Here is a 71,851-nt window from a genome sequence, read left to right as displayed (position 1 = left end):
ATGCGCACGCAGATAGGAGGAGACGAGCCCCTTTATGTAAGTCTGATCTCTTGCCAGCGCAGTTACATCACACGATTACATGACACAGCAGAGAGGAGGGCAGTGTGGTGCTGGCTGGCTGGCTGGACATAATGGGAAATAGCAAGGCTGAAATAAACAGCAACTGAACAGACAACAAGGAGTTGACAAAATGCACTTTAAAGTGTTATCTTTTATATAATTGTGAGAATGCATTGTGTAGATTAAGCAGGTGTATGCAGCTGCAATGATACTTTACAAATCTTATTCATTATATGTATTATGCACCCATGTGCAACACATACAATAGTTGTTCTGTTTGTGTGTGTGTGTGTGTGTGTGTGTGTGTGGTTATTGTTAATGTAAACATGATATTTTGTTTAGATGCATGTAGCCGCAACATAAAGACAAGTAGCCTGCCATTACATATACTGTAAAAGTGCTAAATTATACAGTATATTGTCTTTGTGTTTTCCATACTGGTCTTTGTTCGTCTGTATTTCACTTTGTTTGCCATTACATGCAACAGTACGTGTCTTGCCTAAATCAGAGGGAATAAAAACAAAGTTATGGTAAGATGCAGAGATACGGAAAGCTTACCTTTGCTGGTCCTGAATGCATATTTAAGCGCACTTGCCGACATGATTAAGTGAAACAAGTTATATACAAGAGAATCCAGTAGACTGAATTGTGCGCTGGCGCGGAGCACTGTGACCCACGTTACGTACGCTTTACCTTTCATAAACTTCCTGGTTATGGGTTCACGTCATTCTTCGTCTCACTGTATGTTTATGCCCTCTGCCGATTCATTGTTTTGTGTGACTTTAAAGTGTTTCTGTGCACAGCGTTCGTCATTAGATCATAACGAAAGTAGCGCATATATGTCTCGATCTGTAATATATCTATATACCTGTATAATAAAGCATATAGCTTACAGAAAAGGAGAAGAGCCTAAAATATGAATGGAACGCACGTTCGCGTGAGCGTGTTCCTCTGAAACCGTTATGCCTTAACATAAAGGCTTAACGGAGCTAACACGGGGGTATTAAAAGACCAAATTAGGTATTAAACTGAACTAAGCTATATGCATACAAAAAAGACATGGCCATGTCGCGCAGCACGCAAACTTTCACGTTAACGCGCTTTCCGTAAAAACGCTTGCATTTTAGCGCATTTTCTGGCCACATCTGCTTTGCTTTATAGCGCAACATCAGCAGGGTTGTTTTTGTAAAAAATCATTTTTATTACGCTACGTTACTGTTTTAACCTGTTTGAGTCACCTTAAGCGTGGCATTGTTATTTTACATATCATCAAAAATGTTTTAATAGAGAATTCAATCAATAATTATCCTGATTTTATTACATCACAGTAACGAACTAAAATGTTTGATTTTGTATTTGTGGTGTATGATAATAAGCAACACCAGAAGTTTCTAATTATGACATTTCACTTTTTGATATTAAAGATGACAAATTCTAATATTTTAAAAATTCTAGATTAAAATGCTGATAGAACACTCTTTTGCAGTTTTGCAGAATAAATATTTTACACACACACACACACACACACACACACAATCTTTTTTGCTTCCTTGAAAAGGAAGTTTTTTACTCTTAGGAGTGAATGACCTATTTATGTGATAAAAACACATGCAAAGACTTAACGTTGAGCCCTGATTATAAGTATTTAAATGTAAGCTGATTTTTTTTCGCCCTCACTCTTATTCTACAGCACTCATGAATAATCGTGATTTGGCTTCATTTTTGTTTTGTTTTTTAATTAAAAAAAAGCTACAGGAGGCATGCTATGTTTTAATCATACCATAGCTTATGTGACTTACAAAACATTGGCAAAAAATAAAAAACTTCATCTATGCAGGGGAGAATCAGAGATATAAAAATAACTCCTTAACCAGTGTTTCACAGGTTTATTTGCGTACAGAATAATTACAGACGTTTGACTACTAAATGCAGTAGTCAAAATAAATAGGTAAATGTGTCCACAACAGTCTGGAACAATTTTTATCCATTTATCTGAATTTTGTGAAGAGATCAAGGTCCCGCCGGGGGTTTCAGAGAGGTGCCCGTCCACATACAAATCAACTTTACAAAACAAACTTGTTGTGAAACATGCAATCCGTGAGTGGTTCCATATGAAAGGCTCAGTTGCTGGTGCCAAGCAAAAATGCTGAACAGATATCAAACTCCAGTAATATTTATTTTCATTTTTATTATATAGAAAAAAACAAATACGCAAGATTTCTTGGTTTTGAAGCACATCATAAGCACAGATGTGACCTGCACAGACACTGTGAATATGATCAAGCGTTCCCAATTAAACACGAAAAGCACTGACCTCTGCAGGACATTGACAGTAACTGCTGAAATAATAAATAAACCTCTCTTGTTCCCATATACACTACTAATAAGGGAAGAGCTAAATATTAACAACCGAAGTGGCCATCTGGAATGTGCTGTATACAGCCTACAGGTCGACAGATTTGCTCTACATTTAGCCAACGATTCAAAAGTTTGCGTGAAATATCGCGATTTAAGCATATGTTAGGAAGACGGTATGTCATCTGTCAAGCTGAAGATAGGCGCCTTTTCAGACCTCAAGTAGCTAAAATGGTGATTAATTCTGCCCATATAATCATTTTTGCCAGAGCATGGCGACTGCTTTGCAGAGACCAACATCGTGGTAATTGAAATGACAGAGAGCGAAGAATGTGGCCGTGGAGAGCAACAGGACGCCAGCTTTAGCCAGCTTGACCTTAGCGCCCCCGTGGACATAGTCCGTCAGGACCTGACCGATCCCCCTGCAGAAGAAGATAAACACAGAAATAAAAGATTGAGCTAAAAATAGAATACAAACAGTGCTTGTAGAACATTTTAATTATTTATATATTGCATAACCTCACTGAAGACCGAGGTTGTTTTACTGAATTCACCTTCACTGAAACAACCTATGCAACAAGCACTAAGCAGGGCTCTTTGGAAGTAAAGGAGTGACAGATGCACACACTTACCAGTGTCCGTGCAGCGTGAGAGCCGCAGCAATACAGTAATCCAGTAGCGGACCGGGACACAGGTATGCGGCTGGAGCCATGCCCAAAAGAACTATACTCAACACCCGCTCACCCGTCCAGTGCTTGGAGGCCGCCCTTGAACTTGAGAGTGCTTAAAAACAAACAGAAATCATGCGAAGACCGCTGTGTACGCAAGAAGAGAGTTCATGACACAGTGTTTTTGCCAAAAAGGAAATTTGATTGGCATTTTTACAGTACTACTACTGACTACTAATGTAGCCTGCAAACAGCCGTATTTCTGATTATTCACATAGTAAAGTTTTACATTCTAAATTTTCTAAAATCGTAATTTTATAAAACTTCTAAATATATCGTGGTTCAATGTAAATGTATTAAAATAGCCTGAAATATTATTTAAAATATATCGTGGTTCAATGTAAATGTATTAAAATAGCCTGAAATATTATTTAAAATATATCGTGGTTCAATGTAAATGTATTAAAATAGCCTGAAATATTATTTAAAATGTATCGTGGTTCAATGTAAATGTATTAAAATAGCCTAAAATATTATTTCAAATATATCGTGGTTCAATGTAAATGCATTAAAATAGCCTGAAATATTATTTAAAATGTATCGTGGTTCAATGTAAATGTATTAAAATAGCCTGAAATATTATTTACTGAACTGGCAATGTTTCAACAGCGGTAGCCCTGCTTTTGCAGCATTATAAATTTAGGAGAAAACAATCACTGAAAAATTTAAAATCTTTTAACAATGATCGGTGTCATCTCTCACTGGAGTGCGCTGAAGTTGTGTGGATCCTGCCTGACTCCACTCCGAAAGGCTCTGTATTTCGTTTCTTCTGATAGGAAACCAACCCACGAGACAGGTGTGTGTGGAAGAGAAGCACAGCTGTACATGGTAGAAAATATTACATTAAAAAAACACGGTAACGCTTTATTTTAAGGTGTCCTTTTTACACATTGCATATACTTCCTATAGTAAAAACAAGTAGTAATATTATGTTACATGCAAGTAACACTAAACCAAGCCCTAATCCCAAGCCTAACCATATAGTAAGTACTTGTAATATTTCTCAGTATTTAAATGTGTAATTACACCGCAACAAATAAACATTAAAATAAAGTGTAACCAAAATCACTAATATATTAAAACCTCATACAAATGTCCATTGGCTAACATTTATGTGATGATTATGAATAAATAAATCATTCATTCAATCAATCATCCGGATAAAGCACAAAAAATTATAACTTACGTCTTATTCCTCTTCGGCAGAAAGTGTTTAAGCGAATCAAGCTCGCCATGACTACAAGGTCAGATCAGATTGATATTATAATAATAATAATTCAGCTGTTTCTGTAACAGTGGGCCATTCCCTCACGAGCATGTTGTTTCACTATAATTACTCGATACCGCCATCTATCGCTCTGGGGTAACCGACAAAACGCTTTATACACATAAACTACAATACATAAAACGCATATTATCTTGAATGACATATTTAGGGATGAATATTAATAAAATATCTATATAATCAAATGAAGAAAGATTCTCGCTGTCTTTCTCTCTCTCTCTCTCTCTCTCTCTCTCTCTCTCTCTCTCTCTCTCTCTCTCTCTCTCTCTCTCTCTCTAAAAACTTGGCAAATACAGAAGTTAGGGGATAAATTACTTTGAACAAAATAAGAAAAGCCACCCAAGAACGCAATTACAAAATAAATGAATAATTGTTTCTTCAAAATAAAGATAAAACGAGCATTTGGGTGAAATGCTTTTATTAAAGTTATAATTAATTTAATGTCTTAATTAATGTGCATTCTTATAACGTAAAATAAAAAAAACTGTCTCAACATAAATTTGAAATTCATTTTCAAGAACCAAAAACTTGGTTGGTTTTACTGCACTTACTCTTATGAATATGAAATTTAGCAAAAATAGAGTTTAATTTATATTCCTTTATTATTCCATTTTAACAATACATTTGTCCATGTACCAGAAAAAAATAATAAAAAAGTAAAGAAAAAGCTTCTTAGTATTTTACATTAATAAAAATGCTGTACCTTATTTATTTAATCTTCTATCAACACATTTCCACCACATTTTAAAAACCATTTGAAAGGCTCCCAACTTCCATCAAAAAAATAATTTATCTCTTAATATATAGGCTTTCCTTTCCAATAACATGTTTGTTACAATTTCTTTCATTCAACTGCCAATATTTGGTGCATATATACTTTTTCAATTTAAAGAAACAAGCCATTTCTCTTGAAGAATACATATATTTATAATTGTATACGCTACTCTGTTTTTTTAATTATTATTTAATCTCCTTATGATACAAATAAAAAAAAGATGGTGTCAGACAGTGCTATATTAACATCAAGAATCTTTTCTATCATTACTTTCACATCTTTGCACACGTTTCTAACTTCCATCAAAGTTTTTGCAAGTATTTGGACCTTTTTTTATTATATTTATGCAATACAGCTGTTTTTATGAATCCATATAAACCACTTACATACTACGTTACTAGTAAAAATCAATTAAAACATACTCTAATCGCAACGAAATGTTCTTATTTATAAATCCATTTAAATATTTCCAACTGTTTTTGACGCGAGCGACGTTCCACGGCGAGTCACGATGACGTATATTTTCTGAGACGGAAGTTGTTGCGTTCACGCCTGTGTCCGTCAGCGAGCGCAGCGCTTTAATCCTTCGCATGTTCCTGTGCGTATAACCTGTTAATAAAGTTTCGCCATGGCCGATTTTAGTTCCAGCTTTGATATGCCGTCGGCTAGTTCGTCCGAGAACGCGGAGGCTGCGGAGCTCCAGCGTCTGATCGCGGTGGAGCAGCAAAAGGCTCAGTTTCAAGCGCAGGTGGGTAACTCTTCGTTACCGCCGTGCCGTCGTTCGGAACCCGTTAGCGAGCGAGTGGTTTTTAACCATGTTTAACGTTATACTCAGGTTCACAACTTCACGGATGTTTGCTGGGATAAGTGCGTGGAAAAACCGAGCTCCAAGCTGGACTCGCGAACGGAGACTTGTCTCGTCAGCTGCGTGGAGCGTTTCATCGACACGACGCTCACCATCACCAACCGCTTTACGCAGATGGTCCAGAAGGGCGCGCACTGACTGAAGGACGCCGTCCTCAAGGACACCGCGCACTCTTCACGTTCCCGCTGGATATCCGGGAGGATGCGCTTCAAAACGACTTAAAGCCTTTTTCCTCACGTGCTTCAAAATGTTTATGATCAGCGCATTGCTGTCAAACTAACACAGCCGTCGAAGAGAGACTATTTTCTGCTGGAAGTGATCGCTACGGGCAGTTCCGTGACTAGCTGTCCACGTCTGCTTTAATTTTGACTGCAAATAAATCGAATTTCAAAGAAACAATCGTGATTAATATTCTGTTTTGCAAACAACAGCTTTGTTTTGTAGAGATTAACTGCATATTGGCACCGTATCCAATATCGGCTAATACTTTATAAATGATATTATTTTTGCCTGTTTAGCAAAAATATATCCCATTTAAATATTTATTTTGGAGATTTTTTTTCCTTTAATAATCCATAGGCTGGTTTTCGGCCATTATTGGTAATGGCTTGAATTTCAATGCTAGTGTATTCCTAATACATTTTGTAATTACATGTGTATCTTATATACTATATTTTCTACATTTAACAGTGATAGAAACAGATACAAAACGGATAAAGTAATGATAACCGGTTTACCTTTTTTAAACAGCTGTTTTATTCAACAAATGTTTTAACTTGTTACTATTGTCATAATGAATTTCATATACTGATGTGTATCAGAAAAAGTCAAGATCATATCTTCATTAGTGTTGCTTGCCAGTACAAAAAAAAATCAACACTGTTACTGTTCAACAACTTTCGCAGAGTTACTGTTGACTACAAACCTAAAATCAGTTTGATTAGATTTTGAATGTAGTTTCTGGTCTGCTCTAAAACCCCAAATCTGTTTTTTCCCTCTAATCCAAAACAATATGATATTGTAAGAGAACTCCTTATGACAGGATTAGTCTCAGGGCAGCAGAGGTCTGCTTCTTGGCTTTGAGGCTTTGCCCTTCTTTGTTGTTTGGTGTGCTCAGCACAAAGTGGCCTTTGATAGAGCCGTGTGTGTAAATCTCGCAGGCAGGGCTGCTTTCAGCCGTTCTAATTAAAGTCAGGAAGCAGATAGGTTAGCTTAGTGCTCTAACTTGATTATCAGAGCATACAGGAAGCCTACACGGTCCTCTCAGGCAGAGCCTTTGATGTTTTGAAGGAAACCAATTGGACACTGTATGCGTGTGTCTGTACTGTTGGAAAAAATATATAAAACAGTAAATGCATGCCTTATTACATGGGATTATATGCATGTATTATATAGTGGATGCCACTGTAATTAAAGAATCGACTTAACCAGGAAAAGAGATTATTTAAAACAATAAGGCTTCTGCTAAGACTATTGTTTAGTCTTCGTGAATACTTGAAGATCTGAATTTATAGCATTTTTGTATAATTCGCTTTTATTAATATTATTATGTGTATATTTTTTAATCTTCTCCCTATTATTATGCCATTATCTTTTCAACAAGTAGTAGTTTTATGTTTATTCAAACAAGTTTTTGATCATTCAAAGCATAAAAACACCAACTGTGTGAAAGATCCATGTTTTGTGTAAACTATTAATTCGAAGATAAGAATAAAGGCCTTGTCTTCGGTGTGAAATGAGCGCTGGATGACTTTGTTAGCTTTGATGGCTCAATCTCCAGATGCTCTAGTTATGTTGTGATGAAAGATTTGACTGTGTACCTGAAACACCGGCTTGTGATGTAGGTAGGAATCAGTCTCCATCTTATCAAGGAGGCCTACTATGCCTCAGTTCTCTCTTCAAACACTTTCTTCAAAAGAGAACCCTTTGAAAGAAAAATACCAGAGACGTTGTGGCAAGATACGCAGAAGAATGATCAAAGAGTATTTTCAGAATGGTTGACTCTGAAAATTAGAAAGAAAGAAAAAAAAAGTGTCTTTACCCCCTTTTCCAATTTTCGGACTTTGCATATGATTACTTTCATGTACTTTTGTGATAATAAATCTACTGCAAAAAAAAAAAAAAAAAAAACATCCGGATATAATAGGTTAATGCAGGAAACAGTATCTGGCACTGTGAAAAATCCTCATATCTTTTTTTTTTTTTTTAATTATATGAAGAAAATAAATCCCTGCCCCAACCTTCACAAAGACCCAGTGTATGTACTTATGCCAGACTGAAGCTTCAAGATCAACAACTTCTTAATTAAAACTTGTGTATAATAGGATCTAAATCTGGCATGATCTGTGTCTGTGTGTGTGCCATCTCTCTTCCTGTGTCAGTTTGACAGAGTCTGAAAGAGCCCTAGTGTCTGAAGCTTCACTGTACATACTGAGCCTGACACCTCAGGGACAGTGGGACCTGTGTTTGCTTTGGACAGCAAAGGGGCCGTCTGGGAAATCCATCCTGGTTTGGCCCTTCTCCATTCTCTGTCAGAGTGCTGCTGTCAGTGATACGTTCATTATTTCCTCTGAAATCTGTAGTACTTAAGAGATTAGGAACCCTGTGTCAGTCAGGTCATGTAACATTGCCATCAGTGCTTCACACAGCTAACAAAATAATATTTTAGAAATGCAAAAATAAATGTTGTGATTGTAGTTTCAACATGTCACACCAAGTTGATTCAGCCTTACAAAAAAAAAAAAAAAAAAAAAAAAAAAAAAAAATATATATATATATATATATATATATATATATATATATATATATATATATATATATATATATATATAATGTATTGCTTATTTATTTTTAAAATTTCTCATTAAAGTGCCCCATTATGGATTTTTGAAAGTTACTTTTCATGCAGTGTTTAACTACCGTTCTAAATTAATAAAAACATCCTGCAAAGTTTGAAATTTGAAAGTGCATTATATACAGTATAAAATGATCATCTCTCAAAAGAAAGAGTCGACTCTCAACAAGTCATTTATAAAACGAGTCCAAACCATGTTCTCTTTCAAATGAAACATTAGCATATTGCCTGTGTCGGCCCGCTTATTGGTCTTTCTGAATGAAAATGCGAATTCCTTCTTTGCCACTAGATGCCGCTTTTAAATAAAAATAGCGGTTTCCCTGGTAACGCTGTACACAAAGCAGCACTGCACTCACAAACACCGCTTTATAAGGCATTACAGTCATAGTGAAATGAAAATGAGACCCATTGAACCAATCACCGCAGATAAGCGTCAGGGAAAGCATGGGTTTGGAAAAAAACATGAAACTGTTTTTTGACCTTTTCAACCTGTTGTTGGGGACTCCCAAAATCAATATACCAACCTTTAAATACCAAACGTTTGGGTAATTGAAACTTTCCTAACTAAATGTTGATATCTTGTCGCATTTGTGATTGATTTAATTGCAGTTTAGAGCACTTACTGTGGCAAAACTACATCTACTGAAGCATTTTCCTTTCTGCAGTCCACTAAAGAAGCTGATACTAGATTTATGCTGCCGTCATTGAACCATTCATCACCTCTTGTACTTTCTGACAGCAGATGACAGACAGATTCCCATGATATATGGCAACATTTCCCTGAATGAAAAGACAGCGTGCACCCTGAAGGCATTCTTCATGCTGACAAGATCCTAAATACAGCTGACAAACCCAAGCAATGACGCCATGTTGTACCTGAGGTCAGACCGGGGCTCATCTAGGGCAGATGCTCATATCCTTGACTCCTTTCACTGATCTGTTTTGGCTGTAGGTGCTTTGTTATGGATGACCTCACCTGAGCACATGAAGAGGATGAAGTCATTATTAAAGCCATTACTTGCTGCAGGGTTTCTCCACCCAGCAGGTGAGCGGGTTTTGTTTGACTTTGTTGTGTGTTTCTATGTGTTGTAATGCCTCTCGGCATTGAAGGAACTGACTCAGGACTTCTGCTTTAGCAGACAATGAAATGTATTTATCGCAACACCTCAGAATACGTGCGACACACATGCAATAGTGTATGTTACCACTAGGAGTCGCTGTTCCTGCAACCATCTGTGTGCTGCTAGGTTGTAAAAACCCCCTTCTGACAGTTGTGTTGACAATATAATCCACTTAAGTTATGGATATTTAGACTACAGACACTGTTCAGATGGGACAGCCATGTGGACTGTATAAAGAGCAGCATGAATATAATCATAACTTCATCATTAATCCCAACAGTTTTTTTTTTTTCTCGCTTTTTTTGTCTTCGTATGGTTCTGCTTTATTTCATTAGTTTATTTTCACTCAGATAGTTCAGCATAACGGTATGGAAAGGATTGATGACCGTCCCTGGTGGCAAATATAATGTGTGTTGCTCGTTAAAAACGTGCATTAAAAAATTAATGATGTGGTACTTTATGATGCACTTATCTTGGTCAACCGAGCACTTACAGTTTAGAGTTTAACAACATTCCTTTCATTCCTCAGAGCAGATTTAAACTTATATGACGTGTAGAACGCTTGATGATTTTACCATCTTTACCTCTATAAATGGTCAATCCGAGAGGACAGGGTGCCTGAAAACAGATGTTTATGGCTATTTCAAGTCGTTATTTACCATAATATGAAAGAACATCGACACACCCTGGGGAAAAAAGGAAGTGTGGGCAAAGAGGTGTACCATACTGCAGAACATAGCAAACTTCGCTCACGGACACAGCGCCAGGTTTCAGGCGAGACGGGGAGGACTTGCGTTACAATGTGTCTCAAGCTTTTGTTTTAATCCACACGGTTTCTTTCAACCATCATCTCGTCATCTCTTTCTCGCCAAAAGATTTATGCTTTGCAAGTCATAAACAGCAATCCTCTTCTCTTTCATCGCTCTCCTCTCGTTCTTCCCCTCGCGCTGTTGTTTTTCCTCTCTGCGAATCGGTTTTGTTCCTTTTATCTGTTTTATTGTCTTAAGCAGAGCCACGCGTAGCACCGTGACGAGAAACAAAGATCCACGGCGGTTTACGTGCACGTGTGTGTGAAAGAGAGGGATGATATTTTGGCCCGAGGTAGGCCGTCTGAACTGGCTGTTCTCTTGATACAGTTCACTCCACTATGTTTGCAGAGCCTGGCCGTGTGGGTGATTGAGGATTGGCGTCCAGATGTGAACGATTTAAGCAGAACATTGTCCAGGGTGCATGAACGTGTCTGTGTGTGTTAGATCCAGTAGCACATTCCTCATCTCTTCAATCTTTAACAAATCTTACCCACAAGTATCTCTTTTCATCTGTTTATGTGTCCGTAATCAGACGTTGTGAAAGAACTACTTGTGAAGATCTTTCCATCCCGTTTGCTACTCAGGGAGCCGAGCAATCATATCGATAAGGAAAAAAGTCATGAAAATATCACGTTTATGCATATTTTGTTTTGTGGTGAAGTTAAGTATTATACAATTGTAATGCTAGGCTTTAAAGGTTGTAAATATTTTACCGCTGTTATAATTAACCATACAATTAGCCAGCAAGTGAACACCTTTTTCCTGTAATATTCCTGAACCTCAATGACCTGCCTGTAAAATACCTGAAAATGCACATTTAGAGTTATATTGACCTCTATAAACCCTTCCTGGTACACTATAAAGCTGAAACTTTATGTTCAGTCAGATTTTCATTAGACTACAATAAAAAAAATCACAGTTTAATAAATTCACTCCGTTATAGCATTTAAGTTGGTGGTCAGCTGTTTTATTTATGCCGTATTTCAGATACAGCATTGCATATTTTTAATTTAATATTTACACAAAATAGGCAGCAATGGTATCGGTAGTGTTGGAAACTTTTTTTAGCTTCTTTTTAAGAAGAGACCAGGAGATTCTTGGTAAAGCAGGAGTTCGTTTTTTTATTTCGTTGCTGTAGTCATCTGCAAGAAGTCTTCAAGAAATCTTTAAGAAAATCGTCAAGCAATCTCCAAGAAAATCTTCAAGAAATCTCCAAGAAACAAATCTAACCGAAACATGTTAGGTTGAAGTATATAGTTTTCAAAGGGGAGGAGTACACAGAGGTGGAGACCAGTAAAACAAGAGTATGCAAATGCGATCAGGAACTTAGCCCAGAACAGGAACTTTCCCGATCCTTGATCTATTTAGCATCCAGGTGTCATTCAAATGCATAGGTGAAACAAAAGGCACAGTTGTACCTTAGGATTAGCATTCACACTTGATTTAGGACACCTACCAGATGTTCAAGAAATGAAAGACAAAAGATAACTGTCTCGGAGCTTGGGCTTCCTGCTCTTAGAATGTAAATCACAATACACATTCAGCATATACTGTTATATTGGCGTCTGTGTTTAACCTTTTATAAATTTGTAATACAACAATCCCCATTTGAGAGTTTTAATGACTCTCACATAACACAAATTTAATCCTTCTAAAATCCATTCTATAGCCTATGTTTAATAACATATGCTCCATCTTGCAGTCATGCAACTTGAAAAAGTTACAGGCACATATCTTATGTGTCTTTGCCTAGAATTGCTTAGGTTGTAATAGTTCTTTTCAGAACCATAACTCTTGACAAAATACGACATGGGTGGTAATATGTCAGTACAAAACTACATGATGACACAATCATGTAGCATAAGAGTGGAAGTCCTGAAGTCCATGCCGTCTGAATAACTGTGACGTCTGTTTCCTGTAGTCCATTTCCCCTGTAGAATCATTCGGATGACTCTTTGTCCTCATGAAGCTTGTTCATGGATGTCTGAGGTGTAAATCAGGGTGCTGCATATGAGATGACCTTGCATATACACGGACCTGAAACACAAGAAAACAGAGAAACAGCAGACCAGCAGTATTCATGCATAGACATTTTTTAGACTTCTGGTGATCGTATAGTGGTTTAAATTTTGATGATCGTATAGTGGTTTAATTTTGATGATCGTATAGTGGTTTTGTTGACCTAGTCTTAAGTCATTTGACACCTATGGACCAGTGAGGTAAGGATAGACTAGTGGATGGGGAAAGGCCTATGAGGAAAATCTTCACCGCAGGGGTTGGCCCCCGAGGCCTGTTGCGTTCGGTTCTTCCCTGGGCTCCTCACTGGTCTATGTGTCCTAGTCTGTCCCTGTAGGTGATTTGTAAACCATTATTGTAAAAACATCTTCATCCTCCAATGAAACATCAGTCATGGCAAACATCATAAAATAGAGGATAGGTGTAATTTGGAGTGTGCTGTAGTATAACTTTGAAGGCTGTGAGTGTACTTGACTAGCATTCTCTCAATGGAAGGAGACACCTTAAATTAAGTACTCACAGCCCTAACAGCTAACACCTGAGCAAACTGCTCCAACTGTTGGGTAAAGTGGGGGGGTCTGCTTCAGAGTAGCTGGCAGATTGAGTGGGAGCTGGGTAACGCTGTTAATTTCTCCTAAAGTCTTTTTGCGTTTCCTGCACTCTTTTATCCAGTGTCCAGATTTTCCACAGTAATGGCAATTGCCCTCCCTCTTAGGACATTTAAATTTCTGCCTGTTCTCAGTGTTGACCTTAAAGGATGCTGCTGCAATCCTTACTCTGGCTTTAACATTAGAGTCTCTTTCCCATGTAGGTGAGGGTAAGCTCTGGGAGATTCCCTCTATATCTTTAGGTCCAAGCATTTTTGCAATGGTTTGGACCTGAACAACAGAAGAGTTGGGAAGAACACTTTCAACTGACTCAATTCCCTGAGATCTTCTCCTAGCATCACATACCTTCACTGAATCTACAGGCACCTCAGTTTCAAAGAAGGCTTGCAAGTCAGGATATGTGCTATCAGGCTGACTAATTTCCACTTCAGTTTTTTCTGAAACTTTATTGTGGTTTACATTTTTTGTCAAAGCCGATATTCTAGCACATAGCTCTTGGTTCTGTTCCTCTAGTTCTGAGATGTGCTGAGATTGTTGTGTAGCTAGTGCTAAGCCAAATTCCCTGTGGCAGCAGATAATGCCTTTCAAATTGTTCTTACGTAAACATGCTCCTAAAACCTTTTTACACTCCTCTACAGACCAAGTCTTGTCTGGATGGATCTTGTATTTCTGAGTTAGCTTTTGTCTAACTTTCTCAGTAATTATAAGGTTCATTTGCATGCCTAAAAGTGATTTGAATTCACTATCTGACCACAAAGGAGTTGCAAGACCACCTTTCTCAGTTGTGGAAATGAGTCTAGCATTCTTTTTGAACATTGTAGATTTTGTTTTTGTTCCTTACACAAAGAAAACACTTAACGTCTCTCAACAGAGGGTACACTTGTTAACACAGATCAACTATGGTTAACCTTCTCTAACAAAGTAGAGGATAAAACAAACAATTAGCAAGTAATGCCAATCTTCCCTGCCTAAAACAGAGGATAAAGTCTTCCCTGCCTAAAACAGAGGATACACAAATATTAGCAAGTAATGCCAATCTTCCCTGTCTAAAACAGAGGATAAAGTCTTCCCTGCCTAAAACAGAGGATAAAGTCTTCCCTGCCTAAAACAGAGGATACACAAATATTAGCAAGTAATGCCAATCTTCCCTGCCTAAAACAGAGGATAAAGTCTTCCCTGCCTAAAACAGAGGATAAAACAAACAATTAGCAAGTAATGCTAACCTTCCCTGTCTGAAACAGAGGATAACACAAACAATTAGCAAGTAATGCTAACCTTCCCTCTCTGAAACAGAGGATAACACAAACAATTAGCAAGTAATGCCAATCTTCCCTGTCTGAAACAGAGGATAAAGTCTTCCCTGCCTAAAACAGAGGATAAAGTCTTCCCTGCCTAAAACAGAGGATACACAAATATTAGCAAGTAATGCCAATCTTCTCTGCCTAAAACAGAGGATAACACAAACATTAGCACGTAATGCTAACCTTCCCTGTCTGAAACAGAGGATAAGCAATTCTTCCCTAAAATTAATTTCTAGAGAATAACCTAGTTAACCAAACCCTACAGCTGTCTGTTAACTCTTCTCTGACGGCGCAGAGGTTTACATGTACTGGTCTGTAATGGTTCTTTGGAAAGAGTTACACTCACCAACCCTTAGTTGTACTGAAAGATTCAGTCTGGATCGAAGTCAGATCTTTGTTGAACTTGAAGTTGAAGTTTCAGTCTGGATTCAGATGAGCAGCTCTATCCGGGTCACGGCACCAAAACTGTTTGAAACTTTTTTTAGCTTCTTTTTAAGAAGAGACCAGGAGATTCTTGGTAAAGCAGGAGTTCGTTTTTTTATTTCGTTGCTGTAGTCATCTGCAAGAAGTCTTCAAGAAATCTTTAAGAAAATCGTCAAGCAATCTTCAAGAAAATCTTCAAGAAATCTCCAAGAAACAAATCTAACCGAAACATGTTAGGTTGAAGTATATATGTTTCAAAGGGGGAGGAGTACACAGAGGTGGAGACCAGTAAAACAAGAGTATGCAAATGCGATCAGGAACTTAGCCCAGAACAGGAACTTTCCCGATCCTTGATCTATTTAGCATCCAGGTGTCATTCAAATGCATAGGTGAAACAAAAGGCACAGTTGTACCTTAGGATTAGCATTCACACTTGATTTAGGACACCTACCAGATGTTCAAGAACTGAAAGACAAAAGATAACTGTCTCGGAGCTTGGGCTTCCTGCTCTTAGAATGTAAATCACAATACACATTCAGCATATACTGTTATATTGGCGTCTGTGTTTAACCTTTTATAAATTTGTAATACAACAGTAGTCAAAGTATAGGCAAATATTTTTCCTGCCAAACCGGTTGCTATGAAACATTTCATAGTGCGAGCTTCTGTTATGTGTAATTTCGGCTCATATTTAATGTGAAGAACAGGTACTGTTCTGTAATTGCTAAATACAGTATAAACAAGTGTTGCAGTTTTGCCACAGTGGATCTAAGAATGTTAAAACATTCATTTTGTCATCCAGACCTTTAGACAGAGTGGCTCTGTGAAGTTTTCCTTCATCTGGAAGTCACATAATAAGCAAGAGGTGAATTTAGAGAAAACGTTTTAGGTGGAAACGGCTGTGACTTTGCACATTCAATTGTATTTAACTTTCTCTTCTACTCCATTGTTCTGTATCCTGAAATGTTCCACCTTGTGCCTGTGAGTGTAAAATAGAGGGTTCATCCCACAGCTAGGCTTATATAAAGGTCAGACAGTCGGTGGGTGGACTATGCCTGGGCTCTGCTGTCTGTGAAAGCAATCACAATGGCTTTAGGCAACTAGGGAGGAAGTGAACACATGCTAGTGTCATCAGTCGTTCCTCCTGATGGCTTTAGTGAGGCCTTTCTTTCTCCTCAAACGTTTTTCTTATTTATGATGGGAAGGACCGCACTTAGCTGGACTTTTTTTTTGAGGGACAGGCTGATTCACTTCCTAGCGTGATGTTGTTGGGTTTTGCTCCAGACACTTCGAGCCAGTGATGGTTATCACAGGGAGATGGTGGAAAGCAGGACTGTTTACAAATTCATTTTTTTCCATAGAATTCAAGATTTTACCGCAAAACGAATTGTGACACCACATCTTCAGAACTTCAACCATATGACTTAGTTTACTGAATGGCATATTTCTGTCTGGTGGGACTCATTTGTCTTTGGTAAGAAACGTCAGAGAGTTCCTCTTGTTGTTGTGAAATGATGAAGAATGCTCCTCCAACTGTCTCAGAGCAGCATTTGGCTGCCGTAATAACAAACATATCCTTGGAAGGGAGGAGAGCGTCTCGGTTTGCGTCAAACCCACTGGATCACACAGAACAGAAAAATATCAGTTCTTATTAAAGTGACTCAGCATACGTGCTGGAACTGTTAATGCACAGGCTATTCTTCAAATATTCTTCAGATTGACTTTATTGCTACTACAGGAGCTTTAAAACTCATTCTGGACATTGTGTAGAGAGTAACGCGGAAAAGAAATCATTTTTTGAATCTCTTGGAAATCAGGCTTTGGGAGCATTGTTTCATTAAGCTCTTCTCATAAAACCATGACCTCATAAGAAATAATCAGACAGCATGCAACAGATGTGCACCTTTAACAGTAAAATTTTGAAATACTTCTGTACTACTATTTTTCAATTTATTGGGATATTTCTTAGAAGGATATTAGGATACTTCGAAATGTCATGTTTAATACCATATTATCATATTAATATTCTATTAATTCCATGCCATGGATACCCATCCTGGTAGAAACAGAAAAGCAGATAGAGAAAAATTTGCATATATGCTGTTCAGCCATTTTAAGCAGAGAATAAATATGAAATATGAGATCCGATATAACTGAGGTATAAGGTTATGAGATGTATTAAGTGAATGCTAGCTTAAAGAGATGTTTCTTCAGTCTGGATGGATAAAGTGACTGAACCCCAAACCTACATACTCCTAGGCACTAAACCATTTTGTAACTAACACAGAACTTAATAGCCAGTGTAGAGATTTTATTTTTTTATTTTCTTGACCTGGCAAGAACCAGTTGCATTTTGAAGCTTCTGAGTACAATTCTTTTGGATAAATAGGTAACATCGCTATCTTACCCAAATTAATTTTGAGAAAATTATTGGTCATCTGATCTGAAGTTTAATCTGATGTTACTAAAATATGTTGTTGAGTATCATCAGCATAACAATGCAAACTAATCCCGTATTATTTGATAACATTACCAAGAGTCAACATGTATATTATAAAAATAGCAGTATTATTATATTATAAAAATTGCACTCCATACTTTACTGGTGATAATTACTGTTTAAATAAACAACGTGGTAACAGTCAGATAGCTATGATCTAAACCATTGTAAAGCCTGTCCTTGAATACCTTGAATAGTTTTGTATCCTTTCCATAAATATACAACAATCTATATTGTTTACCGCAGCTCTAATAGCAAGTAAATCTAATAATGAAATGCAGCCTTGGTCTGACGCAAGAAGCAAGTCATTTGTAATCTAATCAACATGTTGTTGATTTTTTTCACCATCACTTTTTTGTGTGTGTGTGTGTGTGTGTGTGTGTGTGCTACTGTCACATGGGAGCGCTGAAATTATCTTTTTGCCCCATCCACTACACTCCCAACTTACTGACATTTTACCATTCTGGAAAATATCACTCTTATCGTGTCATGTTTGAAACTTTGTCATTTGCATTAGATTGAGTTTTCCATCTGCTTTCCAACATGCAATGGAAAACGGCAATAAAAAAACTGGACACATTCTCATGAAATAATGGAACGCAAAGAAAAAAAAAATAAAAAGACTGCAAGGTGACGTGTAATTTCTGTGCTATTTGTGGCACCAAATGGAATAGCAATCTGAGCAACATCATAATATTTGATCAACCAGTGGTGTGAGGATACTTGTCCAAGCGGTGGCAGTTGTGTTTTGCAGATCTGGTTGGAGTCACGTGGAAAGAGATCGCATTCACGACCTTTCATTTTATGACACTTGCTTTACTAAGAAAAGGAAATTTGCACTACTACTGTACATCGGCACAAATCAAGAAGTATAACAGTAAAAGTAAGTATTAAATAGAGAAATTCCAGAAGGCAAATATTGTTTATGCTAACCTTCGGGCTTGTTTCTGAAAGACGTCTCTAAAATCCTGAGCTGCGGTATGCCTAAAAGCAAGTTGTGAACGTGTGTCTGTTTGAGTTTGGCACATCTATGTAGGATTAAGTCAGTATATCTGAATGACGACAGAATTAGATCATCATTCGTGACGGGTAGCGCTCTTCATCATTTCATCCGTGGACTGCTGCTTCAGTGACATGGAGGAGATGAACTCCCGCTTCCAGACTCTTTCCACTCGCTCCAAAGCAGACCTACGTGGACCGTTTCCTAGGCAACAGCACCAAACATCAGATGACAGTACGTCTGAGTGTATATTACAGTTCAGTAACGTGCCAAGAAACTGTTCTGTTGAGGCAAAAACATACTTGCGCTCAGAATGAAAAACGAGTGAGAGAAAACCTTATCTCTATTCGCCAGATACCTGGGATATTAATTTCATATCATGCAAAAAGGAAGAAAAGAAAATCAAAAATTTCTCTGTCGCTTAATGTGTTTAGCGTTAGTTGCCATTGTTGTTATGGGTCATCCGGAGTGGACCTACATTTTAATAGACACATTGAAGAGAACCAGCTAAACAGCGCTCTGTCTCCTCTGCCATGATGTACCTTTCATTACACAATCTGTTGGTATAACACCCCATTCATAATTGCACCCGAGGAGTTATTTCAACTTCTTGGCTTCTTGAAATGCTGCAGCCTGCCTGGTCTTGATGTTTGATTTGTTGTATATGGCAGTGATCTCAAAAGCACAGCATTCTTTTCCCTGACAGAGCGGTTTTAACTTTATAGCCACAAACAGATTCTATGGCTTTACTATGCAACGTTTGAGTGGATTCCCAAGTGCCGCACTTGAATGTTTACATGTAGGTTTTACTTTCACTCTAGTGCGTTTCGACGGTCAGCGCTGAAACGTAAAACGAATAGAACATGTTTGAGCTTGCATACTTTGTTTAGCCGGCGGACAATGGCATTGTGCAGTCTAGCATCGCTTTCCTCCTCGATTTGGCATCGACAGACGTTTTTGCTAGTGTCAAGAGGAACTGCAACCAGGAAAGTTTAGCACAAAAAAACAATACCAAACCTTCAAACATGAGCCCCACCTACTGATTGATTGAAATACATCACTTTACACAGAGGGTACCATTAAAACTACTAAATAAAAGAGAAAATTATTTTTTTTTAAATATAAATAAACAGGGTTGATGCATTTTCTGAATGCGAAAGAAATAGAAAAAGAAAAAATCAATTTAATTTTCGGCAAACACTTAACACCTCAATAATCGAAATGCTTATTGTGCTTTTTATTTTCACTATTTTATAGATTTATAAAAAAAAAACCTACGTTCCATAAGCAACAGTAATCAGCTACAAAACGTCAGATGTACTCCAATTATAAAAATCGGTTGACAGACTCTATCATTTGCAAAGTGGGTTTTCTTCCTTTCGTTCTTTCATTAATTTTTCCTTTCTCTGCAGCTAGAGGTTGTTAAACAAATATAAAGGTTTCCATTGCACCGCGTTGGATGTTTTACAGAAAGAGTGTTTTTTTTTTGACAGATCAAGCTGAAACACTTATGTCAAACATTTTGGATAAATTTAACTTTTCAGTTATGCAGGTAGTTGCTGACAAATTTCAGAGTCTAAAGTCACACACAAAATTTCAGGGGAGAATCTCTTTCATGCCCCTTTGACCCAAGCTCATGTTTTGGAATCTGTTTCGATAAATTTACTGCCAGTTTTGTGGCTTTCTTGTTGTTTTGACATAACAAGGCCAGTAACTATGCAGCCTAATCCAGCACAGGTGGACACTGGCATAATCACCTCCAGATAGAGATATGATCGTAGACTGCAGAGAGAGAGAGAGAGAGAGAGAGAGAGAGAAATGGGAGCGTAACGTGTTACAATCTTCATGTTGGGATAAACTCAGTCAGCATAAGCTTGCTTGTACCCAAAAGAAACATTATAGTTGTAGTAAATAAATACAGCCTCCAGACTCTCAAAAGAAATCCAGTCTGGCTGGTGGTAAATCAAAGTCACAGAGGCATTTAAATTTTGTATCTGAAAGACTAATGGTACTTGCTAATGGTCTTGGTCAATGGTTTATGACAAATCTGCTGTGTAAATCAAATCAGTGCCAGATGTCAAAATGGAGCATCATCGGAAGAGAAATAAATGATGCTTCGGACCCATGTTTATACATTATGTGATGAATGTTACGAAAAGCAAGCACTCTGCATCTCACACGCTTTTATATCATATTTAGACAACCCCTGCGTCTGGAGAACATTTCGCATATATCTATTTTGTTTTTTTGGGATCCCGTTTGATTAATATTATTTCACCATTGCTGGAACCCTTCTACTTGATTAAGAGGCTTTGGCAAAAAGAGAGAAGCGAATTGATCAAGGTGTTTATAAAAAAGGAGGCATTATTTGAAAAAGCAGTCAATGGAACAAGGAGCATATTGAAACACTTTCCAATTACTCTCTTAGGCTCGGCCATTACATAACGGCGGTGACGGTCGAGCTCTCCTTGTGAAGACATGAAGTTGTTTTTGGAAGACTACGCATTAAAATACATCCCTACATGGCAGATGACCATCTTGAGAAAAGTTAGAAGACAATCCCAGGTTTACACAGAAGCACAGTAGCATGTATTTAATATCCATGTGTTTTGGTATAGAATAAAAAGGACCGTGGGGCCATATAGGTCTCTAATCCGGCACCACAAAATAGATAAAAGCTAGACAAAAGGTGGTCGTTATATAACTCTATTTGACTAATGTTTGCAGGTGTAGAAGGCAAAAGGTTTGGCACAAGACGTGCCCTTAGATTTATGCCCGGTAGAACCATTGATGTGTTCACAGTAAATTAAAGCGATGCTAGGTCATGTTGCCTGAAGCACTGATGTGGCCAAAAGCAGTGGAAAACTAAGAGTGGTCATTATCAATGTCATGGACATCATTATAAAATAGATTCTGGATCGGTTTTTGACATTTTAAGATAGTATAGTTGTCACAATGAATCAAAACTCTTGGGTTTTGCAAACTTTTTCTGACTTGACCCATTTTTAGGGCTGTCTTCATGCACCCCTCCAGGGTTGATGTGGGTCACGCAGCCGGAGGACACCAAATCACAAGCAGGTGCTTGGACTCCGCGAATACTGTGCTATGTCACAAAAACTTCATCTACAATGCCAAGGCAAAATTAAAAGCCTCTCATTGTTTGTTTTAGCATGTGTTTGTGCACTTGTTTGCCAAGAATTTCCTCATTACCTCCCTCTCGCACACCAGCGTTTTTTTTTCTGAGATGCAGCGTAAAAACCTTTTCCGCAGTTTTTGAACATTACAACTTTGCATTGTAAACAACCCCTTAATTCATGCCATTATTAAATAAAAGAGCAGCAGTCAAAATCCAACTTGACTTTTTTTTTTTTTTTTTGTTTTAATAAATCAGTATTTTGACATGGATTTAAGATGAAATATGTATGTTTTAGGTCTACTTTAAAAAGTAAAACAGCAATGGATTATATAACAAACTGAAGTAACTATTATATTTTATTATATATTTAATCAAATATATAATTAATATTTATCCTGTGATGGCAAAGATGTTTCTTTAGTGTCACCTTCAAAAACCAAACATCCTATTATCAATATTGAATATTATTAATACTTTTTGGAAAGCCTTGATATATTGTTTTTCAGGATTCATTGAGTAATAGAGTTTAAAAAAAGCATTACTGATGAGTGAAAGTATCAAAAATCGAACATTTGTGCAAATATGTTTTGGAATATTGTATGGAAAATACACAGAATGAGTATTAGATAATAAGCAAGGAAGCAAAGAATTTAAGCAAACTTGGAGTGTTAGGCTGTAACCATTTACTGCAAATCTTAATGTACTTAATGTTTTTACAAAACATCATTCAATAAATCTGAATTGGCACAGAAACGGATGATAAGAACCACTGAAGAGTTACAAAATGACTAATACATTTGTCTTTATGAAAATAAACACAAAACATACAGTTTAAACCATGTGTCGAATAGCACTTCAAAAATATTTTTAGTTTCAAGCTACATTTGAAGTCTACCAGCATTCTGTCTACAAAACATTATGAATTCATATCAATGCATGTTTATGCCAATTAAAATACAATACAGATCCAATATTCAAAGGCACAAGATACGACTAAAACTATAGGCTTTAAAAAAGAATATAGAGTATATATATCTATACTAATATATATATATATATATATATATATATATATATATATATATATATATATATATATATATATATATATAAATAAAATACATTGTCACAAAAAGCGAACACTACGAGGCTCAAGTCAAATAACTACTTACACTCACATTGATATTACAAATGTACAAATTGACACTTTTAAGATAACTGTCATCGATACAGAATCTGGAAAAAGCATTATGACTACTGAAATGTCACGTTTTCTTTCTGCTCAAACAACTGAACACCAAAGATTGAATATTGTATACAAAATGGTAGTTGCACATATCTCAAACAACATCCAACAAACGAATCAACCCATGCTATATTGATTTTTTTTCTTAAAAAAATCCCCCCATATTTCTTTTTGCACGGAAAACATGCAAGTAGCACAAAGAGCAATCTGGGACAGACAGCCAATATCGTCTTATGGATAAATGCGTCACTACAAACTCTCAGACTATGAAGTAATTGAGTTTGAGCTTACAGCCGGCGGTCGCAAAAATGGAGAGAGTGAGATAAGCAGGAGACCGTCTCGAGGGAAATGACATCAGAGAAAGATATTGCAACCAAGTTTTTTTTTGTAATACAATGTGATTTCTATCATTGTTTGTACACTGACAATTCATATGAACGGTTTATCGCAGGGCACGCGCTTTAGCCTTTTCGCCCCCCCTCCTGTATTTCATTATCTTCAGTCATTCAGCTCATTGTCCACTGCAGTATAAAAGGTTTTAATTTTGGACCACGTGTATCATCCAAAACAATATTGCACAACGCTTATTAAAACTTTTTGTTCCCTACAAAATCATATTGGAATGGAGCAGCTTCGAGACTGACTGATTGCCAGGTGCAATATCACACGAAGGAAGCGAAGATACGCGATCGCTACGACTATACCGAACAAAACAAATGCTACATATTCCAAAGTCGCAATCGAGTTACATCTTCGCTCAAGGCTCCTGCCATAGTCACAAGGTGTTCATAAACTTTGTTTGGGGAGAATATTAGGCACATACAACTATGGCGTCAAGCTATGGAGAAAATTCCATAGTATAATTCCAACAGCAATAAAATGGGAAAGGCTATGGAAATATCACCTTCCGTCCACTCTATTAAAACGTGACCCATCTGACAATTCCTCCATATGTCACAATCAAAAGAAGAATGTTAAACCCAAAGAATTCACATACAGCTCTTTAGATCGAATTGTCGAGTGCTTCGGAGAGCTGGGCAAGAGGCACAGTTTACAAAATTTAGCAGCATTACACATACAGCAGAAAAGAGGGCTGGGAAAACAGGGCTACTCTTCACGTATACACGCATTCAACACAACACACTAAAGCACATTAGATTAGTCAGTCAATGCACACGGCTGTTTCGTGCCGGTCGGATTCAGTGTTTTGTTTCTGCTCTGAACCACACACATGGAAGTAGTAACACAGTCTTTCACATTTTTCAGAAAGGTCCTCAGAGGACTGAAGCTTCCCGGTTTGTAACAGGTTTGTTTACAGTCGGAAGGGGCAGTTTGCGATAGTTAAGGCGCAGACATGAAATAGGAGAAATAGACGCGTAATAAAGGAGATCAGTAATAGCTGAACATAATGCAACGAAAAGTATACAATTAGATTCTTTTTTTTTTTTGACAGACCGCCACAAAGCGGTTAAAAAGTCTATATTATGAATACAAATATAATTAAATAAAAAAATGTGCTTCCATTAAACAAATTCATTATAATCACAGATGATAACGGGTTACTAATAAAAAGTCACATTTTTTAGTTCAAGTCTTTTTTTAAATTTAGATCCATGATCATCTTTCAGCGAGATTTGTATGTAAATCCAAATCAAATGTGATTTCATAACAATTTAAAGTAACCCCCATAAATTAAAAGGCATTACACCAAGTTTATAAGCTGTGAAAACATACACTCTCAGAACAAAAGTACAAAAGTTATCACTGGGGTGGTACCCTTTCAGAAGATACTAAAATAGGTGCTGATATATACATTTTAGGTACTAATACTTTTAAGATACTAATATGCACTCTTTATGGATAAATACAAAGGTGTAACTTTTTCAAAGCCATCACCCCAATGGCAGCTTTGGTACATTTTTTTCAGAGAGCATAATAAACCATCGACAACAGAAGTATTGAGTGTGCAACAGAACATTGACTGTTATTATACATGTTTACACGTATGGAACGTATTTCACTCAATCGTAATTGACACTAGTCTTTTCTTCTTTCTTACACCTCTCTCCTTCTCTCCCTCGTCTTCCTCTGGGTCTTGTAGAGAGGTAACAGCAGCGGTGGACTTCGGGTGGTCCCCTTGTGCGGCCTCCCCTCCGTTCCCTGACCTGGGGTTTGGGGTTTGGGAAGGAGGTGCAGAAGTGTGGTTGTCATAGTTCATGGTAGAGGAAACTTGAGAGATAACTGGTGTCTGGACTGAGGAAGAGGAGGAAGAAGCTTCAAAGGTCTGCTCGCTCATCTCAAAGTGTCCCAGCCCCTCTTCCTCTTGCATGTGACTCAAGTAGTCTGGGAGGAGGAACTCACTAGGGCAAAAAAGGGAGAGAAGGGCCAATGTTCAGAAAAGTATAAGCTAACTCAAGTATCCTTAGAATCGTAGCACCTTCATTGGTTTCTCAAACGTTTTCATGAACAACACTTGCTTAATGGGACTAAAAGACGAAAGTAGGTTAAAGTTAAAGTTATTGCTTTCAGTCTCCTCTGTGAAGCCACAATCTGAGGATGTCAAACCACTCAGACGCAAGTTCTAAAAGAAGCAATTTGTCAAAAAAAAAAAAAAAAAAAAAAAAAAAAAGACGTTTTCAAGATTTATCCGAGACTGCTTTTCAAGTTTGGTATATGAAACTAAGATTGTTAGGATTTTTTTTTTTTTTTTTTTACGTACAGCCAGTCCAAGCATGTTCAAGTCTAACAATACATTCTGGCAAAATGTCCTCTGGCAAAACACTGCAGCTATCTAAACGAAAGTCAAAATTCAAAACTAGATCGAGGATTGTGGCTTGGCAGAAAAAGTGATATAGCAAGCAATCACAGTTCATACACTGATAACTTAATCCGTGAATAGGATTTAGATACTAATGACATCATTTCCTATTTTTTCACTGCAATTTGCTGCACTTTTGACACTGATCTCCATATTCAACATACTTGGCAGAAACTTTAAAGTACAATTTTGACAGGTATTCATTTTCTTTTTAAATCACAAAAATGTGAGACATGTAATTACCTAGCACTTTCCAATTTGTGCGTTTTTGCGCTTCTTAAAATGTTGCTTCAAAATGAACTCTTTGAAAGTAAAGCTCTTTGAAAACTATGGCCACAAATCTGTTTCTTGCGATCACAACACGCAAAACTTTATCGGAATATACTACAGGGACCACTCCCTCACTTAATAAGCACATACCAGAGTCAGACTATTGCCTCAGCACTGTAACTTGCACAGACACTGTTTATTTGTGCCTGACAAAGATGAATAGAACACAGATCCTAAGAGAGAGGGCTTAAATCGAATAAACGGCTGGATGAAGTAAGGGAGTCTACGTGTAGCAGGAACTCAAAGCATAAAAGCACCTGACTCCCTTCCCTCTGTTTTAATGAAGGGCTACCGTCATGAAGGTAACCTCAGAAGAGTCTCTTCTGAAACAATGATTCCACTGAGCTCTTTTGAGAACTTCATTTTAAGAACCTATTCAGCAGTAATTAGCTGACGTAAGATTGATTTCCCTGCTCGCTCCAAATGTTTACATCTCATTGCTTCTTTTCCTAACACGCAGTCCAACTCTAGCTACTTCCAAAATGGAATCAAAGCCATGATTATTCCATTTAGAAAAGACTTGTTTTAAAATAAAAGTCGCTTGGTTGGTTTTCTCCGGAGAACGCATCTAGGAGGAACACACGTGCCAGTTTAAGAATAGAATAAAAGGGAATCTGAAGGGTGTGTATGTCCGTGTGTTTAAGCTAGTCAGGAACAAATAAACACTGAACTTTTCATATTACTAATCATGGCAGTCAATAGAGTGATTTCCTGAAAGCTCTATTCATCGAGTAATGTTCTGCCAAATGCAGTACAATGAACCTGGGTGTTTCCCTGTTAAATCCAAGCAGAAAAGACATTTCGTCTGATGGATCTATTTTGTCAAAAACCAAATCTTTACCTCTCTTTGAAAATACACAATGTTTTACCAGGAATACTTTGCAAAAAGGTTCAATTGGTTGACATTAGTAAATGCATTAGGTATCATGAACTAACAATCACTGCAGAACTCATTAATCTAGGTTAATGTTAGTTTGTAAATAAATTATAATAATTATAAACTATTGGTCATTGGTAATTACTGTATGTTCATAATACATGAAATACTATATAAATTGTAATGTTAAAAGTTCACACCACTGTTTACAACAAAATTAAAAATTGGACGTTTTCTTCTTTTAAGAATACTGTGAAAAATGCATCACTGTTTAAGCAGCGCAATTTTTTTTAATTTTCACATTAAGAAATGTTACATGAGCACCAAATCAGAATTAAAATGATTTTTCAAGTATCGTGTGGCTCAGAAGATTCAATAGCTGCTCATTTTCAAATACGTTAAAATAGAAAACAATTCATTTAAACTGCAATAATGTGTCACAATACTATTTTACTGTTTTTGATAAATTGGATTTAGACTTGACGACTGTTATTTATTTAAGTTAAACACGTTATTAACAATGCTGTAAAAGTGCTGTTTATTATTAGGTCATGGCACCTAATGCATTAACTAACTGCAAGGGTTACAAATTTCCCTAATCAACATATTCGTCAATACAGTTAAAACATTTATGCCCCCAATTTAAAAAAAAAAACGCATCTGCTACCGCAACATGGGATGAACGGCCGACCGCACAAAACTAAATTTGTACTATATTTTTCTTAGAATGTTCAGGTCCTCCTCACCTGGTCTGGAAGTAGTTTGCTAGTTCTGACGCCTCATGGTTGAGACTCCTCAGGTGTACGATTAAATTGCCGGAGTTGGTAAACATGGCGCCGCACGTTTTGCACTCGTAAATCCGAGGCTTGCGGATGATGTGGCGAGACACCCTCATGTGATGTTTATATTCACCGAAGGAAGTGAAAGTGGCGCTACAGATCTGGCACCGGAAACAGCGTTTACCTTCGTGCTTCAGCCGGTGCATCTTCAGAGAGTAAGCCCGCGTAAACTTTTTCCCGCAGCGGTCACACTGGAATGGCTTAATACCTACAGAAGAAAGATGTAAAAGATTATAGTCTCTGATATCAGAAAACCGGAGATAATTACCAAATCCTGAAAATAATGAAATTGAATGTGACTGAAAGGAACGTAAGACGAATGAGTCTTTGTTTTAGTAGGCTATGTGCTAACTGAGCTATACCTGCTAAGAAATGACTAAATAATCAAACACATGTAAATTAAGGTTTTAATCTAGCAATATATGTAAAGTTGGATATGTTGTTCATTTAACCCGCATCTAGACCAACTGCACACAGTCGCTTTCACCAGTTCATAACTAATCGCTGTAATGAGGAGTTCTGTTTGGACATTCAACAGCAAACAAGACGCCATCTCTGTATAAACTAACAAAGAGATTAGGGTGAATCATGTTGTCTTCTTCTCCAAACAAGAACTTCATTTGGCCCGATATTTATTAGCTTTTCCAAGGTCTAGTGTGAAGCCTTAAAGGTGCTGTATGTAGGATTAGGACTCTACTAAAGCATAAAAATACCACAGTATGTTTGCAGATATTTAAGAAACGTGCTAAGTTAAGATACTTGTTTATGTGAAAAAACAATGCTACAGTCTGTTATTCTCCTTAGAAAATGTGTGTTCGGGCCCGGAATGTCGGCCTCTGTTTTGGTCTGTGAAACCCGCCCACTGTCATCGTGTTTTGGAACCCCGGGTTGCCAGTTGGCGGAAAACAGAGCGTTTTTCATTTCAGTCATGGATGCTTTGAAACTAAAGCGGTCTGAGCGGGAATCTGGCAACCTGCGTGTGCATCCAGTCTGAGTAGGAGAGGCCGGGTAATAAAAAAAATAAATAAATAAAAAACAGTCTCCAATATTTTTATTGGACTGCAATACGTAGTTCAACCACTTGGTTTTCAATCCTACATATAGCACCTTTAAGTCAGCCATCCTAAAAAATATTAACAATAAAGTCTTAGTAGCTGAAGTATTAGCAAAATGCTCATAAGCAGAAGTTATTAACGAAGGTGTGCAATATTTTTATTAGGTCATGTTGTGTTTTTACTCTTATGGGTTATTTGGTAAAAAATGTTCTCCACACATTTATCATTATATTCATTTACAATTAATTGAAACATGCATGAAAAAATACCTGATGTATGCATGATGTTTATTAAAAATAATAATATTCTGAATTATTTTTACTTTTACTTCAAGAAGGACATTTTCATAAATAGCATTTCTGTAATGTTATTAAGTTTAACTGAATCTTAATTTTGATGGATGAAATTCAATGTGTAATTGACAGTGTTTTTTCCTGAAACTGTGAGAAACTTGAGAAGTGACTTTCAGAACAGCTCTGATGGAATTAAAGTTCATGTGTTCATGTTTTAATATATTGCGATGAAAGATTCTAAAATCTGTGATATTAGTAGCATGCAATGATTTGCCGTTGTCGTGTTTATTTCTGCGGTGTGACCGATTGTTAGATTTATCCATAGGCCTAAAATGCAATTTTATATCCAATACGATATTTTTTATTACCCAGCCATATCAGCGAAAAACGTTTTCTTTCTTTTTGCAATGCCCTTGTGAATGTCAAGTCCAATAACAGCAGAGGTTCTCTCACCAGAGTGGATGAGCATGTGCTGCTTCAGATTCTGTATTCGAGTGAAGCGGACGCCACACGTAGGGCACTGGAAGGGCCGTTCAGGACCGTTGAGTCCTGGGCGAGTGGAAGGGCTAATGTACAGGTGGTATGGGTACTGGACATTCTCCAGCCTGGAGAAAGAGTGAAAAATAAAGTCCCCAAATTAGATAAGCCAATTGCACACAGAGTCTTAGTCATTAAAAGGATATTGTTAACACTTCACAATAAGGATCATTAGTTAACATTAATTATCAACATCAGCAAACATGAACTAAGAATAAACAATACTTCTGCAGCATTAATTAATCGTAATGTTAATTTCAGGATTTACAAATGCTTTATTAAAATCACAAGATGTGTTTGTTAACATTAGTTAATGCACTGTGAGCTAACATGAACTAACAATGAACAACTGCCTTTTCATTAACTAATGTTAATAAAGACAAATTAATAGTGTAATAAGTGCATTGTTAATAGTTTGATCATGTTAGTTAATACATTAACTAATGTTAACAAATGACACCTTATTGTAAAGTGTTACCAATATATTTTTCACTCAAAAATGAAAACTAATTCATCACTTAATGGTTCTAATGCAAATGCCCTTCTTTTTTAGACAACAAAAGGAGATACATGGTGTACAGTATATGATGATTAACATTAAGCTTTTTAAAAAAAGACACAAAAGTGGTTTAACATATTATGTAACAAATAAAAAATGTGACATGAAAAAACAACAACTAGAAATCCTCTGTAAAAGTATCTGTGCACTTTGTTTACAAAGTTGAAGAACGAACAGCCAAATCAAATTGTGTCTTGTTCCTACCATCATATACCCTCGGAAAACATGCTATATATGTCACTTTTTTTTTTTTTTTAAAGCTTGACGTCGACTGCCATATACTGCCCTGGGTGTGTGTTCACTGCTGTGTGTGTGCACTTTGGATGCATTAATGCAGAGCACAAATTCTAATTCCAAATACCTGGCGACAAGTCACTTCACTTCATACACTGCCATTATAAAGAAAAAACAGGAAAAACATTTTTAAAATTACTTTAGACATTAAAACAAATATTTTTGTGGTACAAAAGAGAAAGAAGGGCACAGTTTTTAAAGCTTCAGTTTGCCTACATCTAGGCAACGCTAGACGGTTCTACTAGACAACAGTATTGCTCTCATGACTGATCGGCAGACCTGCTTGTTTAGAGTATTTATAGGAAAACCATAACTACTGGTATGAAACTTCCAGTACCTTTTTATAGTATCCTCTTATATGTGTATACATAATGTATTGAACATTTTAATTTTCAATATCATGACCACTTTAAATTGGGCAAGAATATGACACTAGTTGCCTACTGAGTATTTTACTTGTATTCATGCAGCCACTGCTATTCTACTCTACTCCTTTGTGTACAGATCCACAGAAATCATCCCACCAAGGTTTAAGGCTAACATATAACACATTTAGTCAGGTATATCAAGTTGTCATATAAAAGCAGACTTCACTGCTAAGACAGAAAGCAGTGTCTTTTTTATCCCATTTGTTTTGCATCATACCATTTCCCTATTCTCTCAGTATTCCAAAAGGCAAATTCAGGTCCAAGAAGTTTCCAGAAAGTCTGCCAACTAGCTTCTCTGGCCTCTTGGCAAGAAACCCCCATCTTAATAGCCACTACAATATCACAGAAGCCTCTTCTGCTTAATAAGTAAGTATACATGAGGAAAGACGATGATGAGAAGACTAAAATATTATGTCCCTCCTCAGAGGGGCCCTTTAGTTCAATCATAAAATTGAGATGTCGTAAAAGGATACTCTGTAAAAACAACACAGACACCAAAGGGGTCTTACCTCTCATCCTCTTCCATGTGACCAGTAGTGTTTGGAGTGCCCTGCATGGATTGGAGACCCTCTGTCACCCCCTCATCCAGGGAGCCTAAAGAGAAAGCAGGAGGTTGTTTCCAGTAAAATCTTAATATTGGGTCATCTGCTTTAACTACTTTTTATTTTAAACAGACACAGCCTCAGACAAACATTCTCAAAAGCACATTTAATAATCAGAGTAAAAGTGTGATAAATATGAGGTAAATGTGACATTTAAAAGTGAAGTAAACTTAAGATTGATCCAGTGAAATGTCTTTTTTAATCTACTGACTCACTAAACACGTGGGTCAATGACATATCAAAGTGCTTACAATTAAGAAACGTCACGTCTGTCCTTGAAACACGAAGTTCTAATAAATAAACTCCTTGTGCTCATGTTGAATTCATATGGTTTGGAAGAACTTTCAGGAAAGTCTCAATTTGATGACTTAAATTTCATGTGTAACCAGCAAGGAAAAAATGAATGAAAACATCAATTGCAAAAAAGTGTTGTGAAATATAGTCTTCTAATAAAAATTTTTGGGGCTAGCAAGTTTATTTTTTAATTTGTTTTAGAGATGACTTGCTCGCCAAGGCTGCATTCATATGATCAAAAATACAATAAAAACTAATATTAAATAAAATAATTCTTGTCTGTTTTCTCGTATTTGATGGCAAAGTTTACCACAATTTTTACTAACATAATAACTATTATTAATGCACAGTCAGTGCTGTTTTTCAGAATTATTAGCATTTAAATGTCACTTTGATCAATTTAATGAATCCTTGCTAAATACAATTATTTAAAAATGACTGAACCAACAGTCCAAAACCAAAAACAGTTGTGTGTTTTTGAAGGTGAAAAATTGTAAAAACATCAAAATAAATTTAGAGTATGACTATTAGGTCTTACCAATGGATGAGGACTGAGGGCTAATGAGTAGATCTTCTTGGGTGTGTTCATTGCCAGGAACCGTCTGCTGGTCACTCAGAGAGCTGTGTGGAGCACTGACTGGTTGAGAAGCTTCTTCATGCACTTCTTCATCACTCAGCCTCTCCACCTTTACCTGCACATCTTCTTCTTCCTCCTCCTCCACCCCTGCTGCACCTCCCACACCCAGGCCGCGTGGGCCCTCGCAAGCCAAATACTCCACCAATGCCCGTCCACTAGAGTCCTGTCCCGACGCTCCAGATGGTTCCAGGAGGCCTTCAGGTAGTTTTGACTTTTCCGCCGCAAACCGCCGGTCCACACCAAATGGGTACGTCCAGGAGAAGGCCAGAGATGGTTCCAGAGCCTGAGCTGAACTCTCTGGGAAGGAGGACGAGGAGGGAGAAGGGTTGGGGACCTGTGGAGAAGTTGAAGATGCTGGTTACGGGCTCGCAAAGCCTTTGCGTTTGCGTCTAGACTCGCGACACACAGGAATGGGCCGATCCGGGACGCTACACTCGGATGAGACCGGAGATGGCGAGAGGGCATCTACAGGGGCGAGGGTGCAGCTCGCGTGGCCTTCAGGGGTCTCTTGGGGTCTGTGTAAACCTGGAGGCTGGGTGCTTCCAGGACCTCCTGCTCCCGAGGATGCTGAGTTCCACAGGATACTGGACTTCATGAACTCAGAGCAAGTGTTGGCCACCGCAAACATCTGCATGTAGCTCGCAGCTGCCAGTACGTCGATGATGTTCTCCGTGCTAATGGACAGCGTGGACGTGTAGGCATATTCCAGGAGAGGAGCGAAACCCGCGACCGTCACATGTTGGAGGTCCAGCACATGTTTGTTATCTTCACCTGCTATTACAGTGTCTTCTTCAGCCGGCTTCCCAGACAGCTTCGCCCGAAGGAAGTCACTACAGCAGGCTAGCACTACCTTGTGGGCCGAGAACATCTGGCCTTGTACGCGGATGGTGACATCACAAAAGTGGCCCTCACTGCGTAGGGTGTTAAGCTTATCCAAAAGCTCTTGGCTGTGGTTGGGGGAATTGTGAGTGAAGGTTTTCACACCCATCCTTCACAGCAGGAAGAGGAGTCTGGACTGCCTGGAAAGGATAAGATTCGTTAGTGCAACAAAATGGCTAATAAAAGCAAGTTATGCTTACATGTGTGGTTATATATTGATCTACAACTGCTTTTTGAAGTTTTAAAAATGACACAATGTGTAACTGGATATATATGAAGTAGGGATGTAAATTTGCAAAATATTTCATCATTAAAATTGAACGATAGTTTAGTGCTGTAATGCAATTAATCACATCCAAAATTACTTTTGTTTAAACGTGTGTATTCTGTGTAAATCTATAATGTATATATAAACACACACAAACACAGTATATATTTTGAGTTTATATATAAAATTTTTTTATATATAGAAATGTTTTTAACATTTTCCTTAAATATACACATGCACGTGTTTGTATTTGTATATACATAATAAATTTACACAATATACACACACATATTATTTCAACCTGCATGTTGATCAATGTTGATCTCGAAATATTTTATTTTTCATAAAAGAAAGTTTGGTATGCAGGTTGATCATTTTTATTTTATTATACATTAGTATTGCAAAAAAATTAGAACTTAATATCTTGCACACATAGCCTACTTTTTTTTTTTATTAAATAATGTATGCATGTAATAAACTATTAATAATAAAAAATACCTGCAAAAAAAGACAATCAAATTGCACATTTTTTATCTTTTCCTCCCAAGTAATAGTTCATCCATCTAATTTATGTCACTGGGAAGGAATATTTCTCCGCACTGCTTATCTAGCAAAGCTACTTATATAGACAGGAGACACACAGCTTTACACCTTCAGCACTTTTCAGTTCCAGTGGTCCTCATGACACAAAGCACAAGCACATATTTAGAATGATTCAGAGCTGAGGAATCCTGATTTTGTCACATTTCCAAGCCCAAATAAACTCCCTCAAATAACATCTGCCGAAAACTGGTATTGCATTGCTTGGATCCAGCTGACAGCTAAAAGAGGGATGGCAGATATGTCTAAACTATACGAATGAGTCCGGCTGGGTTTAGAGAGAAAGGGATCGTCTCTGCTCCTTGAATCATGCTGTTAAATGTTTGCAACTGGAGGCGAAGTAAGCTAAGAAAACAGCTAAAAAAAATTATTTAATTCTTAGAAAGATAATACACTATGCATCCCATACTGACAGAGACTTTACAATAATTTTGGGCCAAATGAAAGCATGCAATCCCTTTTGCCACTGCACATTTTTTGTGAAAATGCAGCATTTAAAAAGTTAACACAGTAAATCTAATTTATGTGTTTTAAAAATGTATAGCCCAGACCAACATTATTCTGAAAAATGAGCAAAAAAAGTACTGTAAACTAAGAAAGTAACAGGAGCCAAGTTTTGCTGCAAAAAAATGCAAAACCGACATAAAAGGCACAATCATTATGACAAAAATATCTCCGTACTATGACTTACGCCTTAATTCTGATTTAGTATGTCATAATTTTAACTTTATTTTTAAGGTCAGAATTGTGATTTGCTAAAGATTTTTTATGTGATGAAAATTAGCTTACATTGAAACATACATTATAGCCTGGATATTTAAATAAGCATAAATGAACTACTATTATATTTTAAAATGGATAAGAATTTTACAATTTTTTCATCATATCATCTAGAAAAAAGGTTTATAGCCCAGGCCAACATTATTCTGCAAAATTAGCAAAATTTACATAAAAGGCACAATTACGACACCAAAATGAATTTTGTTTTTTTTATAATTACTACCAACGTTATCAAGGAAATGTATCATAAACACCATACCAATATAAAAAAAAAAATAAAAAATACTTTATTCCAGATTTCATTCATCCAGGGACAACAATGGCATCTTATTGATGGCTGTCAAAACATCTCAGAGGAAAGTTAGAGGGGCGTGGCTTTACACACGAGTTGCTTTTGTTTACGTACCAAATAGCAAACATTTATTCTCTGTAGTAGCCGTAACAGCGTAATTTTTTACTTGTCTATATCCAACTCCCCAAACAATGGTTTAGACTGAAGCGTCTGATGCACACTTGAATTTCTGGATCACCAAAAAATGCGTATTTTGACAGGTTCGATGTGGCCTGCTATTGTGTGATGTGTAAACTAGAGAAGTAGCTTACGATTAAACAGTGAAAACCCACGTGAGCTAACAATGTGTCATTACCAGAAACTCGTGCATAAAATATACCCCAGTGAACGATCACGCTTTACGGTTTTCAAAGTCCGAAAACAACGTCCAGCTAACCTGCAGCCTTCATCGGCTAGCTCGCTAATCTCTGACGACGGCTAAAACAGTCTCGTCGGTGTCAACACAGTGTGCGAAACATTACTTGCGTCGGATGTATATACGTGCAGCTCACCGGTAACAAAGAGTGGACGAATCCGTTGAAATGTAAGACAACTATAAGCGCATGAATGTGATCCAGCAGCGAGCTAACTAGCCGCTAGCATTCTGACACTTGCACAGAAGTACTGTCGCTTCTTGACAGCATCGTCGCATCCCGATAAATCACGAAGTCGAGTGGCCCCGTTCGTATTAAATACCAAAATCATAAAAAAGAGTCTGTTCGAAAGTTCATTATGTATAAAATGCATTGGTATCTCGTCTGACAGGTTTGAGGCTGATGTTTACATAGTGTATCCCAGAATGCTTTTCACGGGGCTCGTGCGACTGACCTTTCATTTTTACTGATGACTTCAAAAGCGCTATGATGACGCAATAACACAAAATAAAAGCATGCTTTTCATTTTTGTAGATCATTTATAAGGTATTACAGAGGCTACTTGTTTTAGATCTTTTATCACGTGTCGCTTTGCTCTTTTTGAGATTAACTTTACATGGGACATGGTAGTTAACTAATGTATTCTTTAAAAAACAAAATAACTAAATAAATAAATGATTTGATTTAACGTTGTAAACTTACCTTCCTCCTAAGAAAATCTACTGGAATAAGCAGACATGCACAAAAGTCTCTTGCACAGACTCTTTATTTAACTACATTTGCATCTTCTCTGCTTTGATTGGCACCCTGTGTTCTGGGACATAGAACTTGTTAGTTATGTATACACAGCTGTTCATTAATAAAACGGTTTATGAATTCATTTGTACACTTAAGGTAACAATGTAGCTACTGGTTAAAAAATGCGTCGACATGGAGGCCTTTCAAATGAATCAAGAAGAATTTTATTATTGTAGACACATTTAATTGCTTTAAATTCTTACATCAATCATGTATAAGACAGACAGCAGCATCAAGAAAAAAACATTAGGTGTTGAAGGTAGAAAAATAAATAGCTTGTAAAAGGAAGCTATAAAAATAGCATTGTGCAGACCTTCATTGAAGGGATAGAATGCTTTAGTTTCAAATATGCACCATTTCAAAACTTGCATACTTTTGACTCAAATGGAATGCAAATTTTTTCTCTCATATTAAATTTTTTTTTTTTACAGGTTCTATTCAATTACAATACAGGCTAAGAAAATTTGCAAGTATCAAATTAGATGTAATTTAGCCATGTCTGAAATGGCTCTCGCAACAAATCAGTGATTGTATGACGAAAGGGAAAATCTCAGAAATATCAGCCATGTCTGCTCAGAACTGCTACGTTAGAACTGTTTGCCTATAGTTGTCCCATTAAATAAAATACTATTTATTAAGAACATTCAGATTAGTTTTACTTTTCATCCTTATAATGGGTGTGTGGGGTGATAGACTTTTTTAATGCATTTATACAGTGTCAACTAAAGCTTGGAAGAGTATGGACAAATTAACAGAAAATAGATTGCAAAGATGCATGCAATCTCTATGTGTCTTTCACAGGAAATGGATTTTCTTTTTTATGTCTTAGTAATCGTTGCAATTACCTTGAGGGCACACTTGTGTCCAATAATATACAGTAATTACCCATGAGCATTTAGCAATAAATTACTTTCTCCTGTAAACTCACATATGTCAGTATCGGTTATATTAAATGATCCCTTTTAAGTAATGTGCACCAGTGGATGCCAATAGAGAAATTAACGAATTAAAGCCACACTTTGCAGTCTTTACATTGTTGTTCTCAAACTGGGATAGCTTGTTGCCTAATGCCTTTATATATGTACAGAAAGACCAACAGTGTGTGAGAGAAGGCAATTCCACTTTGATTCTTCATTACAAATTAAAATCATTCATCCAAATCAACAGTCATAACCAGGCAACATTTTAAAGGTAAAATTAGCATATTTGTATCTAATTCGACAGCTCATATATGTGTACGCTGTTCACATACAGCTATTGTGAGACCAGTAAAAGACTGTACTTCCAAATACTGTTTCCTCCAGTGTTGCAATATGAAAAATCTGAAAGCCTTTGAGGGTGATACCAGTATTAAAAGTAGTAGATATTAATAAGAAACAGATTCAATGCTACAAAACATAAGCTGGCAATTAAAATAAATGTGTGAAATTGTTTAGTCTAGCATGTATAAAGATACTAAAATGCAGTCTGCTGTGGACAATTCTAGAAAGGTGGATGCTCTGAATTGAATCATTTATGTGACCACCTTTAAGGTACCTTAATTTGGACTCATTTCAGCAGGTTTGTGCAAATGTTTTCCAATGGACTCCTCTCTAAACAACTTTGAACATTATGAAGCTTGTATTGACTGAGGTAGATCTCCGTGGGAGGTTACCTTTGTGGTTAAAAGACAGAGAATTAGATTAAACCATGATATAGATAATAACTCATATCAAATGTCCTGGTTATGCTTGACAAGTGATCTCCAATCTAATGCTCTATCCCCAAGAGCTTCTTGGCTTGTTTCTCAAGCTTTTTCTCGGTCACTACGGATCCCAGAACCTCCACACAATGTCATCTTTAGCAATCCAGGTAAAAACATTCTGCTACAACTACCTCTGGCCTTTTGTCTGGGTTGCACTTCTCATGCTCTAGAACCTTGCCCGTGTAGTCCATGCAAACGACAGTGCGGTGGCGCTGTCCGACTCCGCAAGTCCTTGAGCACGCTGACCATGGCCCCATTTGCCACATGGGACATGGCAGATCCCCACAGGGCCGGATGTCTGCCGGTCTCAGGTCGGCATCACAGAGGAAAGACAAGGATCCCTCCCCATCTCTACACTCCACGCTTCTCCTGGACCATCCAGCGCCGCAGCTCTTGGAGCACTCAGACCACTCACCCAGGACCCAGTCAGCTCCCCCAAAAGGCAAGATGATATGTGGCGAAATCCTGCTCTCTGTGCCAGGCTTGCTAAAAGGCACATCCCTCGGTAAAAAGAACGTGTACTTGATTCTAGGGGGTGAGGAGTCACCAGCAGTGGACAGCAGCTGGATGGTAATGGACTCCCGAAGTCTGTGAAAGCTGAGGATGCGCTCCAAGGTGGTGGAAGAGCCACTGTAACGAAGCATGGCGCCAGGCACTGGGATGTCCTGCTCTGCCATAGACACTGAGAAATTCCCATTCAGGATGTATGTTCCGTCTTCTGCCTTTACCGCCAAGTAGTTACCGTCGTGTGCGATGCCTCGATGGCTGCGCTGTTTTATATCAATGTTAGTTGCCCCAGCAGGAATGGTCACAATGTCAGTATATCCAATACTGTGGAGATATAGTAAGAAAACAATGTATCATATGAATATCTTTATTAGCATCTCTAGTTTCATGAAATATCTTTACCATCCTTGGAATCTTTCCATTGGAGAATTTTCTATTGTTTTTTACTCTGAAGGTGTGGTCCACCTTCTAATAGAATACATTACTATTCCAGTAGTAATCTGTGCTATTATAAGTTTTTTTGTCGGGGTGAAAAACTTAAAGTGACTTGTGTGTGAGGGGTGCTTCATAAATTTCTGAGTTAGTGACAAGTTAGGGTATGCATTGATGTCACTTTCGTGACAGAACATGCCCACTTCGTCAGACTTTGGCAACATGTCTTTCAACTTGGTTGGCACTAGTAGAACTGTGAAGAAATACATATTACCTGCCTGCTTCAATTTAAAGCAGCTGGACTCAAAGAACCAGCTGTGCATGTACCTAGCAAACATGACCTGCTAGACAACATTACAAATGCAATACAGTTAGATCCAAATCTGGATGATCATTGATATGTATTGTCATCAGGTTAAAAGAGATGAAAACTCCAATGTTTCAATATATTCTGTACAAACTACATTTTGTTTTTACTGCATTCAAGCTGAACACTAATACTGCCACTCAGCAGGCATAACCCACTAAATAAAATTTGCCTTTTTGTTGCAATTTTGTTGCAATTTTACTACTGTGAACACACCATAAAAGGAATATGCCACTTTTTTTGAAAATAGACTTATTTTTCAACTCCTCATAGTAAAAACCCCCTTCAGTGTGTGGAATTTCTAAATACATGATTTGTACATAACCATTTAGCCTTTAAAAAAAACAACAAAAAACAAAATCTTTTACCTTAGCTGTCTTTTAAAGCTCACTTAAAGGCATCTATAAATCTATAAAAGAATAGTTTAATAACAATGTTCCACTGGTAATCGCCATTGAATTTGGAGAGATGAAGAGATTTTTCATACTCTACATTATAATATTGTTATGCAAAGATTCCAGTATCTCAGTTGCTCACACCTTTCAGAGCGTGTTCCATTATTTTAATTGGTATTAGTAATGTTTACATACACAAGATACTTACGTAGCTTTGTTTAATGAGCTGCTTATTTTCCTACAGTTCGTACCGTCACCTCCGCAGACACCGCACTTATCCAGCTTTTCATTGGAGCCTATCACTTGGTCACAACCAGCTTTGATGCACTGGCCCTGAACACAGATAGATGTGGTGTCTGGCCCACAGGTGGTGCCATCCACAACCTGCATAGTAAGTATGAAACATCAGCATTAGAATAGACAGAAAACCATAAAAAAAAAACTCTTTTATTGCAGTTGCAGTCTAAGTGCTCCAGTGTGTTCTGCTCTAACATAATGGTTATTCCACATAAAGCGGAATAGCAAAAACTCTGGGTGGATGACGCAAAACCAAGTACATTTCAGCTGTATCTGAAATATCAGTTACAGAGGTGCACTCAAGAGCTTAAGCAAGTAGCTGGACTGTAGGGTTAGGGTGCTCAGGTTTCACATTTTACAACAGGGAAAATATTTCATGCATGAGAGTTTAGTGGGAGTGTAAAGATATCAATGGGCCTGTGGCAAGAGGGAAGTCTAAGATCATCTGACGTCTTAGTAAAGCTTTAAAGCAGGCAGATATTTCTTTCAGAGATTTCTTTCACATGCTGTCAATATAGCTGATCAGATTAGAAAACGTTTTGAACGGATGTGCACCTTGGCTTCAAAAACTTTGAATTCATTGCTCCCTTTGGCTCGGCAGACGAGTTTGCAGCGGTCTCGTGGAGAGACACCAGAATATTTGGGGATCCACTGCTTCATGTTTCCTTGAATGTCCAAGTAACGGTCAGTGTTATACTTCTCACACTGCTCCTCTCTGAAGCTTTTTCCTGTGGATTTAAAAAATGGTCACTGGTGCAGCACTAAGAATAATGTGATTAGAACAAATGCATAGTCTTTCGACCTCTTGACCTCATTCACTCCCCTCACTCATTCTCTAGCCCTCAATAATTTGACCTACGCCACCCAGTGTGTGTATGAAGGTTTATTTATAAAATGTTACCATGGTCCTCTGGGCATGTCTGAGTATTGCAGGACTGGTATTTGACCCTCTGTCCCACACAGTACGAGCCCCCATTCTGTGGCACTGGAGCAGTGCACTCGCGGTGAGAAAACTCCACACCCCCACCACATGTCCGTGAACACGGCCCCCAAGGGCCCCACTCTCCCCAGCCACCATTGACTGGCACCTAGAACACAAATAGAGGTAGTCAGATATACATTTCAATGTAATATATAGCACCTAGTATAAAAAAATGCTGTGATATTACTAAATATTATTAATATAATTTCAAATAACTGCTATCTTTCTGAATTAACTTTGCATACGATAATTTATTAGCAGCCATTACTACAGTCTTCATTGTCACGTGATCTTCAGAAATCATTCCAATATACTGATTAGCCAAATGTTACTTATTATTATCATTGTTGTAAACAGCTACCATTTTTTGAAACTTTAGAAGGATTCAAAAGAATAGCATTTATTTGAAATAGAAATCTTTTGCAACATTATAAATGTCTTCACTGTCACTTTTGCCTTGCAAAGTGCTCCTAAACATCACTTCCAGTAAGCGTAGTGCTGACGGAATGTGAGCATACCACACTGCATTTCTGTCAGGGTTTTTTATGAGTTGGCTGAGGGATGCTTTCTAACAGCCAGGCCGTCTGGGATCACAAGCTTGGATTTTTTAACACACTACACCAAATATAATCACACTTTTTTAAGAGGCTTTGCTGAATACATTGCAACTGCATCTTTAATGGAAGGCTCAAAAATAATTGAGCTTTTTAAAGGTTCCCTCTATATAAACTCTCTCTCTCTCTCTCCCCCTGGCATTTAAAAGCTGAATTTAAAGTAGATTGATTATTTTAAGCTGCTCAGCTGGTTAGGATCCAAGAAGAGGAATACGCTATTTTTTCTGAAAGAACAGTCTGGCTCTGAGCACTCCAAGACTTCTTTAAACATGTAATCACAAAAAGTAAAAAGTATGTCATCTTTAATGTCAAAGGAAGGGAAATACGTAAAAAGCTTAGAAAAATCTGAGAGAGACAGAAGAGATCATTAAGACAATATGAGCAAATGTTTACAGTTTTTAAAAGGAAAAGTGACGCACAAGAGGCCATATGCAAGGCGTCACCTGCAGTGTCAGATATTTGTTAATAGTGGCGCCTGTAAACCTGTACATTGGTGTTTTAGACGCATACGTGCTGACAGGTAAAAGTGTGATAAAACCGGATGACGCACATACACAAATCCTCCTGGGCATGCATACCTTCTGTTCTCCCGCCTCCTCCAGTGCACTCGACATGCATGAACCCTCACGACATCTCCTGTCTTCCCCGCACGGAGTACCTTCGGCCCAGGGAAGGCTTCCATTCCTGGTTGTGCACTGTATCTTTCCTTCCTCTCGACACCACAGCTGTGCACATGTCTGATCTTCAGGGGCATTGGGACAGTAGGTATATTCTTCCCCGAAAGCTTGCTGACACTGCCGGTCCAGACCAAAAGTACGGCCGGGGAGCTCGGTAGGTAAAGGGATGCTCTTCTCGGGTGGATCCAGTAAACAGTCACCTGAGGAAGGCACATGGAGGGTTTCATTTAGCTTCAAATTCAACTTAAGATTGTCTTCCTGCAGCTTAAAGAGTGCAACACCAAATCCTCGGGTTTAATTAATTGTGAAAGCAGTTAATGATAAAACATGCACCTTGTAAACAAGATAAGTTGCTTTCGATAAAAGCCTCTCCCAAACACATGTAGATAAATGTAAATGATATTACGCTTATAAAGTGGTTTGCTGTGTTTTCCTTAAGCTTGTTGCTATTGATTGAGTGTTTATTTCAGCTCTCTTACAATCTCTTACATACAGCAAGTGTAAAACAGGTGTGCACGTTAGCTTGAGGGGACTGTTTTCGTTTCTGAGAGACCTCACCGTACTTCCTCTCATCCCAATGTGCGCAAGACTTAATAGTCTCCTATCTGGAGATATCCATGATGTAACCTGTTATTGTGCAGCCTCAGTTAGCTCACTCTAAAACAAAACAAAACAAATCCTAAACATAGTATGGAGACAGTATAATGCCTTGAAAGAATCACGCAGACTTCTTGACTGCCTTTGACACTGTGAAATCTAATTAGGCTTAAAGTACTGAAGACACCTTGATATCTTAAGTATTACGTATTTGGAAAGGTTTCAATACAGCTTAACGCACCTAAATGAATGTTATGAATGCTTAGTAATGAAAGGCTTTTGGTAAAACGGATACAGGCATAACAACAATGAAAAATAACAGCCTCTTAGCCGTATCAGTTCATAGTCTACAGTACCTGTAGCAACAGCGCAACCGGTAAAGACGGCATGTGTTTGGCTACACGTACCGTCTCTGTGAGGGAAAACAGTTGTTAAACCTGGAATGTATGAGTCACTGAAGATGAGTCAGTGGAAGAGCGGGAACGAGAGTGTGTAGACTGAGATATCGACGGAAATAAATCAACAACTGGAGAAAATATTTCTACCATATTTCCTGAGCTGTCACTTTTTCTTATCTGAGTTCATCTTTATTGTGAATTGTTCTGTTGTATTTGAATCATAGTTAATATTAGGCATTCCTAATGGACAGGCCTGACAGAAAGATTTCTATTTCAAATAAATTCTGTTCTTTGTAACTTTCCATTTAGTCCAGAAAAAACAGATCTGAATGATCATGCGATATTGAAGACTAGAGTAATTGCTGCTGTAAAATTCAGAACAGACGAGAATAAATGACATTTTTAAATATATTGAAATAGAAAGGTTGTTTTCAGCTTTAATAATATTTTACAATGTTACTGTTTTCACTCTATTTTGATTAGATAAACGCAGCCTTTGTGAGCACAGGAGGATCTTACTCTGAATGGTAGTGTATATATTCACACCGTACATGAGTAGATGTAGAGTGAGAGTGAGCTTACTGCGCAAAGGTTGTTAGTTTTGACACTCTCAGCAAAATTACAGAGTGTGGTCCCACCAGCCCATTATTAGTGGTTAGGGAGTAAGTTAAGACAGAAGTGGCATTTAAACAAGAAACGTGCAAAACACGTAAAAGAAAGTAAATTCATAAAACACAGGCATCTACATTATAGAGATTTTTCACCGCACATTAAGATCAAAATTATACAGTAGATTCTCTGTGACACGTTTCCATTAACTTTTGAATGACAGATATACAATTCTAGCAAAATGTCTCAAAACTGAATGTTATTAAATTTTTTTTCTTGGAGTCTCTGGGAAATATGCACCATTATGCTCTAAGGCCAAAACCAAACAAAAACTGAAAACCTAATGTTAACCGAGAGAAAACCAGCTGTTAATAAAAAAAGACAAGAGCAAATCAAATGGTACTGCATTTCAGGGAGTTCTTTTTCATATACTGTAACTTTTAAAAACAGGGAAATGATTAAAACAGCATCCTGACAGACAGAGAAGGATCATACCGTGACCATTGTCGAAGAACTCTGTGATGTAGAGTGCACTACACGGGGACCAGGGAAGAGTTTTGTTGAGGTGAACGAAGTAAGGAGCCATCATATGATGCCCATTGAGATGCCCAAACAGCTTCTCACAGATTTTAGAATCATCATGCGGCATGCTGAGTACATGGCCTGAAAAAAGAGAAGAAAACAGTAAGATTTACTGCACCTGTACAGTGTAATAATTTTTCCACATTGCTGTGCTTCTCCATATGGCTGAGCTCTATATATCTTTCATTGATGTTTATCACTGGTGCTCATTGTGCTTTTTGCCTTTCGAGAGCGTGTCATCTCCAACCAAACATTCAAACAGATAACAATAATGTAGCTGCTACTGCAACTTGGTGCTTATTCAATGAAGCTATATTATTATTTTTCTCATTAAATATTGAAATTAAGTTAACTGTGTTTAATTTGAATTTAGTCGACATATCATGAATTTGTGATCGATCAACTGGCCTAGTAGTAATATGAACTTCTCAGTATATTTCAGCTGCTGAAAACAGCTGGCTTACATTAATTAATGACTCACTCTGGAACACATGCTCTTGTCCAGACAGTCAATAAGGCTTAGATGTCAGACTACAGACATGGTGTCTGGTCATGTGTGCGTGAACATACCCAGTTCATGTGACACAGTGAAAGCTGCCTGAAGGCCGTTGTCCTCTATGACTGAGCAGCTTCTTTTGGGGTCACACATAGTGCCAATGTCAGCTACACCCAGAGTGTCACAGTCCTTATATCCGCAAATATCCTGAGGTCAAAATAGAGTGAGACAAGAGGGCAAATGAGACATAAAAAAAAAGAATTGAGAATAGAGGAGAGGAGAGGGGGACACATCTGAGACACTGATATCCAGACATCGCTCCATTAGTTCCAGACAGCCCTTTTTTCCCCAAGCAGGCTCTTGCCAGCAAAACATATTTGTCAGTGTTTCCATCGTAAAATGAAGCAAATACACGGCAGACTGCGTACTAGAAAAAAGCCAAGAGGGGGAAAATTAACTGTGAGATAGCTGGACCACACAACACATGTAGACCAAAGGGCCTGCCCAGCACTTCCCTGTCCAGACAGGAATAACCTTGACTGGGGAAGACGTCTCAGTGGAAGCCATGTGAGACAACCAGAGACACCCAGACCTCCTCCGCTAAATAAAAACCACCTGTTTCTCCATCTAGCCACAGAAGGACTGAAACCTGTCTTTGTTCTGTTGTGTTGCTCGCAGCAGGATGTCCAGCCAAATTTAGGTTACTTCTACATCTATTTTATCTGGGGCTAAACCTCTGGTTTTTGGCAGAGCTACAATCTCATGCTTGCTGTCTCCAAGATTGGACTGGGGGTTCCCTGCTGAGCATTGTGATCTTGACCCTGTCATTGACTCAATTAAGTTATGTCTCGTTTTGAAAAAGTGGTAGACAAGTGTGTTAATCAAAAGCTGAAGGTAATTACATCTGTAAAACGTGTTTGGACTGGAAATGTTGGTGGAGAAATAGTCGCAATCTTTCCTGATGGAAAAATTAATTAAATGACCTACATATTTCTAGTATTAAAAGTAAATCTGCTAATAAAAGTCCAGTTGTGCCATACTTTTAAGCCCCAAACACATTTGATCGTTTGAACACGGAGTGCTTACATGAGTTTCTTTCTACAGCATGCCAGTTAATGTTAATTTTTCATTTAAAAGCTATTCCTTTGTTCTGAAAAGTCCCTGTTTTGTGTTTCTCACCTCTCTAGTAAACAAGACGGCAGTATCGTAGTGTTCAGGGTGCCTCTGACTGCCTGGGTTGAAAAGCTGTTGCCATCTGCAGAAGTTGCGCAGGGCAACGCCACCGTTGCTTGAAAGCTCAGGTCCCACCTCCTCATCCTCCACAACCACCATCTTCACTACCACCAGACTAACAGCATTTTTCAGGCTAGGATGCACATAGATCTGTGCTGCCATGGACATCACTGTCAGGAGGTAGTGCTGAAAGAGAGAGAAAAGACATGCAGTAAATCAAACTACGGATAGATTGCGTATATATAACCCTGGATATACATTACCAACAACATGATGTATTTTTGGCATTAAAACTTGATGATTGGGTGATTGGCTGCTTTCAGTTTTATACACTGGGAGAGTATGACTTGTTTACAATATTTCGGCTGTCACAAATATCATAGTAGGACCAGTAAAGACAGCTGTTAAGTGAGGATTTTCTTCATTAAACTTGACACTACATTTCGGGGGGAGAGAATAAAGCGGTGGCCCAAATCTGAAGACCTGTGGGACCAAGACATTTAAACATTTGTTCTTCTTTCTATCAATAAAATGGGTCGCAAACAACTTGGATGTGCTTCTTTTCCAGATGTTCTTTTCACCCCCCTCTGTATTTGATTTTCTCTCACCGAATCACAGACAAGTTTCATATTTTGTTACACTCTGTATAACCAACCCCACAGTCACCCTCAAACCACAAGTTTTTAGTGGTTTGCCTGATTTATGTTACTTTTCATGTCTAAATCATATACCGATCATTAAGGGCTAATTCTCTTTAGCCTTTATTAAAAACTTGATACGTTAACTTCAACTTGTGAACACAGCTGGAATGGAAATGTGTCCCTGAATGACAGTTTTGTCCTGAAATCCTTGATAATGTGAAACAGCACATATGACAGCTGTTTTGAGTACAGTCATCATTTAGTCAGAGCGACATCAGTTAAAGGCGTAAACAAATATTCCCTACTTTCAATGTACTCTTCTAAGCAGATCTTAAAGGGTAGAGATAATAAAAAATGTTTTTCATAAAGTTCTATAAGTAATTAATATCTAAAAAAAAGTTTGGATTTCTGTAAAACCAGTTAGAATGCTTCTAATGCTTCGCATAGTCCTAAAACCGTAGTATATAATGTAGGTAGAAAAGACTTACAATCCTTTTTGTAACTAAAATATCAATCTTTCAGTCTCAGTGAGAGAAACCCCGCTGCAAGCGATCGCGGAGAGAAAAAAATCACCGGCGATTTGACTTTCCAAAAAAAAAATGCAACTATTACGCAAATCCATGCATAAACTTCCCAAAACTCAGTTTTCGATCCTTGCTCTCTACAACACTTCAGTGGGCTATATTAACCTAAAACGCCCCTCTTGCCTGGTAAGTTCAGTTCTACCTGTTAAAGCACACTTTCCTCCCGAGTCACCTGGAAAACGTATTGAGAAGATGATTGATGGGTCTTTGCGAGACGAAATATTAACCAGGTGCGTTATTACAGGCAAATAAGCGACATTTAAAACGTGTGTAAAATATTTAGAAATATTCAGTACCCGTTGGACAATTTAAAGTTAAATATATATCATGAATAGCGATATACGTGTAAGTGATTTCACCGGGTGGCCCCTCGGATGGTGAGTGGTGAAACGTCTTCAGTAAATGAATAGAAATTTTTGTCACTAGCCGTTTCAGAATCAGTTAAATAACTAAAAAGTTGGTCAACCCAAAACGAGTAAACGTAATGTTATCAATTGCGCGCCTTTCAAAATAAAAGGACTCGGGATTTTGCGACATCCCGAAAGGCAGGCTCGGCTCACCTTTATCTCGTCTCCATAGAAACGTGTCATAGAAGCGTCAGCGACCACCAGGGTCTCGATGTATCTCGCGGCTGAGACGAATCTTTTCGCGCGACTCGCTTTGTCGCCTTCGTTCTCGCTAGAGTTCGGGCTGCTCTTATTCACAGAACTGTCGACTTTCTCTTGATCAAAGAAAATGTTTGACGCTTTGCGACCGCTGCTGGAAAAGGCTCGCCTTTTAACGACGTGCACCTGCGGAAAAGATCTGCCGGTGGTCTTGGCGCTTGTTTTGGGCTGAATAAAGTACTCGTCCCCTTGCGTTATGAAGGTACCCTGGATGCCGTGACACAAACTCACGGCGACTACCGATTCCGCGTCGGAGTTGACCGTTCCTTTGTAGAAACAGTCTCTGAGGTCCGCGCCGCTCTCTCCGGACTGGGTCGCATCCCTGAAGGCACCTCCGCTCCTGGAGGCGTCCAGAACGGCCGGGAGGTTTTTTGCGTTTATGCGCTGGACGTTTAATGATGGAGACACGAACCTGCTATCTGGCGTCAGGTCAAGCAGGAAAAGTTGACCGAATGCACCGATTTTAAAACGCTGTCTCTCTTCATCCCTCCAAAAAACACCTTTTCTGGGTGTAAGGTTTACTGGCACGATCTCCTCTTCCTCGTTTAGCTCGCTCGCAGTTAACTGAGACATAAGATTCACTAAGAAAAATATATAACAAACAACCGTGGATGCCATTTTAATGCAGAAATATCCAAAACCGTACGCTGAAAAATAAGAAAACGGCACTGGAAGCACTAGTTCTGCGTTAAAACAAAGATACAGATGAACATAATCCACTGGAAATTAAAAGAAAAAAAAAAACAATATCAATGGTGATTTAATAAGAAATCGAATTCAGTCTCGAGAGTTCATAAAAACAGTCTTGTAAGAAAATACTCATCATCCGGCTCACAGTATAAGCGAAGAATGTTCTTGCGCTGGTATTTATACAGTCTTGGGCTTCTCCAGCGCACGCGGTTTATTTTTGATATTCTTTCTCTCTCCTCCCCTCGTGCGCCAAAGCAAGAAAAAAAACCCGATTCGATCCAATAGGGCTACCGGCACGGCCCCCTTTTCACTACCGCGGGTCTTGCTTACAGCTATTATTATAACACCCGACTGGAATGCTGTAGGACACTCGAAGTATGTGTTGAGTGTCAACCAGATGCTAGAGAGCGCGTTAAAGCAGCCAAAATCTCGGAAGAAACGCGATGTACCCACGATGTACCCACTGCCTCCAAACCCGGATAGCAGCGGCGCTGTGAAGGCGACAGCTGAACACGTCGTGGCTTGAGATTAACCCGCAAGCAAAAGCATTCAAAAAAAAGTTCAAATCACGCACGGTGCACATTAAATGGCAATATTTTTTACGTTATTTCAATTAAGTTACGCACGACCTTTTGAGTTCTTTACTCTCTCTATCGGCGGCGCTGATTTAGTTCAAGCATGCACGTTTTAAAATAAAATGCAACAAACAGAAATACACAACATGTAGGTATTATCAGAGGAACTTATTTACAATAGTCTTAAATACAGTGAGAGATTTGTTGATTATTCTAGAGCAGAAGAGAAGAACAGGTTGATTTGAGAACTACCGCTGAGGGGCAGCCTTGTATCATTTGTTGTATCATATTAGAAACTACACATTTTCCATTAATTCAACAATCTTATCCGGAGATTGATTGCTTTTCTTTTTATAAAAACACATTATACAATTATTATTATTATTATTATTATTTGCACATAGCATGGAAAGACGTCATTGGTCGTTGTTTAATATTCATATAGCTGTTAATATTCAGCCGGCTGTATTGAAACGTTTTCATCACGAGATGTCGCTTTAACACCGGCTCAGGAATGGGGTCAATGGAGCAAGGACTTCCAGTTGGCAGTTTCTCCATTCAGAAGTCCTTACAGAAGCGAAATGAAGAAATCTCTTGCATCCCCAAGGCACCCTAGCTAATGCACTTTATGACTTCTTTAACGTGGATGCAATGTACCACAAGGATAAAAGTAGTGGGTACTACCACAATTACGAATCGTATCCTCATTGCATCACATTTTGAACTCCGATTGCGTCAATGAAAAATGTTTAGAAAAGGCGCATCATTTATGTTCTTCTTAATCTACGTTACATTAACATACATTTTTGGCGTGCCATTTAATGAACGTCACTCAGTGGTGAAGAAATCACTGCACATTCACTTCATCGATAGCAGCCTACAGAATGAAGGTAATGCAAGTTTCAGAAAAGAAGAAGCTGAAATTATGCATGAATTAAATAGTTAAGATCACTTAAACAGAACGTATATATCGCTTTTGCGGTATTATATATGCATGTGTAATTCACAGTTAAGTCACAGTTTGGATGCTGTAGATGCAGTGGGAGGGAAACCCGGCTCTTGGATCTCTGCGCGCTGATGATGCGAAAGCGCACAGAGCCACAAGTAGTCGCGGGCTTAACCTTAAAACAAAAGGCATGCCCAATGAGAACACTTGAGCACCTCCCCAAAATCTTCTGATTAAAAGCGCTGGATGTTTAGAAATGCCGCGCGCATAAAGGCGACAGCCGAGCAGAGCCGCTTCAGTATACAGGTACAGGCAAGGCATGGACCACAGACCGGCGGATTTCAGACTTTGTGGACGCGCAAAGGCAACGTTTTAGTGCACCCGCGTCCTGGAATATTCTCGCGTTCACATCTCAGCCGCCTTTCTCATTTCGCGCTTTATAAATTAAAGGGTTTTCTCGCGCACAAACATGTTTTTGTTGCTAAGGTCAGTTCTTCTCGTTAACGTGTTCTACGCTCAATGGGAAATTGTGAATGCGATGCAGAGCCAGTTGTGCGTGCCCGTCAGACTGGATCGCGTCGAGAACAATTTAGTCAGCGCCGAAGACAGCACGTTGCCGCAAACAGTTGCATTCAAAATAAGTGCGTTCGAGCAAGATTTTGTGCTCGAATTGCAGTCTGACTCCAGCTTCATTGCACCGGCTTTCTCGACGCACGCCGACGCAACCGCTCAAAATTCCGCGCACGGCGAAGATCTGAGCCGGTGTTTTTATTCCGGCGAGGTGAATGCCGATTCCTATTCCTATGCGGCGCTCAGCTTGTGCAAGGGGCTGCAGGGCGCATTCGGTTACGATGGCTGGGAATATTTCATCAAGCCGGCTTTAAACGACACCGACCGGGAAGGTGTGCACGCGCATCTCATCAGCCGCAGATCTAACGCCAAACTAAGCGGAAACTCCACGTCAAGATGCGGCGTGGACAGCGGTGCGACCCAAAACGTCGCGCAGTCTTTGGCGAAGTTTAAGCACCTAAAGGACCAACACAAGACTAACGTCACCATGTCAGTACTGAAAAACCGCTCGAAGAGATTTGTCTCCATTCCGCGTTACGTAGAGACGTTAGTGGTGGCCGATGAATCAATGGCCAAATTTCACGGCGACGACCTCAAGCATTACGTGCTGACCTTAATGTCAGTGGCAGCTAAACTTTACAAGCACCCCACCATTCTTAACTCTATCAACATCGTGGTTGTCAAGTTTATGGTGATTAACGAGGAAGAGAAGGGACCGAAAGTTTCCGGGAACGCGGCGATGACCCTGCGTAATTTCTGCACCTGGCAGAAGAAGCTGAACAAAAACAGCGACAAGCACGCGGAGTATTGGGACACGGCCATCCTATTCACTAAACAGGTAACGTGTTTCGTCGATAGGGGGCAGTACGAGAATCGACGAATCCTAGAATTATCCGGCTAATGCGTCTTGCGATAATTATATCAAGATGGCAGGCAACATGAAACAAAGCTGAACACCACACAGGCTGCTGCAATTTACTTACCCAATAATCAAACCAATTCAGACATGATTTATGATGACACTGTAATCACAGCTTTTAAGTCCAAAGGTGAACTGTATATGCGTAAATATGGTGTTTTGATTGTGTGCCTTTACTCTGACCTAAACGTTTTTATCCGAGCACTGGTGAATAAAGCGTGGTTAAACTCTGAAATATGTTTTGTATTTCACAGAGTAATGGGCAGGTTGCAACAAGAGCGGCCTTTCCAGTTAACCTACAGTTGCCACGGGCTTCCCATCATGTTTATAAGTGTTGTTAAGGTCATAGGTCAGGCCTGCCTTTGAGGTATCACCCTGTATTGGTATTGCGAGTAGGAATGCGCGCTCTGAATCAGCAAATATCATCGGCAGAATACTTAGCGGATTGCTAAAATAATTGGCTTATCGATCTCATTGAACTTTTGGAGAGTTGTTTTTATTTGACAGTTTTGAGATTGGATGTAGAACATCTAAACAGGCCAAACAGTGCATTTTCACAAGATCAGATTTAGAGTAACGTGAAGTTTTGACAGCTTTGAGAAGAATCTGTTGGGGGTGAACAGAAATAGTGTGATCATTAGGAGGTAAAGGGACGATTCTGAAGCCATGTGATTGACTGATTGATTTTAAATATAGCGCACTAGTTAGTTTTATTTTTTAGCAAACCACCTTTATTCATTTTTGCACAAATTATTATTGGGACAAATTCTGATTAATAAAAACTCATATTCACACAATTCCTTTTACAATACGAGTGACTTCAAAACACCTTTACCATAGCATAATTCTGAAATTTGCATCATAAGACCAGCTCTATATGACATTGCTGATGTAAACTTGCTCTGTGACCCACCTGGTACAGCCTGACTCATGTTCGTCTATTTAGATTAAAACTGAACACAGTTTTAGCAGCACTCAGTGAACTTTGAAAATATAGAAGTAATGTAATATCATTTTGCATCAACTTACTCGACATCTTCCTGCTCTTGTTTAACCTCAGCGCAAAACAAAACGAAGCACTGTTTCAATTTATTTTGTTACTTTTATTAGCTGTTTGCCTGTGACATTGACCAAGGCAATATTAAGGAATGTCTGCACAAGCTTAGCATTCAGTCCATAAATTATTATTTTACTCACACATAAACCCCTGCTTTGTTACAGATTCACCGATGAACTCATTTTATGCTGTCAGCTGTTTTTTAGGAACACTCATATGTGTGAAAACATGTCCAGCTCCAAAAATGCCAGATAACGCAACCCTTGTGTCCTGTTGTAATCTGCTGCAGTTACACATGACCTGAGCTGGACATCCAGACCAGTCATGTCTGCCTAGTCTGGATGACAGCTGCGGTGAATCATTCTGAGGGGAGTAAATGTTTTATTGTTTCTTCTCCAAAGGGAACTTATGAAGCATTTTAGCAAGAGAGCACAGTTACTCCCTACATTCTTCCACTCATTATGTTCATTACTCCCGGTGGACAGAGAGAGATTGTCGGGTTTCTCCGTGGTCTTGGATGACTCAAGATGAGTTGGAGAGGGGCTAGACTTGTACATCTGCTAAGCTATATAAAAGAAAAGTTTCCAACCTGAGTATGGCGTGATTACGGAAGTCTGCACAAATGATACAGGGAGAAAATGAATGAAATTGCAATGAAATTGATGGACGTATGAATGGATGGAAGGATGATGATTGGTTAGACGAATTAATGAATGGATAAGTAAATTATTGCAGATATAAAAATGTAGATTCACATTGTTTACTAAACACCCTGCAACCAATTCTATTAAATAGCTAAAACAGGAATGTTAGCAAACAGAGGTTTTATTTTTAATGTGCTAGTTGCTGTTTTCCATTCAGTTAAAATGAATGGGGATGAGAGCTTTAAAGCTTAAAAAACACATGAAAAGTAGATCTTAGGACTCATGCACTTAATTTCAAGTCTTCTCAAGACATGATAGCTTTGTGTAAGAAGAAGAAAAGTAGATTTTGTCTTCTGCACTGAGAGATTGACAGATCGAACCATTCTTTTGAGTCAGATCTTATAAAGAAATCAGTTGATCAGGTTCATAAACCAGGATTTTAACAAGGAGAACACAAATCAGATTGATGCAGTCCTTGACTTCATGGGGACTAACATACTGGCGCTCTCATAAAATGTATTATTACATATAAATTACATAAAACTAAACTTGGTGACTTCAAATTGTACTTTATTTTTTTTCACATCCTTATTGAAGTTTATAAGGTGTCTTGCACATTGATGGAAAAGTGTTACCAGTACATTTTTAGTTTTTTCTTCATTTGTGTTTAACTGGGGTTTGGAAGAGCATGAGGGAGAATAAATGATGACAGAACTATTCCTTTAAGCTATTTATGTCAGCAAGGCCAATGTATACAAAAGAAATAAAGGGAATTTCATAAAGGGCTATGGGAGATACACTAATGGGAAGTGTCCAGTTTCGTGGGGAGCTTCCCCTAACCACAGTCCCAGCTGCGAGCGATCTGACTCTTTACCCCTTTTTCTCGTCCTACCCCCTTTAGTCTGTTTCCCATTACTACTATTTAATGAGGGAGAGGCTGAGGGTGGTGAAGAGAGAAAAGCAAGAAAGATAGAGAGAGAAAACCTACGTGCCCGTTGTGTTCAGGCCCACCTGCTGCAGAGCTCTAATCCCAGCTGCAGCCTGAGAGTAAAACAGCATATCTTTCCATTCAGGTTGTTCAGTAATGACCTCATTTTCTGTTAAATGATGTAGTGGCATCAAAACCAGCAGTGGATTATTGTGGGTATTTTTAATCGCCAATTAAATATTATGGAAGCAAATATGTTTTTCAATAAGTACACTCGTTGCAAAAAACAAGAAAGATCCCTGCTGGCCGGTCATGCAAAAATGCAACAGTTCATATTTAATAAAAATCAGAGCGAGAATTGTAACTAGGCCACTGTTGCAGGAGAGAGGTAGAGAGTCATGTTATGGCAACGTGAAATGTAACCATTACAACATTGACACAAATCAAAAGTACTCTACATGCAACTGCAGCACAAGATCTGCACATGTGTAATAGAATTCATTTCACAGTATCAAAACTTCACGAGCATCAAATTAACTTTGTTAGCCGGCCAGAAAATATTGCTTCCTTCAGTGTTGAATGAGCTGATGTAATTTAAACTACTTTGTATTGTAAAATTAGCTTTTTTGCAATTAGCACATTCAGTATGCAAATCACACATTCTGTTGTTCTATTGATGGCTTATGTTTGATTGCAAATATATGTATACTCATATGCTTGACGTTCCATGTAGAGCATTAGTGGTATTTTATAATGGATCCTTGAGTTATGTAATTTAGGTAATTGGGAACAGCAAGCCAGTTGAAAAGTTTGACTCAGCTGTTCATCACAGAGACAGAAAAGTCTACAGTTTATTTGCATTTTCTAAATACAGCCTTTATCAAAGGCATTTGTTCACTATCTGATGCACTAATAAATAATGAATGATTGGAGTTGATAGGCTGTGCATTATCCTTTAAGAGTCAAGCATTTACGGCATTTTTTTTTTTTAGAAAAATATATGTCTGCCACCCCATCTATGTTTCTCAGATACAACAAGTTTCTAGCATTTATCCCCCCCCAAAAAAATACATCATTACTAATTTCAAGTAAAGTTCCAACTAAATAACATCTGCACAAGTTTCCTTCCTTAGCTGGCAAACTGAAAGTAACCAACAGCCTTGGGCTACACACTCTAGGCCCATCTCCTATTTTTATATGACATATTTGGTTTGAAAATGATCACTAGCTTGGGGCATGTTGACTGCCATGCGAGCTTGTTTTTTGCAGTTCATGTGGTTCTGAAGTTTGTCACATGGTACGATTCGAAAGAAACATCTTGTGCTTGTTGGAACAGCATAAAATAACAAGATTGCAAAAACTAAATGCCTCAAAGATTGTTACAATTATTAGAAGAAACATCTCATTTTTGTAAAACTGAAGAACTACAATCTAAATTGCTATGCGGCCTGTATTTAATTATGTGCTTGTTTGCGCAGACACTGCTGGAAGTGTACATCTACCCGGGTGGCTAACCATATAACCACTAACGCCCCACAGGGGTAGTGTTAGATAGCTTATCAGAGAAAGTACAACAACGATATAGATAGAAAGTGCGAAGGAAGGCGAGAGTTAGTGAGAGAGGGGAAAAGAGAGAAATGCACATATGGAACAGTTTGGATTTTATAAAGGCATAATGAAAGTCGTATGTTTGCAATGTTGGATGCCAATTGGGTCAGCGCTGCTTGTGGAGAGTATGGGCAAGCTTCCCCCCCTGTTTTGCAGAGGATAAAAAGATTTCTTGCCAAACATGGAGATTGGATAAAAAAACAATGGATAGATAAGTTAACTGAAATGACTTGGAAGTCTGCTCTCATTGCTTATCTAATATTATCGGCACACAGGACCATTAGCTAAACCATAACCTCAAATGGTCTGATTCTGTTTCCTCCACCTGGCTGGAATCCAAAAGGCCCATACCATATTTTATTACTCAAGCATGTCATCAGGCACTTGGAGTCTGAACTGTGGGGGAGGGGGGTGAATAAGTGGGAAAAATTGTAAAATGAATTCACTGGGTACAATGGAGTAATAAGTTGATCGGATAACGTCTTAAATAGTCAATTGCATCTGATTTTTTTAAACTTCTTATTACATCCAATGCATCACATCTTAAATCCCGGTCAAACAAGTTTGTCAGGACAGGTCTACAGTGTTTCTTATTTGTAATTCAAATTATTCAAATCATTTACATTTGAGTTTAAAAAACTTCCAAATTCGAATAGTAAATAAAGCTATTATTCTCACAGCTGAATGGATATATGGGCCAAAAAGAAACCATTTGAAATGGTTTCAGTGTAGTAGTCTAGACGTTTCTGGTCTACATATGAAGTGAGAAGTGAACAACAATGTTCATGTTCTTTAGTAATCCAATCAGCAAACCATCTGTTTTCAGGTTTGTGTATGTTTGTAATGAGCACTAATGTAAAGTTAAAAACCCTTGTGCATTAAGCAGCTGGTCTAAAGGCAGTGGTGGCTAAAGTTATTTAGAAAGAGCTCACACCTTTCCTGTCACATGCATTTGAGGGAAAATATCATGTTGACTTCATTTAATAAAAGCCTACATTTTTAAAATTTGGCAACATTGCGGTATTTTCATCCTGTGATTGTAGAGTCAGGTCTCAGAGTGAGTCAACTAGACTGAATTTACTGGAGGATTACTTTTTTTTACAGACTTACAGTGTTTGTTTCATTAAAAGTGTATTTTATCTTGAGAAGAATATTATTGCAATTGTTATCCGCAAAAAAAACAACATCTTAAGAATATGCTCCCAACCAGTATGTTTATGGCATATGGCTTCCCTGACTACAGGGAAGTACTTGGATGTGGTGAATGTCGAAGCATCCATCGTCAGTAAAAGACTAGGGAGACTTTATGATTAGCCCCATGATGATTCTTGGGAGTTAGCAGCTGGATTCACATCCATCGAGAAATGCAGAGAGAATGTGAGAACTAGATCAAAGTTTTAAACAGAGACAGAGAGAGAGAGAGAGAGAGAGAGATGTAAAATATAAGAAAACCAGAAGAAACACGGTGTCCTCGTAGGACATGGATGTTTACTAAAAATAACTTTTTAATGATTATGTATGAGTAACATGTCACACTGACTTGGAGCTTTATCCTAGACATTGTGATTTATGTGGTCAAAGATGTCAGAGGCTTTGGGCTTCTGAGAGCAAAATGTGTTCTTGAGTGTTAAATGAGTTATGTTAAATAACGGGAGCTGAACAGTCCCTCCTGAATGTGGTGAAGCTCCTGTTCCCTTTAAGTGCATTGCGGCCAGAGAGAAACTTGTATTTAATGCTAAGGTTACGAGCACAGTCAGTGTTAGTCCTTTTTTGGAATTGGTATAGGGTGTTGCACCATGGGATAAGGTTGACCAGCAAACCTGCTATTATGATGTTGATTCAGTAAGGCTCAACAGATATTTTGAGCAAGTCCATTTTAAACTGTGGTAACACAATATAGGTCAGTCGGAAATTCTTTTGGGCTGAGATCCTGCATTTTATACCAGTAGAAATTAGAGCTATTTTGGGTATGTGAAATATTTCCATGTCAATTAAAAGCACATTCTTCTAGCTACCTATTTCATATTTTTCACTCACTGTTTCTCACTCAATGCTAATATGATTCCTCAGTTGAATTTTCTGGCATATCTGTGATGCCCTTTTCATTATTATTATTAACACTATGTAAATTTACACCAGGATTAATATTTCAGTAATTGTTGGTTGTGGTTTTAATTAGAAAATTAAAACGTTTAACTGTAAATATGGACTAAAGGCTAAATGTTTATTGAAGTTTAAAATTTAAATTACACTTACTTTTTATGGGTTAATATGGTCAAATGTTATTTGCATAAACAGCCAATATGCTAGTAATAAGCTACTAGTTACAATAATAGTGAGAATTGGTCCTTAAAATAAAGTGTCACCCAAATCTTCATCTCTAGAAAAATGTAGATAAGAATGATGACCACAATTTGTTTGTGTTCTGTGGATCTAGGATCTGTGTGGAGCCTCAACATGTGACACACTGGGTATGGCAGATGTTGGCACCATGTGTGATCCCAAAAGAAGTTGTTCTGTGATTGAAGATGATGGGTTGCCATCTGCCTTCACTACTGCCCATGAGCTCGGTAAGTGTAAACACATGTATAGAGAACAACTGTAGGGTTCTGTCAGTTAAAATCCCATTCATTTCCTCCATTTAGAAATTGATTTTTAACGACAAAATGTAAACCTTTCAAGAGAGACCCACTGTACGGTACCACGAGCTACAAGATTGTTGAAAAAGAAGTATGCTTCTGTAGAAACCACAAGTCAGCATGAATGACTTAAAAAAAAAGAAAAAGATATCAAACTATCTGTAAAAACAGACAAAGCAATAGTGGCTGCGTAATGGAAATAGTTTTAGTTTCTTTTAGTTTCAGTCTTTCTTAAAATCCTGCATTGAGTCATGACTTGTTTGTAAATTAATTTACGGTAAAATTAAGTAAGCAAAGGGTCAAGTTTTTAATGAAGTGGTCTGGAAGTTCATAAAAAATAAAGTTCATCTCCTCTTTCCTAATGTTTTCTAAGGTTTCTTTATATATCTCTTATTTATGCTACATGTGCAAATCGGTAGGCGGGGCTAAACAAGCAGTGGTGTAGAAGCAGGTGTTGATCATCTTCTGTGGAGGTGGTGCTTATGCACACATCATAGAGTGGCACATTCCTCAACTTGTCATGTTGACAGACTGGTTTCAATATAAGCTGTTTTAGACAAACGAGAATGCTTTAAGTTCTGAACTTAAAGAATATTTTTTATAGTGCAATGACATCTTATATTTTGGTTTGTCAGTTCATGACCTCTTTAAAATACTGATTTAGTACATTGCATACAGAGTATAACTGACAAACACTAGCCGCAGTTTCTTCTAAACTTGCATTTATATCAATCCCAGCACAAGCATGCTTCTCCAATATCAAGCCTATTGCATCGTCATTTATTATATTTGGAGGTGCTGAAATCTCCTAACTGAATGCCTGCCAACCCTACTCAAAATGTGGGTAATTGCAGCATCCAAAATCTTTTGGAAGATCTCCACAACATTGTCCCAGAGATGATGTTCATTCAATTCAGATTAGCTCAGTGGAGCAGCTGAGGAAAGATAAGCTCTATTGAAGTGGCTTGTTTCCCTGTAGGAAACCTCTTAGGCGGGTTTGTAAAAGTTTCCTCTCAAGGCCAGGGAGGAAATGTGGGGAGATGTTGGAGGTATTGTAAAAGTGAGTCAGCATAGCTGTGGTCCGACTGCTGACAGGAAAATTGCATTGGAATGATTGGTGATTTAAAAGGCAAAAATCTAAATTTACATTTGGATAATTTCTAGAGATGGTTCATTTACATTGGTGTAAAGTGTTGACACACATTGCATTTGGCTTTTTTTCCCCTCTCTTGTGTTCTTACTCCTTTCTCCTACCTTTTACTCCTTCACTGCTACAGGGCATGTCTTCAATATGCCACATGATAATGTTAAGGCATGTGAGGAAGTGTTTGGCAAGCTGCAGGACAATCACATGATGTCTCCCACTCTGATTCGGATCAACCGCACCAGCCCGTGGTCACCATGCAGTGCTGCCATTATCACTGACTACCTGGACAGTGGACACGGTAAGTAAAAGAAAGCAATATTGTGCATTTCCTATAGATCTACACTTAATCTGTTGCATTTCAATGATCTGACACTGGTTAGTTCCAAATTAACTTTAAACCACCTTAAAGTAAACTGAAATGGTCTGATTATGGTTTGCAGATAACATGAATTCCAAAAGCAACTCTGTTTTTACTTTTACATATTAACTATGTATGCTTTTACAGGTAACCATACAATGTTAATGCCATGTGAAAGTGAAGAACAAAACCACAACAGTACTGAAATATAACACTATTTTTGACACACAATTAAATATAGATCAATAGATCAAGTGTTTTTTTTAAACACCAAATCAGCATATCAAAATGATTTCTGACACCGAAGACACTGCTGGTGAAAAACAGTTTTAAACTGGGTTTAACATCTCAGTGTTAGTGCTTTCTGAAAAGCTGTCTTCAAAGGAATAGACATCTCAAGGTCAGCCTACGTTACAGCTTGCAGATCTGAATTTTTGTTGAAACAGTGTGGCAACTGACGTAACTGTTTGACTGGAGTGTTTCTGTGAAGGTTTACAGTGGGGTCACTGGGGGATTCAGAACCCCTCTCAGGGCTGATATTTGCCCTCTGTAGATGAAGACATATGTATATATACACCTACGTCTCTGATGAACAAAAATCTAAAACAAATATATCATGCCCACACTCCAGTCATTCAGTCAAACTTTAGTTCCTTACTGCAAGAAACCATGCTTACTGTATTCTTTAAATAAAGAATGACATTACAGGTAAATTAAGTGTGTGACATTCTCTTATTATTTATATACATCTTTGCAGGTGATTGTCTTCTGGATCAACCTCAGAAACCTTTAGCTCTTCCAGATGTGCTCCCAGGTGCATCGTACGGTTTAGAGCGGCAGTGTGAGCTTGCCTTTGGTGCCGGCTCAAAGCCGTGCCCGTTCATGCAGGCACCATGTCAGCGTTTGTGGTGCACAGGAAAGACCCGCGGGCAACTGGTGTGCCAGACAAGACACTTTCCATGGGCAGATGGAACCAGCTGCGGGGACGGACAACTCTGTATGAGGGGCACATGCATGGACAAACAGGAGATCACCAAAACTAAGGTACCTTCAGTCATCTACAGTATCCCAAATACTTGGATGGATGGATGAACGGACACTAAACATACAAACAGTATTAAAAATGCTCACTTGCACAATTTTCAAATTTTAGAGAGAAGGATTTAAACTTTAGTTGAGTGAACACATTGAATGCATTTTAAAAGAACTCTCACTGCAGTGTGAAAGATGTCACGTGACCAGAACAGAGATTTGACATACTGATGTCAGCCTGTTAAACGTACTGCACTTGACCTCTTTCTTGGTTATTTTGCCCTGTTGCTTAGCGATCTTGCATGTTAACTGATAACGTGTTCTTGGTGGCCAAGTCATTTAGGATTAAAATATAGCTTGTTGGTAAAAGGTCTGTTGTTGGTAAAAGGTTTGTTGTTCAAAGGTCAAGTGAGTTGTGACAACTTCCTGTTTCTGTTTTAGGTGGATGGCAGATGGGGTAAATGGGGACCGTTCGGTACCTGCTCCAGAACTTGTGGAGGTGGAGTGCAGCTGTCAAAGAGAGAGTGTGACAACCCTGTGCCAGTCAATGGCGGCAAATACTGCCAGGGAGTGAGGGTCAAATACCGGTCCTGCAACCTCTCCCCATGCCCTGACACAGGTTTAAATGTTTTCTATATACACAAAATCAGCATCAGTGTAAACAAAAGCAAATAAAACTAAGATAATTATACTATTTGTAAATAATTTCAAGAATGTGCACCACTTACATCGGCCTTATTGTCACTTTAGGCAAGAGCTATCGTGAGGAGCAGTGTGAAGCCTTCAACGGGTTTAGCCTGAACACTAACCGGCTCACCCCCTCCGTGGTGTGGGTGCCCAAATATTCTGGTGTCTCGGCTAAAGATACATGCAAGTTGATCTGCAGGGCAAATGGAACAGGCTACTTCCACGTTCTTGCACCTAAGGTGAGCAGTTAACATGTTAAAAACCATCTCAATAAGACAAAAAACAAAATGAAGTTTGGATTTGAAGCATCAAATATATATAAAATATAATTTAATATCAATTTTAACAGTTCATGCATTGGAAAATATGAGTTTATAAAATAATAGGGCCTGTTTATTAGAATTATTATTAGTGGACAATATGAGCTAAATCTTTATAATATCAAATGCTACAAAAATAACCTAAATTTAAAAAAAAGCTAACTCAGGACAAGGAAACAAATAAGAAATGCTACAATGCATTGTATAAAATATTTAAACAGACTACATGTTCTTCACTGTGTAAATTAAATATATATTACTGATAATATATCAGTTAAAAAAAGGGATTTAGCAATAGCAGTGAGAGATTTTCACATGGATGACGGACAGCAGGAATATTAGACGGTCCACTGTTACATGTGTGTTTTCTTTCTTTGAAAAGCTCTCAGAAACAGTCTCTCAGTGTGCCTATAAAGCGAAATGAGTTGTCTTTTGCTTTTTATTAGCTTAAAATCACTTGTTTTTAAACTGCATGCAAACAATAAGAGACCATGTAGCATAGTAACGTTAGATTCTTACCGGTTAAATGTGTCTGTTATAGTTTACTATATAATTAATAATACACATAAAAACTAAGGTTCACTTGAATTCTCTCACTGGAAATGATGAAGCTTGAGGATTTTATGGGGGATGCGGGGAATATAACCTGTCAGTAAGTATGGGAGTCTCACTAACATAAAGTGAACTTAACACACCTTAACACCATAAAATACATTTGCAATAGTTTGGTACATGAAAGGCTGCATGCAATATCAGAACAGTTATGAGTTATTAAACCTTCATCCAAGAATTTATTGAAAGTAAAAGTATCATTAAATTAAAACAATATATTACTATAGGCATGTAAGAGGAGAAAGGGCTGGTGAGCATACCTGCTGTTTGGTGGCTGCTTTACACTTACGTCAGATTTCACTGCAGGCAGAGTTGAGTGGTCAGGAAGAACTGATGAAAGTGAGAGGAAAGATAAGGAAGGTGAAAGGGCCTATCTTTGTGAGATACTGTTGTGCAGAGTGAAACTGTACAGACTCAACGGTTACGTCAAGGCTAGAGGTATGTTTATGAGACCGGGATTTGACACTGAAGAAACTATTCAGAGCTTGAACTCTTAAAGGGAGAGAATGAAATCTAATCTGCCAAAGACATGTTTGCCTAAGGCGAAAAATTAAAGGAATAATTAAACAATACCAAAGACTAGACGGTTCATTAATTGAGTAAACACCATTACTAAATTTTAGGTGTAGCTCATCCAAAACAAATGAGGAACAGAATAGGGGCAGAAATGGCTTAATAGTGGACATGCTAGACTCAGTTGTTTTTAGTACATGTACTGTCATAGTTGGACATCAGCCTGTTGTGCAAAGCTGCTCTAAAACTGATCAATGGGAACAATTAAAGGGATTTATCTAGTTACAGATAAATTACAAATAAGAAAAAGAAATGTAATTTTTGTATTTAAATCATTAGTAGATGAACACGTTGTTTTGCACAGAAAATAAATGATTGTATAAGAACTGCCCTACAAATTATTTGTCACCACAAAATGCTACAATTATGCTTAGCACAAAATTTCTGGCATGTAAATCATTTTCCTCTGCTTTTTATAGGTTGTTGATGGTACACCATGTTCTCCTGACTCCTCATCAGTCTGTGTCCAAGGCAAATGCACCAAAGCAGGCTGTGATGGAAAACTGGGATCCAACAAGAAGTTTGACAAGTGTGGTATCTGTGGAGGAGATAATAAAAACTGCAAGAAGGTCTCAGGCCTTTTCACCAAACCCATGTGAGTGAAGCCGGGTCACAAATAATTCATATCTTAAAATAATTCATGCATTAACCTCATGTTTTGGTAAGACATTTCTTGCCATTATTTGTGGATATGCAGTCACAAACTCACATTATTATTTTTTTTATTTATTTTATTGGTCAACTGACGTAGTAAGAAAGAAAAGCATATCCCAAAACCATTCTAATACTACTTCTGACCTTTCTCTTCTCAGGCATGGTTATAATTTTGTGGTCATGCTTCCTGTGGGAGCTTCTAATGTCGACATCAGACAGCGTGGCTACAAGGGCATCGTGAGTGATGACAACTATCTTGCCATCAAGAACAGCCAGGGCAAGTACCTGCTGAATGGAAACTATGTAGTTTCAGCCATGGAGAGGGATATTCTTGTGAAAGGGAGTCTGCTTCGCTACAGTGGAACAGTTGGCTCCTCAGAAACTGTTCAAGCTGTGAAGCCTCTGGGAGAAGCCCTGGTCATTGAAGTGCTATCTGTTGGCCAGATGACACCTCCACGTATCCGCTATTCTTTCTACTTGCCACGGGAGAGCAAAGATGCCAAGGTGCAAAAGAAAGAAGAAAAGGCACGTGCTGAAAACAGTGTTCTTAGGGAAGAGGGCAGAATCAGTAAAGGTGGAAAAGAGGCAGATCTTCTTAAAGACACAATCTCACCATCGTATGCCAAAGATATTGCACCAAAACCAGGAAAGTGGGTAGTGGCCGGGTGGGACGTGTGCTCGGTTACATGCGGGAATGGGCTCCAGAGGAGGATGGTGCAGTGTCTTGGGGGAGATGGTGGACCTGGAATGGATTGTGAACCTGCTCTAAAGCCCAGTGCTATTCAAGTGTGTGGAGACCCTTGCCCCATGTGGGAGGTGGGCGACTGGTCCCCTTGCTCCAAGACCTGTGGGAAGGGCTTCAAAAGGCGCCAGATTCGCTGCGTTACCATTGTGGGAAAGCTGCTTCCCAGGGAGAAGTGTGCAGACAAAAAGAAGCCACAGGAGCTGGACTTCTGTTCACTAGCCCCCTGTAAATAATCCGTCCCTCCATTTAATATTTCTCTAAATGGACCTTCTATTTTGTCAAATTGCATATTCAGCAGAGAAAAGTACAAAGAAAAAAGACTATATGTTATGGTTCAAAGTTTATATTTTTTCATCTGTCTGACAATGGGGAAAAAATGGACAGCTGTGGAAAAAGAAAATGACTGATAAAAGACAGACAACTGAGGTTGTGAGATAAACAGGCTTGAAGACCAATGCAAATAGTACTCTACCTCTAATTCTAAGCAAATCCATCGCCTGCAAACCATCCAGATGAGACCAAATTCAAAATCATGTCTGATGTCATTAAAATTTGTAGGTAATGGTTACATGTACATTTTTTGTATGTTTGACTAGATATTTTATAGATGTATTGACAGCACCTAAAACATAAAAGTATTGAAGTGTTCTGCATTTAAAACAAAAATCTTCTTTAATTCTTTACATTTGTAAAGCAATTATAATCTAATCCAACCTCTACTCTAAAGCTAACTACTTCTCATCAATACAAAATATAACAGGCAATCTTTTACTAAATTATACCATTTTGTATACTTGTTGTTCATTTTAATATTCAATTAAGTGAAAAAGCATGACAAAGAACATATTTGTTTAATTATTTAAATGCAGTTAATCAATGTATTCAATATCCTACAAATCTAAAAGGATTTTTAAATGCCTATAAATCATTCATATGTAAAGTGTTTCCATTTTAGATGCTGTTAATATGTCAATAATGTACATGTCTATGCAAGCATATGAAAGTGTATGTGATGAAACCGCACTCTACAAATGAGAAGACTCTGGACATTGCTATCCAACTCCAAAACAACATCGTCATTATTATGCCTAAACTGCACAAATCCAATTTTTATTTTTTCCTGCAGACATCAGTGTAAACATCTTTATTTGTGTGAGCAACTGATGTTTGAAATTGCCATTAATGAATATGTGCGGTGGAGGCCAAACTAAATACTGATACAGTCCATCTGGTTTAACAGAAACATTCCACAGGGTATATAATAAACTAGCTCACAAATGCCCTTGTACTGCATGAAACTGGCTGCAAACTACCCTTTTTTATACCCTCTTCTCTTCAAAACTCTGTGGAGCTGTGGAGAAAATAAACTGGGGGAGTGACTCATTATTAATCAAAAATTAAGACCCAAGAATGAGACCGGAGTATTTGTAATGGAGGTTAAAATTTGATTTGATTTACTGGTTTACTAGTTTTTCCATTTCCTTCGCATTGCTTAAGGCCTGAGAGGAAGCACAGGCTACATTTCTATCAGCACATTTTCTGTAGCAACAAACAGGCCTAAATATTAGCATTTTTTCACAAATAGAGCGAGGAAGCCGGTTCCCAGTGCTTTACGTCATGCAAATAAATGAAGTCATCTGTGTAGTAATGTAACTGGAAGTCTTCTAACCACTTACCACATGGCCTTTCGTGCAATGCAGCGATCCACCTTTACCACGGCAATATGACATGCAGTAACTCAGAGGGGCCATTCTGACAAAGTGCAGATCATGGAAATGTTTAAGTCTTTGCCGATGTATTAGCCCACTGAAACAAAAACAGCAAGGAGAAAGCCTTATGTACACAAGGCCTGTGTTTTATCAGTACGTGTGTGTTAGCATGTTAGCCGTCTGTCCCTAAACTCTTTTTGCATGTCCATTCATCTCCTTAAAGTCACTGTTATTTAGCTCAGCAGACCTATTTTTTTTCTTGTCTGGCCAGCATATTTCCTGCTTTCAGCCATGTTCTGTACTGCCAAACACATTCCCTCCTCAATCCAGTGTTCAACCAGAACCCTTTTTTAATTTGTTGTAATGCTGTTTATCTCCTCTCCTCTACCTACCACTGAGCCAGAGGCGCAGCTGCTATAATCATGCCCTGTCTGGTACAGTTGCCATTTTAATTTATTATTTTCAATGAATTTTAAGAACTGGTGGCTGGTGGCAAACGGTTGTACAGTGTCGTGCCCTGTGCTTTGGTGGCAAGTCATTCTTTGTACACAGTAAGTGAAAATCCCTGTAATACGCTAAACATGTTACGTTGATGATCAAGGTTCTTCAGAGTAACCATATCGTCCATCTAAAAGATGGTTTCTGTATTACTTTAATGCATATTTTTCTTTTGCGCTTTTGTACAGCAAAAGATTTCAATGTCCTGCATGGGCTTGTATACCATGTATACATCCATCTGGCTGTGCATAAACAAGTCATGTAAATAAATACCTATTATGTCTTGTTATACATATTTTTTTCTTGTCATGCTTTAAGGTATTTATTCCAAATAAATCATGTACAAAAATTTTGTAGCCCTTGTTATTTTTGCTGTTGTTTTTTGTATTGCTAATTGTCTCAAATCTCATTTGACTCAGTCGCTAACTTAGCTCGACAATAAAGATATCCGCAACAAGGAATACAAAAAATGAAATAAACTCCAGAGAGAATGAAAGGAGAGAAAGATGGAAAAAAGTGGTCATATTTCAAGCTGTTGAATGTAACAGCTGCGCACTTGCCGTCTAGGGCCTTTTAAGGCAGTTTGACCTCGATCAGATGAGTATATAACTTGGAGAGTGATATCATGGCTGTGCATTGTGGGTAGTGAGACAGACTAGTGCTATTACATCAAGCAGAAAGCATTGTTCTGTCAGGGGCCAAAACAGCCTGATTTCAACTGACCTACATAAGGACCAGCATAGACTACAACACAAGACTAAACAACAATGAAAGAGGATTTACCCTCTTCTTCCTAGTTTTAAAGTCTTTTGTTGAATCCTGACATGTCCTCTCTAGTATCTCTTTGAAAGTTCTGATCATCTCTTAACACCAGTTTTTGTTTTTTACAACTTGTAGGGAAGGGTGTAGCTTTTCACTGTTTGTCAGTATTCCACCATAACCACCCTTACCCTCTCCGTGATGTGACGTATCGTTAACAGACAAGAAAATGAAATACAGCCTTCATAGTACAACGCTGTCTTAATATCCTGTCTGAAACCACTGACCCATAAACCTTTGTCCATAAACCATTCTTTGGGGATCTCATATTCACTCACATATTGGATGGACAGGACAGCAGAAAAATAGTTCTCTGTGGAAGTTATAGAAGAAATTCATATTTCTACTGGAGGAACTAATGTTTTCCATGATAAAAACCACGACCAAAATGAACTGGCATCAGCCACATGTGCATCAGCAAATCCGCCTGATTAAATGACTGACTTGATCATATAACGGATGGTTTGATTCAACGTAGCTTACAAGGTAGAAGAAGTTTTTCAAAATTGTACACCATAAAGAAACAGAGAAAGGAGGTGCTAAAGAATGCATAATTTATAGAACATGCTTTTGTTTACTGTATGGTCATGGTAGTGTTTTCAGCTATTCTATTTCTTAAAGTTTGTGATGGACTGAGAAGATAAGCAAAGCATACTTTCTCATGTTATTTTGCAGAAGACCAGTAAAAAAAGTCTTCCGTTAATGTGTCCCAATACATTTTTTGTTTATAAAGCTCTGAAATCAAATTTTGTCCAGCTACAACAAGCTAAATGCCAAATGTTTTCTCAGCCAGGTCCCATATGGTGAGTCATACTGCTGCATGAGGTGAGAGTATTGAAGTGTAGGAACCCATTTCACTGTCATGTAGAGGCACTGCAGCTGCTTGCTAAATGTTTGCGCCATATTCACTATATGCTTTTATAAAACTTGACTAACTACCAACTTTTATTAATCCAGTAGTATTACTGGATTAATAAAGTATATCTTAAACCTAGTCCCAGACTAAAATGTAAATCTGAGCCGTTTCAACATAAATAAACTTGCACTGACTGATCTTAAAATATGTCATTGTCTTTGTTTTGTCTTAAGTTTGTCTTAAGATGCGCAACAGTATTTGTTTTTTTTCTAAAGCATGTTTATAAAAATGACTGAACTATGGACTAATCCTGGTTTAGGCTAAACCCTGTGTATTAAACCGGACCCTAGTCTTTTTCTTGCAGAAAGAACATGCATAACTCTCAATTAAGTAGAAAGAAAAAACAGAGCTTCAAGTTTACAATGTCAAATTCGAACAGTGTTTGAGGGCCTAATGATGTTGCAGAAGGGCCATTGAACATTAGATCTATGATAGATGTATTATATACACTGCCATTAGAGTAAGATTGGAGGGATTACATAATACTTTGGATTTTAATGCAGATGTTTTGGTTGTAAGAGGTACTTTGGGGAAAAGTTGAGAAAGGTAAAAATAAATAAATAAATCCAACCCCAAAGACTAAGGGAAATGAGAGCGAGAGAGAGAGAGAGAGAGAGAGAGAGAGAGAGAGAGAGAGAGAGAGAAATAAAAAAGACTTGAAAACAGACCTCAATATGGAAACCATCTAAAAAGTTTACACTGGATAAAGAATTGGAGCAAACACAAGACTATATATAACATGCTAATCAGGTTAAACAAGACACAGGTGCAAATAATTACAACAGAAAACATGAAACAAACAAACAAAAAAAAAAATCCAGGAAGACCAGGTAGAGGAAACATAATAGCACTTCAAAATATGATTCGTCCTACAAAACTCAGACTCAGGAAAACAATATAAATAACTTACAAGCAAATACTACATACATACATACAACTACATCTAATGACGAATCTACAATAAGCCCAAACCCTAAACTGCAGCTTTCAGTTGCTTATATTGCTTATATGAATTAAGTCAGATTTTCCTGTCACTGCACATGGATTTACGTCAAGCCAAACTAATTTGAAATGTGTTCAGAATGCTATATGATTGGATAAAATAGTGAGTATTACACAGCACTGCGCCACTAATGCTTGAAGTGTAAATATGGTAACCTTGTAAATGTGCTGTGCAGTCCTAAGCTCACATGAATAAGAGACACAAGAGACAAATATGTGATGCCTAAAAATTTACTTTCTAACTTCACTTTTTTTCTGCACTTTGGTTCCCTGTCCCCGGAGATGGTAGGAAAGCAATTTATCTAAAAGTGTTTTGAAACAGTGTAGTGTGAAAAGTACTCAGTGCTGAACTTTGTGATATGACGGAGATGTTTGAGAGGTTTCATGTTCAAGGGCAAAACCACTTTGTTTAATCTCCTTAAATGCACAGGAACATAGAGATCAAAGCTTGACATATCATTGGCTGCTGCTGCCTTAGAATAGAGATAAATGTGACAAAACAAAGAGAACAAAGGCGGAAGGATCAGATGAAGAGACAAAGGTACATAAAGATCTGGGAAGTGTGTAAATAACGAAAAGAGACTTGATTTCAATTGGCTCTCACCTGCTACGTGTGAGAAGCCGGGCAATGACAATATTTCTCTGAGAAATAGACCTAAACATTCACACTATCATACCTCAAGAGGGATTTTTGGCCAATCAGAAAAAAAATATGCTGAAGCCATCCAAACATATCAATAACATCCTGCTGTTTCTATGGATGAACTACTTATATTTGTTTACTTTTCAGTTCACTGACTCTCTGAAAGAAACGGGAACTGATACTATACTGTCATCTGGATGTTCATTTTGGCACTGGGTTTCGCCTCATGGCTTTCTTTAGCTTGCGGTTTAAAAGCAGTTGGGCTCTGGCCATGTCAATTTGCCTGCTAGACCTTGAAGACTGGCTCGATGGCTTGCAATGCAGAACATCTTAAGAGAAGCATGCAGCGAAATGAAAGAGAGAGGGATGAAGTCATACCTCTGCGCTATAAAGCCCTAAAAGTAGAGCTCTCTGCAGGAGTGAGGTTCATTACAATCTGACACAGTTAGGGGGATTCCTGCTTTCTCAATTTCTCTCAGATGGAAAACTGGACTCTAAACACAAACATGCGGTTTTTAATGCGAGTCTCTGTGTTATGCAGTTTTATAGTGAACAAACAACCAGTTAGACTTAATAAATTTTGGCCTGGGGGCTGCACTAACAAAGATAATGATTTTTACACTGATTGGATGTTGACTGAAAAAAGTGCAAAAGCCCTAGAACTTTAACATAATTAGATAATAAAACATGGACAATAAAAGAATGTTTTCAGTGCAAACACTGAAAAAATATACTTACATGGTTAAAGAGAAAGTAACAGTCCGCAAAATGTGCAATAAAGGCTACGCTCTGGAATGCTCGAATCTTATTGGTCAGTCGTCACACGGTGGTCAGCTATTGGCCATGGCGGTGCTTTAAATCACTGGATTCGTTCAGGTTACCGCAACTGATGCTGCTTTCACGTCTCTTATATTACACCAAAGACTCATGTTCACTCGCAAACACAACTTGTGTGATCTTGCAGTGAAAATCGCCTCAGAGGACTTTTGTATTAATATTACTGCAATATTGTTTCAGCATGTTTTGTACATTGTAAATGAAGGTCTAAAGAGGTAGCTCACCCAC

At 38.1% G+C, this 71,851-nt stretch overlaps 6 protein-coding genes across 6 annotated transcripts in view; 2 read left to right on the top strand and 4 right to left on the bottom strand.

Annotated features, from left to right (window-relative positions):
• bco2a (beta-carotene oxygenase 2a) overlaps window positions 1-752 on the bottom strand; it is an 8,348-nt gene extending 7,596 nt beyond the window's left edge. Inside the window, exon 1 of the mRNA XM_043240296.1 lies at window positions 619-752. Coding sequence (XP_043096231.1) covers window positions 619-661 — 43 coding nt within the window. The 5' untranslated portion in view covers window positions 662-752. The remainder of the gene's footprint in view (window positions 1-618) is intronic.
• Window positions 753-1,932: 1,180 nt separating this feature from the next.
• sdhda (succinate dehydrogenase complex, subunit D, integral membrane protein a) lies at window positions 1,933-4,537 on the bottom strand. Its single transcript, XM_043238675.1, has 4 exons — window positions 4,330-4,537; window positions 3,846-3,962; window positions 3,048-3,198; window positions 1,933-2,837 (listed from the first exon to the last, which is right to left on the bottom strand). Exons 1-4 carry the CDS (start codon window positions 4,376-4,378, stop codon window positions 2,672-2,674), a joined length of 483 nt encoding a protein of 160 aa, XP_043094610.1. The 5' UTR covers window positions 4,379-4,537; the 3' UTR covers window positions 1,933-2,671.
• Window positions 4,538-5,729: 1,192 nt separating this feature from the next.
• On the top strand, window positions 5,730-6,725 carry timm8b (translocase of inner mitochondrial membrane 8 homolog B (yeast)). The gene is made up of 2 exons (XM_043240774.1): window positions 5,730-5,951; window positions 6,039-6,725. The coding sequence occupies exons 1-2, from the start codon at window positions 5,832-5,834 to the stop codon at window positions 6,204-6,206; spliced, it is 288 nt and encodes a 95-aa protein (XP_043096709.1). The 5' UTR covers window positions 5,730-5,831; the 3' UTR covers window positions 6,207-6,725.
• A 16,512-nt stretch (window positions 6,726-23,237) lies between these two features.
• Window positions 23,238-36,336, bottom strand: zbtb44 (zinc finger and BTB domain containing 44). The gene is given in 6 exon segments (XM_043240080.1): window positions 23,238-25,442; window positions 27,854-28,154; window positions 29,748-29,899; window positions 31,622-31,706; window positions 32,547-33,664; window positions 36,016-36,336. Coding segments are annotated over 5 exon segments (1,968 nt in total). The 5' UTR covers window positions 33,634-33,664; window positions 36,016-36,336; the 3' UTR covers window positions 23,238-25,099.
• Window positions 36,337-36,823: 487 nt separating this feature from the next.
• Window positions 36,824-49,429, bottom strand: adamts8a (ADAM metallopeptidase with thrombospondin type 1 motif, 8a). The gene is made up of 9 exons (XM_043240717.1): window positions 48,391-49,429; window positions 46,552-46,791; window positions 45,447-45,579; window positions 44,790-44,957; window positions 42,592-42,890; window positions 41,319-41,505; window positions 40,973-41,145; window positions 40,329-40,504; window positions 36,824-39,250 (listed from the first exon to the last, which is right to left on the bottom strand). The coding sequence occupies exons 1-9, from the start codon at window positions 49,111-49,113 to the stop codon at window positions 38,515-38,517; spliced, it is 2,835 nt and encodes a 944-aa protein (XP_043096652.1). The 5' UTR covers window positions 49,114-49,429; the 3' UTR covers window positions 36,824-38,514.
• Window positions 49,430-50,921: 1,492 nt separating this feature from the next.
• Window positions 50,922-67,744, top strand: adamts15a (ADAM metallopeptidase with thrombospondin type 1 motif, 15a). Its single transcript, XM_043239799.1, has 8 exons — window positions 50,922-52,114; window positions 58,870-59,002; window positions 60,349-60,516; window positions 61,334-61,620; window positions 62,050-62,227; window positions 62,359-62,534; window positions 64,220-64,395; window positions 64,613-67,744. The coding sequence occupies exons 1-8, from the start codon at window positions 51,176-51,178 to the stop codon at window positions 65,430-65,432; spliced, it is 2,877 nt and encodes a 958-aa protein (XP_043095734.1). The 5' UTR covers window positions 50,922-51,175; the 3' UTR covers window positions 65,433-67,744.
• Window positions 67,745-71,851: the final 4,107 nt, after the last annotated feature.

Source organism: Puntigrus tetrazona, chromosome 5 (genome assembly GCF_018831695.1).
Source record: "Puntigrus tetrazona isolate hp1 chromosome 5, ASM1883169v1, whole genome shotgun sequence".
NCBI classification, from domain to species: Eukaryota; Metazoa; Chordata; class Actinopteri; order Cypriniformes; family Cyprinidae; genus Puntigrus; species Puntigrus tetrazona.
The sequence above is the reverse complement of the archived record's forward strand: the minus strand, read 5'-3'. Positions and strand labels throughout refer to the sequence as shown.

Bases quoted from the DNA above. Each gene is read 5' to 3' on its own strand.
- sdhda (XM_043238675.1), bottom strand. From the start codon at position 4,378: ATGGCGAGCTTGATTCGCTTAAACACTTTCTGCCGAAGAGGAATAAGA. The intron at 3,963-4,329 runs GTAAGTTATAAT...TACCATGTACAG, and splicing joins CTGCCGAAGAGGAATAAGAC to CTGTGCTTCTCTTCCACACA. The intron at 3,199-3,845 runs GTGAGAGATGAC...TTTGTTTTTAAG, and splicing joins CACAACTTCAGCGCACTCCA to CACTCTCAAGTTCAAGGGCG.
- timm8b (XM_043240774.1), top strand. From the start codon at position 5,832: ATGGCCGATTTTAGTTCCAGCTTTGATATGCCGTCGGCTAGTTCGTCC. The intron at 5,952-6,038 runs GTGGGTAACTCT...CGTTATACTCAG, and splicing joins AGGCTCAGTTTCAAGCGCAG to GTTCACAACTTCACGGATGT.
- adamts8a (XM_043240717.1), bottom strand. From the start codon at position 49,113: ATGGCATCCACGGTTGTTTGTTATATATTTTTCTTAGTGAATCTTATG. The intron at 45,580-46,551 runs GTGAGAAACACA...TTTTGACCTCAG, and splicing joins CCGTCTTGTTTACTAGAGAG to GATATTTGCGGATATAAGGA. The intron at 44,958-45,446 runs GTATGTTCACGC...CTCTTTTTTCAG, and splicing joins CACTGTGTCACATGAACTGG to GCCATGTACTCAGCATGCCG.
- adamts15a (XM_043239799.1), top strand. From the start codon at position 51,176: ATGTTTTTGTTGCTAAGGTCAGTTCTTCTCGTTAACGTGTTCTACGCT. The intron at 52,115-58,869 runs GTAACGTGTTTC...CTGTGGATCTAG, and splicing joins CCATCCTATTCACTAAACAG to GATCTGTGTGGAGCCTCAAC. The intron at 60,517-61,333 runs GTAAGTAAAAGA...ACATCTTTGCAG, and splicing joins CTACCTGGACAGTGGACACG to GTGATTGTCTTCTGGATCAA.